The following is a 72089-nucleotide window of genomic DNA, read 5'->3' on the forward strand; positions in this document are numbered from 1 at the left end:
CCTGGATTCCCTGTACCTCCAGCCCTCATATGTACCAGTGTACAGCCTCTGTCCTATCCAGCCCTGCAAGCTAGAATTCGGATCATGGTAGTTGGGGGGAGGAAGCATCCAGGATCTGGGGGAAAGCTGTGTTCTTCATGGGTACTACCTCGCACCCTAATTAACCCATCTCCTCTCCTAAACCCCTCTATGAGGGGATCTCCATTGGCCGACACTTGGGCCTTGGGTCTCCACTCTGCACTTCCCCCTTCATTTAATATGGTGTATATATATACATATACATATACACATATATACACACACTTATATCGTTGTTGGTTTTTTTTTGCATGATGCCTTATACCTGGTCCCTTGGCACCTCGTGATAGCACTGGCCGGTGTGCTTCTTCCATGTGGGCTTTTTAGCTTCTGAGCTAGATGGCCGCTTGTTCACCTTCAAGCCTTTAAGACCCCAGACACTATCTCTTTTGATAGCTGGGCACCATCAGCTTTCTTCACCACATTTGCTTATGCACCCATTTGTCTTCAGCGATCCTATCATGGAGGTGTGCAGTCAATGATATGATTTTTTGTTCTTTGATGCCTGGTAACTGATCCCTTCAGGACCACTCGATCACACAGGCTGGTGTGTTCTTCCATGTGGACTTTGTTGCTTCTGAGCTAGATGGCCGCTTGTTTATCTTCAAGCCTTTAAGACCCCAGTCACTATCTCTTTTGATAGCCGGGCACCATCAGCTTTCTTCACCACATTTACTTGTTCACCCACTTTGCTAGCTTCCAAAAAGAAAAAACCAATAGCCCACTTGAAAGGTGGGCAAAGTACTTGAACAGAAGTTTCACAGGCGCAGAAATCCGAATGGCCAACAAACATATGAGAAAATGTTCCCGATCTTTAGCCATAAGAGAAATGCAAATTAAAACAACAATGAGGTACCACCTGACACCCTCAAAGGTAGCCCAATTCAAAAAATCAGAAAGCAACAAGTGTTGGAGGGGCTGAGGGGAGACAGGAACTCTCATCCACTGCTGGTGGGACTGTAAGTACGTACAGCCACTATGGAAATCAATCTAGTGATACCTAAAACAGATGGAAATAGAGTTACCATATGACCCAGCAATCCCCCTACTGGGCATATACCCAGAAGAGGCAAGAAACAAACCAAGACCAGACATCTGTGCTCCAGTGTTCATTGCGGCACAGTTCAGAATTGCAAGGAGTTGGAAGCAACCCAAATTTCCATCAACTGACGATTGGATTAAAAAACTGTGGTATATACATACAATGGAGTACTAGGCATCACTAAAAAGCAGTGATGAACGTATGAGGCACATAGCGGCATGGGAAGAACTAGAGGAAATCATGCTAAGTGAGGTAAGTCAGGCACAAAAGGACAAGTACAACATGAGCCCGCTGAGGTAAGAATTAAAACATTTTTAAAAAAGCAAAAGTGGCATAGGGAAAAAAACTACTGTATACAAACATTTTTTTTTCCCGCCATATATACAAACATTTTAGGGGTGAAGACTGTGTAGTATGGAAGAGACCAGACCAAAACCAGGGATGTACATGGTAGACAATGGTGGAGGAAGCGGGGAAAGGAAAACAAAAGGATGAATACAAGGAAGAAAAGGGTAGTGGGGTCATGGGCATTAATCCACCCAAGGGGAGGGTATTGTTTATATCTCATACAATTCTTATCACAGTCCATACATACATCCATTGTCAAGAACATATGTACATTGGTTGCCATCATCATTCTCAAAACATTTGCCTTCTACTTGAGCCTTAATATCTGCTGCTCATTTTCCCCCTCCCTCCCCACTTCTCCCCTACCTCGTGCACCCTTCATCATTCATATATTACTATTTTGTCATATATTACACTGTCTGACATCTCCCCCTGCCCTCTTCTCTGCTGTCCCTCCCCCAGGGAGGAGGCTATATGTAGATTCCTGTAATCAGTTCCCCCTTTCTACCCCACAGTCTCTCCACCCTCCAGGCATCACTACTCTCATCACTGTTTCTGGAGGAGTCATCTGTCCTGGATTCCCTGTGTTTCCAGTTGCTCTCTGTACCAATGTACACCTTCTGTTCTAGCCAGTTTTGCAAGGTAGAATTGGGATCATGATAGTGGGGAGGAGGAAGTATTTAAGAACTAGAGGAAATTTATATGTTTCATCATTGCTACCCTGCACCCTGCCTGGTTCATCTCCTCCCCCCAACCCCTCAGCAAGGGGTGTCCAGTTGGCTACCATTGGGCTTTGGGTCTCCACTCTGCACTCACCCACATTTTCAATGAATGATGTTTTGTTCCTTGATGCTTGATACCTCATCCCTTCGACAGCTCATGGTCACACAGGCTGGTGTGTTCTTCCATGTGGGCTTTGTTGCTTCTGAGCTATATGGCCGCTTGTTTATCTTCGAGCCTTTAAGACACCAGACACTATCTCTTTTGATAGCCTGGCACCATCAGCTTTCTTCACCACATTTGCTTATGCACACATTTGGCTTCATTGATCATATCAGGGAGCTGGGCACCCACTGATATGGTTTTTAGCTCTTTGATATCTGATAACTGGTCCCTTCTGCACCTTGGGGTCAGACAGGCTGGTTTGCTTCTTCCATGTAGGCTTTGATGGTTCTCAGCTAGGTGGCCGCTTGTTTATCTTCAAGCTTTAGGAGCCAGAGTAGTTATATGAATAATATGAATATCTTTCCAGGTAAGATTATAAGACTGAGTGATATTTTAAACTTTCTGGCATAAATGTCTACGTCAGAGGCAAAAGTTTCCAGACATCTTCCTAGAAAAAAATAAACCATAAATTTGAGAAAAGAATATGCATTTTTACCAGCCCTTCTGCTCCCATGACTTCTCGGAGAGGAAGGAAGGAGGCAGGGTTTGAGGATGGACTCTGGATTCAAAGAAGCTGCTTCTGTGCAGGGAAGAGTTGAACAAAAACTGGTGAGAGGAAGGAATGATGCCAGCAGCAGGGGAGAGATGTCAGATTGCTCAGAAGATGGTGCTGATGGGAGGGCACTCTGACACAGAAGGAGTGAAGGGAGAAACTTGTGGTGTGGGGAGGGAGAAATGACTGCAGAAGTTGTATAGATAACAGGGTAGGGGGTATGGGATTACAGAATGTCAGAAGGTGGTGGAGGAGATGGAGGTGGAGGAGATGGGATTACAGAATGTCAGAAGGTGGTGGAGGAGAAGGTGGTGGAGGTGGGAGTGGGAGGGGTTTAGAACAAAGGAAGAAGACGTTCTTGAGGAGGGGGTGAAACAGCACTAAAGGAAGAGGCTGACTGAGGCTTAACGTGATCTGAAAAACTAGAAGGGCAATTTTACCCTGGGCTTGCAGGAATTGAGGAGGAAGGCAATCCTGATAGAGATGGGGATGAGAGCAGAGACTATAGAATGCTTGCAAGTATGGTTGTTGAAAAAAAAATTTGATTTGCAGTAATCATTAGAATTTTTAAGTCAGGAGTGCCATCTAGTGGACATTTCAAATTGTGAGGATTAATTTGTAGTCGCTAGATTTTCTATAATCAGTTGGATACCCAGCAGTTCCAGGTTGCATTCACAGTACATCCTATAATCAAAGGCTGAATGAGTGAAAAATTGAGCTCGTGAGAGGAGCCACTGGCTGAGAAGGACATCTGACTGCAGATGACCCTGGAGTGGGGAGCTTTGGATTTTACACTCACAGATCCTTTCGAATTGGAATGTCTCTAACTGCAGACATACAAGACTGCTGTGATGGGTCCGGGAAGAGGCCACCAGAGAATCAGTATTAGAGAGGCTAATGTCTCAACAGTCCTGGCCACAAATACCTCTCTAGAGTTTCAGCACCATTATGTTGGAACGGGAATAAAGGAAAAGCAGAGCCAGATAATAGATTTTAATTAACAGGTTTTAGTAGAGTTAACGAACTGCCAGGGTGTTTAGATTGGAATGAGAGTAAAGAGGGCAGGTTAAAGGAAGTTTGGAAGACAGTAGAGAGAGAATATCTGACAGGAAGAAGGGAGAGCTAGAGAGAGGAAGAGACTGAGGGACTTGCGGCCACAGGAGAAGGTGCAGAAAGTCAGAGAGAGAGAGAACAAAGGAATCCCATGTTAATAATCTTTGGGGCCAGAAATAAATCATTATGTCTAAAAGGAGTCTACTATTCCCCACATTGCCTGTGGCACCAGGGGAATGGTGAAGAGAGGGGGCAAGGTCTCTGTGAGACTATTTTGAGAAGACGAGGTGTCACAGTATGGAGCTACCTCATGGGGGTGGAGAAAGGGTTAGAGACGCTGGCTATGGCTGAGAGCTGCCCCTTCGCTCAGATGGACCTTATAATTTTCTAAAAGCATTCAGTAAAATAACTTGAGGGATTAAAATCAATGAGTAATTTAATCAATGAATTTTTTCAGATGATAAATTTTATTTGGGTCAGTAATGGAAAGGATGAGAGTGTTACCGGATATGTATAGTATATTGTAAGCCTGTCTGATTATGCAGAATCTAAACCATAATGAAACTAAACCAAGAAAATAATCATGAAATAATTATGAAAAGTAATTTGATAATTTCCAAGCTGTATAACAAGGAGTATCTTAAAAGGAAAACACATAAATTCTTTGTAAGACCTCCAAAGTGAAAAATGCTACCATGTAATTTACAAAATTTCCAGTGATATATGCACTCAACCTCACTGCAGATCTATAAAATCTAAGTATCCCATTGTGTTGGACAGCAGAAGGAAACACTGCTTAATCCTACACTGTCCTTTAAACCAAAGGAGGAGGAGAGGGAAGAGGAGAAGAGAGAAGACTGTCATGGAGATAAAGTGACACATGGCTGGGAAAATTGGGCTCCAATATCAACACTGTGAGGAGGGTACAGGGCCAGGCAGTATTTCCTTCTACTGCATGCAGGCTCTCAAGGAGTCAGGACTGACTCCAAGGCACCTAACACCACCACACTGTCTTAACAATATTTGCTATATTGGAGCCCAGTGTTGCAACAGCCACTGCATCAATCGATCTCCTGAGGACTTCGCAAAGGAAATGTCTTTCCTTTCCATGGTCCTTTCAGTCAGCACAGCCTGTTTTCAGATTAAGAGCCTGCCGTCTGAGGACACTGACACCGATGACCATGCAAGAAACAGAGAAAAGTCGCATCCTGAAAATGTCCGAGACCCACAGCAGAAGGTGGCTGTGCTGGACGGGGGCAGGGACTGGGGCAATTTGTTTGCAGACTTGAATTGACTTGCTGAATACAACTTTGTAAAACAGGAAACTTTCACTTCCTGTTAACTACTTTCAGTTCTGGGCCATTAAACTCATTCCACAAAATGGGAGAGAACATGCTTTCTGACTCCAATCATACAATCATACTCTGTCATTGAGTCTATTCCAACTCACAGGGACTTTATATAGGGTTTTCTGGACTGTAGATCTTTATGGACAGGTAATGTAATAGTTCTCCTTAGAAACTGGAGTTTCGATGGCCAGTGCTCTAATCACAGTGCCACCAGGATTTCTGTATCCTCATTGTATTAAAAAACAGAATAAAAACCAACCAGGTGTTGTTTTAGTTTGTGTAGAGGTGATTCTGGCTCAGAGTAAAACTGCTTCTCTTGTGTTAAAAGAGAAGAGCAGGGCTTATTCATTTGATTCAGCAGGGACCCCATATCGACCGATGAAATAAAACTTAAAGTACAAAATGAAACTTTTTTTTTCAGGAACACTTCCTTACTTTACTTTTCCCTCTTTTCTGCTTTTGAAAGGAGTGGTTGGTTTCAAAATATCAAATGACACTCAAAAGCAGATGTAGACAACACCAATCATTGGCATAGCATGGAGAAGGCCACAAGTAAGGACCAGATAGCAGCAGCAGGTGACAAATGGGAAGCGATTGAAGCAGTGGTTATACAGGTTCACACGAAGCTCAAAATATGCGGCAGGTGATGCCCTACTGTTAGTACAGGTTACATCAGTCACTACTTTAGTGGGTACCCTCAGTGTGTTTGTGTTTAGATTCTGTACATCAAAGCAATTTCCTCCAGTGAAGAGCTCATGGCTTACACGAAACACAGGGTTGCTGGAGGGCACTGGACCCGTCCATTAGTTTTTTAAGATGCTGTCATAAATCTGATAGATGTACTGAGAGACTTCAGAAGCTCTGCACTTCAGTAACAATATATAATTGGGTTTCCTGACTGGATAAAAAGTTTGGCCAAAATCCATTTCCCATGAGCTTCAGCGATTGGTACAGTATGTTCTGCTCTTCCATATTTTGCTTGGCAACAATATAAACATTGCTGTTTTGCAATTTTCCGGAAACAGTGTTGGCATTTAAATGACATTTCTTCATCTGAAACTGAAGTTCATTTTCATTAGGAATATCCTTCCATGTTGCAAAGAAGATCTGGCATTCCATTTTGCCATCTTCTACAAAAAGCATATTGAATGGAATGAGGTAGCTGAAGTAGAAAACATCTGTGTTAGTCTGGGTAGACTAGAGAAACAAATCCATGGACACACATATGGGTATAAGAAAGAGATTTATGTATGAGCAATTGGACATTGAGAAAACATCCCAGCCCAGTCAAGATCGAGTCCATAAGTCCAATATTAGCCCATATGTCCAAAACCAATCTATAAAGTCCTCTTCAGACTCACGAAACACATGCAATGGCACCGAATGTAGAAGATCACAGGCGAGTGGGTAGAAAGTCTTTGGATCCAGTGGCATTGGAAACATCTCAGTGCTGGGAGGTCTCTGCATGGCTTCTCCAGCACCTAGGGCTGCATCAGGGTGGGTCCATGTGTTGTGGCAGCTGCTTGTCTCCCAGGGTGTGAGCAGAGTCTCCCACCTCCAAGGAGGAAATAGTGGAATTCCCAGAATCCTTAGGGGAAGGCTATGCCCACACAGAAGCCTCATTGGTTATGACCTGATTGACAGGCTGGACTCCACCCCTACACGCTTAATCCTTAAATTGACTGTTATATAACTACCACAACATCCATATTATTTTTCACAACCACCTGCAGAAGTTCCATCTTCATGACTGGGTCTAAGGTGTTGAGAAGAAGGGAGATGTCAATGCTCTGGTTTGGCATCAGTGGTGTATAGATGGTCAGAGGTGTGCTGGGCATGGCACCAAAGTTATTCTTGTTTAACTGGATGGCAAAGTCTGTCATGTGCTGCAAACCTGTGTGGGTGAAGTTCATTTCCATATAGATGTCGCCTTGATGGTAAGTGAATGTTCCTGAAATCTCCAAGCCTTTAAACTTTGCTGCAGTCACATATTCTCCTGTTTCTGTGGAAAATTCAAAAAGGTCATTCAGCAGTAGTAGGTGGTCAGCAGTAGTAGGTGGAAGAGCAAATTTTGCAGGCACTGAAGATGGGATGCAGGACTGCCCAGCCAGACTATCTAGTTCCCCTGCCAAGAGATCCACTGCTCCCATTTGCATGGAAGACACCTGTGGCTCATTGACTGGGAGACTAAGATCAAGATTCAAAAGATCTCCTTGAGGAATCAAAAGGTTGCCTGAGTAAAGAAGCTGAGGTTGTTCCAAGTTGGTTGCAGTGATCGTGCCAACAGGGTTGTCACCAGAATCAGTGCTTCCATATTGAATGGGTGTTTGTTATGGATCCTAAGACTTCCTTCTACAAACGCATTGGGAAGCTGATGGTACACAGAGGCTACAGAGTCAGTGTGACAGATTAGTTCATCTAACAAGGTTGGCTCAATAAGGTCTGTTTCCTTGGAGATCAGTGGTTTCTCAGACAAGACTACTTCTTTGGCAGTGACGGAATCTGTTGACAGAAGGTACCAGTGAATGTAGCCCCAGTTGCAAAGTTCAGGGTTACCAGAGTCCTCAGTTGCCGAACTTTCTAGAATTCGTTGATTCCCTTTTCATGCACAGAAAACATCGTTCTAATACTAATTTCTCTTTTTACATGTCCAACACACACCAAACATACATCTTACCTAAACAAATCCACAGGTGTAGTGAAGTAAAAATCTATACATCTATGGAATTGTATGTTCTTGTCCCCTGAAAATGTATCACGATGCTTTTCTCACATTAATAAATGGTCCATGAGATATTAATTTTAAAACTTTACTCTTTCCTGTAATTACAAGGCATTTGAATTACCAATGATATTGGAGGTTTTCAGAATTATAGGGAGAAAAAATCAGAAGCAAAGTTCCAAGTCACATCATATCACTTGGAGACTGGGAGACTGGTGACAAGAAGCAGAAAGTTAGTGGAAGTAGCACTGTGCCATGGATCAGAAATACCCACTGAACTCAGAGACGTGGTGACATGATGATTCGGGGTGGTAGTAACATAATCTGTTGTCAATTTGAGAGAATTAAGAGTGAGGGAGTGGAGTTTAGCCTGTCAAGCATGATGCAGTTTGATGACCACATTTTGGAGGCAGGAAACAGGCCACTCCCAGAGAGACATTCTTGTTGACAAGCCACATGGAGACTGACTGATGGAAGTCAAAGCCTCAGAGGTGAAGGAACCACGTGGAGAACCCTGCCAGCACTGAGATGCCTCCTCCACCACTGGATCCACAAGACTTTCCCCCCACCAGCCTGTGGTCTTCCTACATTCAGCATCATTGCATGTGTTGTGTGAGTCTGAAGAGAAATTTATAGACTGGTACTGGACATATGGGCTAATATCAGACACACGGATTTGGACTGGACTGGGCTGCTTTCTTAATGTAAAATTGCTCTTGTACATAAAGCTCTTTCTGATACACATATAAGTGTCTCTGGATTTGTTTCTCTAGTCCACCTGGACTAACACATTTTGGTACAAAATGAGAAAGAATTAGGAAATTAGCTCTACTACTGTCTGCAACTCAATGGGACAGTTGGAACAAATTAAATCCATGTTGATAGAGGGAAGTGGAAGACTGTCGGCTGTTGATCAACTCTGTAAATGTACCATATTTAATTGAGATTTAGTTTGTTAAAAGGCATTTCCCATTGCCTCATTTGCATGTGAAAGTTGGACACTGAATAAGGAAGACCGAAAGAGAACCACTGCGTTTGAATTGTGGTGCTGGAGAAGGTCATGAAAATACCCTGGCCTAACAGTACAAACCAGTGTGTGTTGGAAGGAGTGAGGCCAGAGTGCTTCTGTGAGGCAAGGATGGCAAGACTTTGTCTTGCACACTCTGGACAGATTGTCAGGAGATAATTCCTGGAGAAGGGCATCGGGCTTGGTAAAGTGCGGGGGCAGCAAAAAAGAGGAAGGCCTCAGAGAGATGTATTGATACGGTGGCTGCAACGATGAGCTTAGACATAGGAACAATTGTGAGGTTGGCGCAGGACAATGTAATGTTTCATTCTGTTGTGCATAGGGTTGCTATGGGCTGGAACCATCTTGATGGCACCTAACAATAAGGATAAACCAGCTCTACAGTAAATTCATTAGTAAATTCTATTGTAAATTGACACCTGTTAATTCTTGAAGATCTGGGCCTGTGAGAAAGTCTGTTCTAGGGGCTCTCCCTTACCCCACCCCTGCCAGTAGCATACTCTGGGGTGCTGTAGGAGTGGGGCCCCACCAGAATCATGCTTCTTGGGGGACCCCTGGCACCCCCCCCCACTGGGAGCATGCTTGGGGGCGGCTGTAGAAGTTGGACACCACCAGAAGTATGATTCTGGGGTCTCCCTCTAGCACCTCCTGAAAAAAGCATGCTCAGCAGGGTGGGGTAGGAGTGGAACCCCACCAGAATCAAGCTCTGGGGAGCTCCCCCTGGCACCCCCATCAAAAGCAGTCTGTAGGGAGGTGTAGGAGTGGTATCCTGACAGAAGCATGTTTCTGAAGGGATACCCCCCTTCTCCCCCTCCCATCCCACCCCCACCCCACCAAGCAGGCTCTGGGGGTATGTAGGAGTGGCACCCAGGCAGAAGCGTGCTTCTGAGAGGGGCTCCTCCTGCCCCCAACCCCTACCAGAAGCAGGCTCTGGGGTGGTGGCAGGGGTACACCACCAAAGCATGCTTCTGGGGGGCTCTCCCTGGCAGCCCCTCATGGGAGATGTGTCTCTGGTGGGCCATGTGGGAATGGGAACCCATCAGAAGCCTGCTTTTGTGGAGCTTCCCCTGGCACCTCCCCCAGAAACATAGTTGGGGCAGGTATAAGAGTCGGTCCCAGTCAGAAGCAGGCTCTGAAGAAGGTATAAATGGAACCGCACCAGGAGAATGCTTCTGAGGGCTCCCGTTGCCCCACACACACCAGAAACATCCTCTAGGGGGATTGTAGGAGTGGAATCCTGCCAGAAGCATGTATCTGGGGGGCTCCCCCCAGCACCCACCGCCAGAAGCAGGATCTGGAGAAGGGATGTTGGGGTGGGACCCTGCTAAAAGCCTACTGAGGAGCCCCCCTAGGACCCCTCACCAGAAGCATGTTCTGGGGAGGGGGTGTAGGAGTAGGACCCCATCAGGATGCTTTTGTGGGGCTCCCCCTGAATCTGCCTGCAGAAGCATCCTACAGAGAGGGTTGTAGCAGTGGGACCCCAAGAGAAGCATGCTTCTGGAGAAACCCCCCTTGCATGCTTGGGGGGCTCCTTGAATCTCTCTCTTAAAGTATTCTCCCCCTTGCACTCCACCAGAAGCATTATGTGGGGGGGCTGAAAGAGTGGGGCCCTGCCAGAAGCATGCTTCTGGAGCTCCCCCTGACCCCCCCTACAAGAATTATGCTGTGGGGTGGGGGAGGGGTATAGGAGTGGGATCCCACTAGAACCATTCCTCTAGGGGGCTCACCCTAGCACCCCTCCTCAGCAGCAGCCTCCCTCCGGGGTTGTATAGGATGGGACCTGAGCCTGCTACAGAGGAGCACTCCCTGGAACCTCCCTCCCCTCCAGAAGCAGGCTTTGGGAAGGGGCGTGGGTGTAGGTGTGGGACTTTACCAGAAGCATACTTCTTGGGGATCCCCCTGCACTCCACACCAGAAGTAAACTCTTGGGGGGGGGGAGTGGGAACCTGCCAGAAACGTGCTACCTAGCAGGCTCGGTTTGGGTATAGGAGAGGGACTCCACTAGAAGCATGCTCTGGGGGGGGGGTGTAGGTGTGAGACCCCTCCAGAAGCATACTTCTGGTGGGCTCCTCCTGGCACGCCCTGCAAAAAAGTAGGCCCCACTCCCACACTCCAGACGGAGGCATGCTTTTTGCTGGAGCTGGTGGGGAGCAACCCTACAGGAAACAAAGATTTCTCCCGAGTTGCCTCCCCCAAATATATGCCAAACTTAGGTGCTTGCTACGTATGGTAAATGACTACACTTGGAGGCCAAGGAAAGTAGTAGGTCAGGGGTTATTCTCCCTGGGGGTTATCAGCCATCCAGAGCAAGCAGACAACACTGTTTATCCCACAATAAGTAGGGCGGAGAGAAGTTCATCGGTGGGGCTTCAAGCTGAGTGCCCTGTTCCTTGGGAAGGTCTGAGACTAGGACCAGCAATGGCCCTAACAGGGCCTTCCCTGAGCCACGGGGAGGTGAGTGCCCAGAGTAAAGGGCTCAGCACAAGGGCAGACTGGCCAGGATAAGCCGTGGACTCAGCCTGCGGAAGGGACCGGTGGATACCTTCTTAGCTGGAGCTTGGAACACTCACGGCTGGCAAAGTTGAGTTCAATGGCTCCGGTGAGGCACCCTCTCCTGGGGCCACACCCAATTCAGATAACTCTCTCCTGCCCTCTCCTCTTCCATCTCCATGTGGACCACCAAGTGGGGCTGAAGTGAGCATACTACCATGAAATATGTCTGACTCCTTCACTTTACTCTCTCTTCTATCTCTCATGACCTCAATGACTTTACTACAGTAATGTTTACTTATTATCTCTGTACAATTGGGCCTACCAGACCTGCGATGATTCGTTAGGAGCTGGCTATCCTGACACAACTTCGAAGCATGCTTCTGGCAGAGTCCCACTCCTAGACCCACACCCAAACCCACCCCACAGAGGCATGGCTTTCGACAGGATGCCAGGGGGAGTCTCCCAGAAGCATACTGCTGGTGTACACTCCTACACCCCCACACCAGATGCAAACTTCCGGAGTGGGGACTGCCAGGGGGAGCCCCTCAGAAGCATGCTCCTGGTGGGATCCCATTCCTATACCACCACCACCCCAGATGCATGTATCTGGAGGGGTGCTAGCAGGGGAAGCCCCCAGCAGCCTGTTTCTGGCGGGGTCTCACTCTTACACCCACCCCAGAGGCATGCTTCTGGTGGAGGCTGCCAGGGTAGCTCCACATAAGCTTTCTTTTGGCAGGGTCCCAGTCCTATACCCCCCTCCTCAAAGGAATGCTTCTGGTGGGGTCCCAACTCCTATATCGCCCCCAGTGGCTTGCTTCGGGATTGTGGGGCCTCCCAGAGGAGCCCTCCACTAGCAATCTTCTGGCAGGGTCCCTCTCTTCCATGTCCCCTAGCCATGCTTTTGGCAGGTGGTTGCCTGGGAGACACCCTCAAAAGCATGCTTCGCACGGTGCCCTACTCCTTCACCCCCGAGAGGCATGATTCTAGTGAAAGCTGCAAATGGGAGGCCCCCAGAGCATGCTCCTTGCGGGTCCCATTCCTACACCAACAGTGGGAGCCATCAGAAATAGACTTCTGGTGGGGTCCCACTCTTGCACTATTCCCCAGAGGTATGCTTCAAGAGGCTTCTGACAGGGTCCCAGTCTACAAAATCCCAGAGGATGCTTTGGCAGGAGGCAGCTAGGAGGAGCTCCCCAGAAACAGGCTCTTGGCAGGATCCCACTCTTATATGCCCCCAGAAGCATGTTTGGGGAGGGACCAGGGGGAGCTTCCCAGAAGCATGCTTCTGGCTGCAGTCTGACACTAGCCCCTCTCCCCTCTAGGCATGCTCTGGCAAGGGTATTCCAGAGGGTGTGTCCAAGAAGCATGATTTTGCATGCTCCCACTCCTACCTACCCCCACTCAGTGGCATGCTTCTGCTATAACCAACCCAAAAAGCAAGCTTCTGTTGGGGGGCTGCCAGTGGGTGTTCCCAAGATGCATGCTTCTAGCCCTCAAGCCCACCCAACTAGACTTCAAGGCTTCCAACTGGCTCTCAGGCCTCAAACTAATCCTCAAAGCCCCAAACTAGCCCTGAAACCCTCAAGCTAGCCCACAAGCCCTTGAGTGGCTGGTAGACCAGAACCACTGGCCTTCCTGGTCATCAGGGTGTAGCCATTGCCCCACCAAGTTGCCTTCCTTCGTCATTAGGGAGATGTTTGTAAATCACACACATAGGGTGGCTACAATAAAAAGACAATGGAAGTGTTTGAGAGGAAGTGGAGAAATTGGCACCCTTATTCAGTGCAGATGGAAATACAAGATGCTGCAGCCACTTTGGAAAACAACTTGGCAGTTCCTCAAATAGCTAAGTATACTGCTAACATATAGCCAAGCAAGTCCACTCCAAGGTATACAAAGGGGTTAAAAAAACTCAAAGGAAAAAACCCATTATTCATTATTTTTTAATTCCATTGATTCATTTTTTGAAGTCCCCTCTTATAATCAAAACTAAAACCCTGATAGCAACCCTATATGCAACTGGTGAATGGAAAAACAAACTAGTATATCCATACAATGGAATGTTATTCAGCAATGAAAATGATTTATGCTACAACTTGGATGAACCTTGAAATTATTATCCTCAGTGAGATTAAATCATTAAGTAGAAGATAACAGTCACAAAAGTCACCCCATCTGATTCCATTTAAGTGTAATGCCCAGAATAGGGAATTCTAAAAAGAGAGTAAATGAAGGGCTGGCAGACACTGGGGGAGGGGAGATGAAGCATGATCACTTGCTAATGAATATAGCTTTCCTCTGGATTGATGAAAATGATCTAAATTGATAGTGGTGATGCACAACTTTGTAAATATAGTGAAAACCCATTTAATTGTACAGTGCAGTTAGGTGAGTGTGATGTGTGACATCTTACTAAACTTGTTTTTTTAAAACCGAAGAAAAAGCAGTAAACACAGAAAGTAGGAACAATGTTATTACATTGTGGGGATTGCAATTAATGCCACGAATCACAGAGTTTATGAGCTGTTGAACAAAAAAATCACTTTGCTCTGTAAACTTTCACCCAAATCACAAAAAGCTTTTTAAAAACAAGAAAATTCACACAAAGAATACAAGTGGAATGTGAATAGTTATACTCAACACTCATCTACCTTGATGTAATTTATTGGATAAAATGTAACCTACCTAATAAAAATTCCACGAAAAAGGTAAATTGTTTCTTGTCTAGCCGACAAAAGGCTATTAACTCTGTAAGAGGATGAACTGGTCGGGAACTTGGCTGAAACCTGAGTCTCGGTTATCTGTCAGCAGCTCTGAAACCTAATCCCTAAAAAATAAAAACGAAGTGAGTAAGGGCGAGTAACACTATTTGTGGTTGTCTCAGACACACTTTTGGAACATTCAAATACACAGATCATTTGAGTCCTAACGCGGCAGTACTTTTTAAGTTCTCATCTTCCCACTTAGCCTTCAACGCCAACACTGAAGCCAAGTACTAACTTTTCCCGACCCAACCACAGCCAAAGGGTTAAGAATCCGTCTCCTCCTCCAAGCCAAACGGTACAACCAGGTTGACAACCAACGCAATTAGGAGTTCCGAGTGAGACACACCCCCAACTGTCGCTTATACCTGGTATGCCACACAATGACGCCGGGGCTCCAGAAGAGGTGGGCGGGAATGCGGGAATGCGGGAATGCGGGAATGCGGGCCTGGGCCATGGAACAAAGGGTCTGGTAGCGGCCTCGGTGCAGGAAGGAGGTTAAGGAGAGTGAGAGGAGACTGAGCCGGCCAGAGGTGCCCCGGGCGCCCTGTGGGCCGAGAGCCAGGGAAAGGGCCCCCGGGTCGGCGACGCCAGGCGGCGCTCACAAAACACCGTTAGAAGCGGACCAGCTGCGGCTTTCCGAGGTGAAAACCAGAATGGACCGAATCACCTTCGCGGGGCGTGCCTCTCTCGAAACCAGCATCTGGCCGACAGTAGCTCCAACCTCCCCCACGGGAACTCCCGCCCACCGGGAACTCCCGCCCACCGGGAACTCCCGCCCACCGGGAACTCCCGCCCACCGGGAACTCCCGCCCACCGGGAGCTCCCGCCCACCGGGAGCTCCCGCCCACCGGGAGCTCCCGCCCACCGGGAGCTCCCGCCCACCGGGAGCTCCCGCCCATAGGGAGCTTCCGGTTGGTGCGCGGCAGCAAGTGGGCCCCGGAAACCCGGCTCCGGCGTCTGGGGTCCGGGCCGCCCGAGAGTCCGGCCTCGCCGCGGTGCGGGGAAGGCTCCCAGTGGGCGATGCGCTTAACCAGGGAGGAAGACGTAGCGATTCAGGGCCCGACTAGGACTCGACCCAGCTCCGAACCCTTCCCGGACCGACCGTTTGCCTCGGAATCCCGAGCACCTTAAGAAGCCGGACACGTCAGAAAAGCAGTCGTTAGCAAGCCTAGGGTTGTATGGAGATGCCAGCTAATTTGTCTGCCCTCTGTGTGGGAGCATCTGATTGTTCTGACTGTTCACTTGTCACCCCTCGTGTTGCAGTGAATTATATGGAGCACCTCCGCGAACAAATGGCCTGATATTTCTCTTTAGAAAATAATAAAGAACGATGGAAGTAAGGGGTCGGTCTTAATGGGATTTTATTAAGGGGTGTGCGCGATCCCAAATTGGTAACGTTTTTTAATTTCTTTTAATGACCTAATGTTGGGTGATAGCAGCGAAATGAGCATGTCCACACAAATAGCCTGAAAAGGAGAATCGCCTATTGAGTTTTGCTCGACGATAAGTATGTACTGTTAAGGACAGAACAAGGAAATTCCTGCATTTGGTGCCTTTTCCAAATAATTGCTTTCCGAGCAGAAAAGGGGGCTAAAACCACAAGAGCAGGGACTCTGAGGTAAGGGGCTGTACCAACTTGGAGCCTCCGGAGTAGGGGTGGCAAATGACTTAGATACCCTTAGATTCACTAGTATTGTAAAAGGCGCATATCCTCTAGCACCATGGCAGTTCAGAGCCCAACCAATTCAAGACAGGAGAGGGGTATAGCAGTTACATATTCTAGTGTCAACTTGAGACTATTAAGAGTGGAGGGGTGGAGTTTAGCCTGTCAATCGGGTCACAGCTTGATGACCTCATTTGGAGGCACTATGGAGACAAAAAGCTTATCAGATGGTAGATGCACTCTCCCCTTGACATCCCTGATGACAAGCCACATGGAGCTATGCTGATGGATCCACAGCCCTGGAGCTAGAGGAGCCACATGGAGACTCACACCAACACTGAGATGCTTCCACCACCACTGAATCCACAAGACTTTCCACCCACTAGCCTGCGATCTTGCTGCACTCAGCATCATTGCATGTGTTGTGTGAGTTTGAAGAGGAATGTATAGACTGGAATCAGACATATGGACTAATATCAGACTTGTGGACTTGATCTGGACGGGCCTGGAATGTTTTCTTAATATACAATTACTCTTTAATATAAAACTCTCTCTTACACACATATGAGTCTCCCTGGATTTGTTTCTCTCACTAGTCTACCCAGAGTAACACAAGGGACAAGGGATGTCACTCAAACTGGGCGGGGGTAGGAGGCTGGGGGAACATTCCTATTCCCAGAAAAACCCTGACTTTCTCCCCTAAGCATATATTTCACATCAAGATATAAAAGCCCTTGCTTTGTATCATAACTGAGTCTTCTCCATTCTGTGGAGAACACCTATCGTTCCTTCTTTAGAATGTACTTTAACTTGTAAGTAAGTGCTTGATGAGTGAGTTTGTGTGGTATTTGATGCCATGGCCAACTCTGATTCCTCCCAGAAAGGGGAGTGGCAAGCCAGGTAAGTCCATCATGGACAGCATCTTTGGTATCAAATTAGACTGCTCGATAAATCTCCCTCCCTACAATTGTGACATACCACAGTCCTATAGGAGTGAAACTAGGAGGAGTCAAGAATTGAGTCCTCCTGTCTCTGGTCAAGACTGTGAAGAACCATGGGAATAACACAAGATCATGCTGAGGTTGATCTGGGCTGCTATGACTCCCAAAAGACAGCTGGAGACACCTGTTCAAGAAAAAAGAAGCCACTCTCAGAAAGCTAAGCCTTCTAGTGTTTTTGTAGAATAAATGCATTCCTTGGGCAGGGATTGTTTTTGCAGTTCCACTTTGCCTAATCCTGGCTGTGACCAGAATTTCTTCATGATGTTTGCTTCCTGTAAGACAGGGGTTCTTATCACAAGCCTCCTTATAAGTTAAAATGAATATTTATTTGGAGTTGTAACTGGTGGCTGCAACTGGTCTTCACTGGAGCAGTGAGAGAGAATAATTATCTCCCCCTCACTAGGACTGTGATTTCGGGTCAAAATCTTGGTGACTGAAAGCTATGCCATCAATCCCCCAAGGAGAGGCTCTCAGCCTCTTCCACCTTTATCCCCACTCGCAAGTCTCTGTAATCCCAAGATTCCTAGGGCAGATCTGTGTCTCAGCACCCAGCAGTAGTAGGAATACAGAACCTCCATTTGGACCCCAAGTAATTTTGCTATACAACAAGTCCACAAGTGGTACTGTTCTTAAATGCCCTCAGCTATTCGAGGACTGGGGGGACAGATCACACCACGTGGCAATCATCCACCCAGGGCTCCTCAAACTTTTTTAACGGGGCCAGTTCACTGTCACTCAGACTGTTGGAGGGCTGGACTATAGTTTTAAAAAAAACTATGTACAAATTCCTATGCACACTGCAGGTGTCAGCTGCTAAGCAGGACAGGCAGCGGTGACAAAAAACACCCAGTAGGCCAGATAAATGTCCTCGGTGGGCCGCCTGTGGCCCATGGGCTGTAGTTTGAGGGCCCCGATCCACACTTTACTATTAACAGTTCCCTGAGGAATTCGTTTGGCAATATACCACATTCACAACCCAAACTCCACAGAACTGCACCATTGGACCCTTCTCTTTAATAAATAGCACCATAAGGACGATGAATGTATATTATTACACTGTCACCCCTTGTGCTTTATCCCCTTTACAACACCTCCAGAGCAGTTCCTGAACTCCAACCAGGTGACGTTCTAGTGTGGAATCAAAATGTAACTCAAGTGGATGGGCCAAGCATAGCCAGGCCCCTTGCATACATTTGTGGAAAAATAACATTTGGGACTAAAACCTGCCATCTGGCTGGGCCTTTACATGTAATTGTTATTCTTCCCAGATGTTTGCATATCACTGCTTTGATGGGCATTGAGCAATACACAAAAATTTAAAATCCGGACTTTAGACCCTTATATCCAGTCTATGTGGGCAGACCAGGCCAGTGGGACCCTCACCAATACTTCCAAAGATGTCAAGGCCAAGGAGGGGATAGCAGCAAGCTGGGGACCAATATAGGTAGGGCCTGAGATATACAGGGGTCCAAGTAACCTGCAAAAATGGGCAGGGCAGATTAACTCTGCCATTATAAACACCCCTCCCTACACATGGTTTGCATGTGGATGGATCAGTGCTTCCAGTGGTGGGGATTCACTTGGTTAGCCCAATCTTCAGTCAAGGGAATGTATTCTCTGGGCTGAGGGACTTCCCCCACAAGTTCTGTGTTCGTCTGGGTTGACTAGAGAAACAAATCCAGAGACACTCATATGTATATAGGAAAGAGCTTTATATACAAGAGCAATTGAATATTGAGAAAACAGACCAGCCCAATCAAGATCAAGTTCCTAAGTCTGATATTACCCCATATGTCAATACTAATAGTAGTCCATCAATTCCTCTTTAGATTCCTGAAGCCATGCAATGATGCTGAATGCAGGAAGGTCACAGGCCAGTAGGTGGATAGCTTTGTGGACCCAGTGATGGTGGAAGCATCCGCGCTGGCAGGGGGCTCCATGTGGCTGCTCCAGCTCAAGGTGCTAGCATAGTTCCATGTGTCTTGCCAGCTGCAATGCCTCCCAGGGAGTGAACAGAGAAAGTGTGTGTCTCCTCCTACAAGGAGGAGTAGCAGAGCTCCCAGAATCCTCAGGAGAAGGCCATGCCCACACAGAGCCTCATTGGCTATGACCTGATTGACAGGCTATACTCCACCCCTTCACTCTTAATCCTTTCAAATTGACAAACACTCATATAACTACCACAGGTTCTATTCATATATCCCAAGATTCCAGTCCTTTCTACCTCCACTCATTCCTCTGTTTCATCCCATGCTACATCCCCGAGAAACTACCTTACCTTACCTCCAAGGAGAGGACGAGGAATAGCTATGGAAGGAGTCACAACTGTAATTTCAGCCCCGGGCTTAGCTGGAAGAGTGGCCTACAAGGCAAACATTATCCAAACCACCTCCTGCATGTGGACAAGACCTGCGAGCCGTCAAATGTCCGTGGACTCTTGGGCTCATCAGACACTAGACTGACAAACCCCCCCGAGGCTGCCTATTAACCACGGTGGAGTCTGTGCTCTTGCCAATGCCGCAGGTTGCTTTCACAGAGGTCAGCCGGTAGTGTTGAGAGCAAGCAACCTATTTCACCAGGCCAAGTGGTGGAGAGAAAACCAGACAGAGTTCACTGAAGATATCTGGAGAAATAGAAAGAGCTTTCTTCCATCTGTAATGTGGTTCCTCTTCTGGGATGTCTTGATATGATCATATTTTGTTTACAGTTTGGACCATATACCATCTGTTAATTTATTAAAGGAATGTGTTTCCTCTTGCTTTCAAGCCATCGATACCCAGGTTCTTTGAGACCCAGATGGACACGCCCTCACAGGGATTGAGTGACTCATTCAAGAGAAATGGATCCATTGTCCAAAAGGACATTTAAAGATGGGTCCTGAAGTATAATGCTGTCTGTGATATTCCTGATTCCAGCAGTATCACCAGAGTAAACAGGTTTCAGTGGAGCTTCCAGGCTAAGAAGCCTACGAAGAAGGAATCAGCTGTCCACTTCAGAGGATCGGTCACTGCACACCTGTGAACAGCATTGAAAAATTGTCAGACACCCAAGGCCAAATGGATAGAAGCAAAACTTTGTCAGAAACAGTGCTGGAGGACAGAACTTAGGTCAGAAAGCCCTCAGAATATGACCGTCGATGAGCTGCCTGCTCAAAGGAGGGTCAACCAGAATGACATGAATGGAGTAAAGTCTGTGAGAATAAAACCACTGGGGCCTTCGTTTATTGATGGGGCACAACTCAAAATGAGAAGAAACAGCTGTAAAAATCTAATAATTGGAACTTGGAATATAAGCAATCTGAATCTAGGAAAATTGGAAGTCATCAAAGTGAAATGGAACATGAATATGGATTTCCTAGGTGTTAGGGAGCTGCCATGGACTGGTATTGGCCATTTTTAATCAGAAAATCATATGGTTTACTACGCCGGGAATGACATGGTCAAGAGGAATGGTGTTGGGTCCATCACCAAAAAGGGCATTTCAAGATCTATCTTGAAGTACAATGCTGTCTGTGATAGGATTACATCTGTCCCCACTTCAAGGAAATCCAATCAATATGACTATTATTCAAATGTATGCACCAACCAGCAAAGCTAGTGATGAAAAAAATTGAAGAATTCTGCCATAGTTTTAGTCTGAAATTGATCAAACATGCAATCAAGATGTATTGATAATTACTGGCAATTGGAATGCAAACGTTGGAAACACAGGAAGGAACAGCAGTTGTAAAATAAGGTCTTGGCGATAGAAATAAAGCTGGAGATCTCATGACAGACATTGCAAGACCAGTGACTTATTCGTCACAAATCCCTTTTTCAACAACTATCTACATGGACTTCTTCATATAGAATACACAGAAATCAAATTAACTATATCTGTGACAGGATGTGATGGAGAAGCTCTGTATGAGCAGGTAAAACCAGGCCAAGGGATGACTGTGTGTGGTAGTTACATAATCTTGTGTCAACTTGAGGATATTAAGAGTGAAGGGGTGTAGTCTAGCCTGTCAATTAGCCTGATGATGCTTCCTTGTGGGTGTGGCCTTCTTATGAGGATTCTGGGAACTTCCTCTCTTTCTCCTGGGAGGCCGGCCACATTCTCTCTCTGCTTCACCTTCCTGTTGAAGAGCCAGCACTGAGACACTTTCACTGTCATTGGACCCACAAGACTTTTCACCCACCGGCCTATGATCTTCCTGCATTTGGCATCATTTCATCATGTACTGTGTGAGTCTGAAGAGGAATATATGGACTAGTATCAGACATATGGGCTAATATCAGACTTATGAACTTGATCAGGACTGGGCTGGGATGTTTTCTCAATATCCAATTGCTTTTTCCTATAAAACTCTCTTTTATACACATATGAGTACATCTGGATTTATTTCTCTAGTCAATCCGGTCTAACACATTGTGGAACACACCATCCATTGCTTATATGGGAAGTTCAGGATAAAACTAAAGACTGGAGCAAGTCCACCAGAGTCTAAATAAGATCTTGAGTCTATCTCATCTGAATTTTGAGAACATCTAAAAAACATTGACCACTAATGACAGAAGATCTGATGAGCTGTGGAAGCAAAACAAGAATATTTAGTGACCATTAAAAAGACAGGAAAGAGATAAAAGCTCAAACTGATGTCAGACAAAACTCTGAAACTTGAATTTAATGGTAGAGTAGCTCAATCAAATGGAAGAAACCGTGAAGTAAAGAGCTGGATGGGAAATTTCAAAGGGCAGCTTGAGAAGACAGTCAAATATTATCATGAAATGGACAAACCAAAAAGGAAGAACACGTGCATATCTTAAACTAAAAGAACTCAAGGGAGAAAAAAAATCAAGTCTTGAGTTGCAATACTGAAAGATTCCATGGTAAAAGATGAGGCAGGAAGCATCAAAATAAGATGGAAAGCATATTCAAAATCATTGTACCAAAAAGAACTAGTTAACAATCCACCATTTCAAGAGCAAGAACCAATGGGGCTGAAGGAAGAAGTTCAAGCTGCACTGAAAGCATTAACCGAAAATAAGGCTCCAAAAATGGATGGAACGCTCGTTGAAATGTTTCAACAAGCTGACAAAACACGGAAAACACTTACTGGTCTATGCCAGGAAATTTGGATGACAGCTACTTGGTCAACTCATTGGAAGAGGTACGTATTCGCACTCATTCCAATGGAAGGTGACTGAACAGAATGCTCACATTATAGAACAATATTACTGATATCACATGTAAGTAAAATTATTTTGAAGATCATTCAACAATTGTTGCAGCAGTCCATTGATAAGGAGCTACTAGTTCAGGCTGGATTCAGAAGAGATCTTGAAACAAGGGGTATATCATTGGGACATATCAGGGGATATGGCAAATGGATCTTGGCTGAAAGCAGAGAAAACCGAAAAGATGTTTACTTGTGTTTTATTGACTGTGCCAAGGCATTCAACTGTGTGGATCATAACAAACTATGGATAGTCTTGAAATAAATGGGAATTCCAGAACATTTCATTTTGCTTATGGAAAATTTATACATGGATTGAGAGGCAGTTGTGTGACTAGAACAAGGGAATACTGTATGGTTTAAAATCGGGAAAGGTGTGCTTCAGGGTTGTATCCTCTCTCCATGCTGATTCAATCTGTATGCTGAGCAAATAATCAGAGAAGGTGGATCATGAAGAAGGATGTGGCATTAGGATTAGGAAAGGCTCACTAACAACCTGAGATATGCAGATGGCACACACTGGCTTGCTGAAATGAGGAGGACTGGAAGCACTTGCTGGTGAAGATCAAAGGCTACAGTTCTCAGTGTGGATTACAACTCAATGTAAAGAAAACCAAAATCTCCACAACTGGACCTGTAGGTAACAGCGTGACAAATGAAGGAAAAATGTCAGTTATCGGGGATTTTGTCTTGCTTGGACACACAATCAATACATATGGAAGCAGCAGTCAAGAGATCCAACGACACATTGCATTAGGTAAATTGGCTGCACAAGACCTCTTTCAAGTATTGAAAAGCAAGGATGTTACTTTTTTAAAATTTTTAATTTAAGGATGTTACTTTGAGGACTAAAGTGTTCCTTATCCAAGCCAGGGTGTTTTCAATTGCCTCATACACACTTAATGCAAGTTGTACATTGAATAAGGAAGACCAAAGAAGAATTGATGCATTTGATTTATGGTGCTGGTGAAGAATATTGAAGGTACCATGGACTAGCAGGTGCATAAGCAAATGTGGTGAAGGAAGCTGATGGTGCCCAGCTATCAAAAGATATAGCATCTGGGGTCTTAAAGGCTTGAAGGTAAACAAGCGACCATCTAGCTCAGGTATGGATCAGATATCAGGCATCAAAGAACAAAACATCATATCATTGTGAATGAGGCAGAGTGCAGATTGGGACCCAAGACCCATCTGTAGGCAACTGGACATCCCCTTACAGAAGGGTCTCAGGGAGGAAATGAGCTAGTCAGGGTGCAGTGTAGCAATGATGAAACATACATCTTTCCTCTAGTTCTTTAATGATTACACACACACACACACACACTATCATGATCCCAATTCTACCTTACAAATCCAGCTATTCACTGGTACAGATAAGAACTGGAAACACATGGAATGCAGAACAGATAATCCCTTCAGGACCAGTGGTGAAAGTGGCGATACCAGGAAGGTGGAGGGAGGATGGGGTGGAAAGGGAGAACTGATTACAAGGATCTACATATAACTTCCTCCCTGGGGGATGGACAACAGAAAAGTGGGTGAAGGGAGATGTCAGAGGATGTAAGACATGACAAAATAATAATAATTTACAAGTTATCAAGGGTTCATGAGGGAGGAGGGAGTGGGAAGGGAGTGGGGAGGAAGGAGCTGATACCAAGGGCTCAAGTAGAAAACAAATGTTTTTAGAATAAGGATGGCTAGAGATGTATAAATGTGCTTGACACAATGGATGGATGGATGGATGGATTGTGATGAGTTGTACAAGCCCCCGATAAAATGATTTTTAATTAATTTAAAAAATTAAAACAAAATAAAACGTACCACAGACTGCCAAAAGAACCAACAAATGTGTCTTGGATGAAGTCAGAATCCTCCTTAGAGGCAAGGATGGTGAGACTTAGGTTCATATACTCTGGACATGTCAGGGGAGGGCAGTCTCTGGAGAAGGGCATCATGCTTGGTAAAGCCAAGGGACAGCAAAAAGGAGGAAGGCTCTGGCCAAGATGGGCTGACCCAGTGGCTGCAACAATGGTCTCAGAGAACAGTTGTGAGGCTGGCCCAGGACTGAGCAGTGTGTCCCGTTGTTGTTCATAGAGCCGCTGTGGGTTGGAACGCACTGGACGCTGCGGCAGAGGCTAGGACAGGATAAGTGGCCAAAGGCTCTAGACACGTGAAGCTGAGAGGCTCTGACGTGGCATTAAGACATGTCTGCTACAAAGGCATAGGATAGATTTTCTTTCAAAACGAGGCTTACTCCCTTTGCATTTATTGATGCAATATGATGGGTGGGTGTAGTCCTCACTCTGGCATCTTATTTTATGTTATGCTTTCTCTATTGAGTGCCTCCTTTGTTTTGTGGCTCCCTGCTCTATGGTGCGTGTGTATGTAAGCATGTATCTATATTTTCCTTCCGGCTATTTCCCCACAAGTGAGCATGCGATTTCTCCTGGAACCACCAGGCTTTGTCAGGACAAGATGTGTCAGATATGGTAAGATGTGATCTCATGCATAAAGCCTACGACTCCACACACCAATGCACTCCCTCTTTGTTTCACTGCTACGCACACGTGCACAGCTTTAGTGAGACAATTCCTGAGAGAGCTTCGATTTGATCAGGGTCATTGAGAGCCAAAAGCTGCATGAAGAATTTCTCATGTCTGAGGCCAGGAGGAGTGTTCTGCATACCAGCTCCATGGCCCCCGTGGTCTCAAGCCTGGCTCCTTTCCACTGCCCACATAGCCCAGTGTAAGGGAGGCACTCGCTCTAGGGCATATTTCCAGCTCTAGCTTCACTCCTTTGGGGCACAGCATCAGATGAGTCAGCACAGAGTGTGGCCAAGTATTCCTGGAATTCTTACCACCGTAGCACAGCTGGCAACAAGCTAACCATGTATGGACATGACACAAAAATGCCCTTATATCCCACTAACCCAAATGAAACCTTCTTGTGTCAGCTGCTGCCGGGTTGGTTTTGATGTGTGTCAGAGAAGAACTAAGCTCCATAGGGGGAATAGATGGCCAGGCCTTTCTTCTGAGGGGCTCTAGATGGAGTGAAACCTCCAACCTTTGGCAGTAAAGACCATTAATCATTTGCACCACCCAGGGACTGCATATTACATGTTCCTCTTCTTAATGTCCCTTCACCCAAATCTCACTCTAATGTCACTTGATGTGTTACACAGGGTTCTCTAGAGAAACAAAACCAGATTGCTAGTAATTTTATATATATTTATAAAGATAGATAGATAACACAAGAAATGAACAGTGAAATTATAAAGCAGTACAAATGGCTCAGTGCAACTCACTCCCGTGAGAGAGTTGTGAGACACTGGCAGTCCTTCAAGTCTTGAGGGCCACCAGTTCGTCCTCTGTAGAGAGAGCTGGGCTATATATCCCCAGGCAACAAACAGCAAGGCAGGTCCCCAACTGTCACTAACCGTCAGTCCTCAGCTCCAGAGATGTGCATTCCAATCATGTGGTCTTAAAGGGACCTCAATTTAAAGCGACACAGTCCACCGGCTAATCATCCCACAGGTAGTGTAGCCTGTAAATTGAGACACAGAACAAGCACAGCTGGTCAGATGATCAAAGAGCAAGAGACAATAAAAGCGAGACTCACCAAGCCATTTATCTCTCTGCCCTTCAATTAATCTCACTTGTGTTTATCGGCCAGGCTGGCACAATAAACTAACTATCTCGCTTGACATGAAGCAAAGGAGACCTCTTGGCAAAGAAAAGAGAGTGGTCTCAACTTCAGCAAAACTACTTACCATTGAAAATGTCACAAAGCATACATACTCGTGTGAACACACTGTCAGTTCCCCCATGGCACAGAGGGGTCCAAAGCTTACGTTTTTGTAGCCGAAATTCCATTTGTGCCAACAATAATTTCAAAAACAAAAATAAGTTGCTGTTGTTTTATTATTGGGGGCTCATGCAATGCTTATAACAATCCATACATCCATCCTTTGTGTCAAGCACATTTGTATACCTGTTGCCATCTTCATTCTCAAAACATTTGCTTTCTTAAAAATAAGTCTCAAGGGAAATGTGATGACTCCATATTCAGAACAAGAGGACTCCGTTGTTGAATATGAATGCCGAATGCTACTCTCAGGACATACCTGCATGCTGTGTTTCCAGACAGATGTTACACCTCAGGGCGTTTGGCTTAAAGTTAAATTGTGCCATTGAGCCGATTCCAGTGTAGAGTGGCCCTACAGGACAGAGTGGAACTGCCCCCAGAGGGTTTCCAAGGCTGCCACTTACCAGGAACAGATTGTCCCATCTTCCCTCACAGAGCAGCTGGGGGGTTTGAACCACTGACCTTTCAGTTAGTCATCAAGCGCTTAGTCATGGCTCTGCCAGGTGTCCTACGAGAACATAAACTGCAAAGTTAAATGCAAAAAAAATCTAACAAAGTTCTATTTTAAATGCTTCCTGGTTCATTTAGATTTCTCTGCCTTGGTGGTGCCTGGTCCACCTAGTGAGCTGACGCAGCAAAGTTGCAGAACCTGCGACCCAGAGGAGATTGGTCTTCCCAAGTGTAGTGCTTTCCAGCATTGGTGGCGAGTTGGTCTGCAAACAAGGTCACCCCTTCAAATCCACCCAGCTCTCTGCAGGAGTGAGATGAGGCTTTCTACTCCTGTAAAGTTACCTTCTCAGAAGCGCATCCTTTGCTATGGAGTCACCGTGGGTCAGAATGAACTCGGTGGCAGTGAGTTTTTGGTTTGTCCTACAGAACTTCCTGCAGTGATGGGCAGCTTCTGAATCTGCACTGTCCAATACGGTAACGACTGGCTGTTTGTTGGTACGTACTGAGCCTTCCAAACGTGGCCAGTAAGACTGAAGGATGGAATTTAAGTCTTCTTTCAGTTTAATTAAACAGTCTTAACTGGCTGCTTAAATTTGGAGCCACGGTGTAGGGGAAGATGACACAGAAGGAAGGTAGGAGGAGGGCAAGATAGCCAGGGAATCAGCCTGGGAGTGTTTGGGGGCAGGAGGGCCCAGGAAGGACTAGCTGTGCCCTGAGGGCTCCTGCAGGACTCTTCTGTTTCCTCCTTCTCTGCCTTTTACTGAGAAGGCAGAGAAGGTCAGCCAGGGGTTGGGCTAACTTACCCAGGAGGTACAGTAGCTGGGTCTCCCTTGAGAAAGAAAAACCCGAGAACAAATGGTTGCATTCGAAGATGGTGTTGGCAGAGAATAGTGACCACACCAGGAACTGCCAGAAGGACGGACGGATCTGTCTGAAAGAAGCACAGCCAGAGTGCCCCTTGGAAGTGCGGATGGCAAGACTTCGTCTCACGGACTTTGGACATGTTCTCAGGAGAGACCAGACTCTGGAGAAGGACATTGCGCTTGGTAAAGTAGAAGAGAAGCCAAAAAAAAAAAAAAAAAAAGAGGAAGATCGTCAGTGAGCTGGATGGACACACAGGGGCTGCAACAGTGGGGCCAAGCCTAGAAATGACGGGCCAATTGTGAGGATGGCACAGGGCCTGGCAGAGCTTCAGTCTGTTGTACATAGCGGTTCTAAGAGCCGGAATTGACCCCAGGGCACTTAACTAACAACAGCATACACATAGAAGAAAATTATATGAATTATATACATATATTACAGACATATAATTTTCATAGATCTCCACATAACAAATATGTACAACATACACTAAAAGATTTAAAAGTTATATTTCATCACTATTGGCATCAAGATGAATAGTATATATCAAAATAATTTCTTTGACCTGAAAGTTCCTTTTTCTTTCTGCTGACATATGCGTATGCATATGTATGTTGTTGGACTTTTGGCGGAACGAAGCACTGCCAGGTTCTGTGCCAGTCTCACAACTGTCATTATGTGTGAGCCCATTGTCGCAGCCACGGCGTCAACCCATCTCATTGAGGCGCTTCCTCTTTTTCGCTGAGCCTCCACTCTATAGAGCCTGATGTCCTTCTCCAGAGATCGGCCTCTCCTGAACGTGTCTGTATTAGGTTGGGTTTGCAGGAGAAGTAAAACCAGTGATGCTCATTTACATATAAAAGGGAACTTGATATCCAGAAGGCGCCCCAGCCCAGTCCAACTCAAGTTCATGGGTCTGATGCTAGCCAAGCCCTCTGCAGACTCACAGAGCTGCAGCAGTGAAGTGGGAAGCAGGGAGCTCACAGGCCAGTGGGTGCTGAGTCATATGGATCCAAGGTCAGGGGATATGTCACAGGACGCTGACAGTTCTCCAGGTCAGCAGCTCACATGGGGTCACTCTTGGAGGCAGACTCAGTGAAGTCCCAGCCAGGAGGAAGCGAAGAGCCAGAGAGAAGAGAGAGAAGAGCCTCACTCTCTTTCTTACCCCCTCAAAGCAGCAGCATCAGGCTGTGACCTGATTAATAGCTTCAAGTTAACAAAAAATTAAATGGCTACAAATATCCAAAACATGGGAACAAAGTCTCACCATCCCCAATGCTAAGGACATGCTGGTGCTCATCCAACAGAGGTTTGTTTATTCTTCTGGGAGTTCGTAGTATCATTCTTCACCAGCGCCAGAGCTCAAAGGCATCAATTCTTCTTTGATCTGCATTATTCATTGTCCAGCTTCCAAAGGCATCCAAGGCAACGGAAAAGAGCATGGCATGGGTCTGACAGGTCGCCAGATTAGGGATCAGGGGGTTGACTCCACCAAACGCCTACCCTAAGCGAAAATTAGCTGGTCATGCCACAATAAAGGGGTGGGAAAGGAATCAGGCTCACATTAGACGTCCGAGGGGACAATTCAAAGCGGACCTTGCTCAGATCCTGGGACATAATACATCACACGCGTAGTCCTGAATATAGCATGCTCCTGAAACGGAGCATGCGCAGACTACACTCACCTACTTAGGTGCAGGCGCAGGTCAACCTTCACAGGTCAACCTCACAGGTGCCCATGAACTTAGCCATCAGGCATGGTAATACCCACAACCACGCCCCCTCAAGGAATGTAGGAGGGGATAGCAGCAGGGCCAGCTGTGTGTCTCTTGGTGGTTCCGCTCTGCTGGCACCACGCTCTGGTTCCACTCGCTGCTTCAGACACTGGTTTCACGTGGGTTTTAGCGCTCTCCGGAAGTGGCCTTCTTCAGTGGGGAAATCTTGCACAACCTCCTCTCAGCTTTGCATGCTTTCCAGAGATAGTGGGTACCCTTTGAGACTGTAATACCTGAAACTCCCCTTTCCCTCCTAAAAGTAACTCGGATTATGAAAGTGCTTCTGCCCCATGAATCCTTTCAGCGTTGAGAAGAGCCAAGGTAAACCAACCCAGAAATCTAACAGGGCAGACGCACCTTAATCTTCAACATGGCATTTTTGTTTTTTCATGCTTTGAGGAGCAGATTTCCCCAATGCAATACGTGATTGGGTTTCCTGACTTTCGCAGACCTCGATTGTGAATCCCAGGAAAATGCAATCCTGGACAACTTCAGTCTCTTCTCCATTTATCATGATGTTGTTTATTGGTCCAGGAAGGAATCTTCTTTTCTTTACAACAACAACCACAACTCCAGTTGGTGCTGACTCATAGCAACCCGACAGGGCAGGGTAGAGCAGTCCCTGTGGGCTTCTGAGACTGTAACTCTGTACAGGAGTAGAAAGCCCATCTTTCTCCTGCGGAGCGGCTGATGGTTTCAAACTACTGACCTTGCAGTTAGCAGACGAACTTGTAACCATTAGGCCACCCAAGGCTCCTTGTTTTCTTTAAATTGAAACATCATTCATATTGAAGGCTGTCCTCTCTGATCTTCATCAAGTCCTTTTTGCTTTCAACAAGATTGTGTCACCTTCAAATCACAGCTTGCTAGTGAGTCTTCCTCCAATCCCGATGCCATAGTCTTCTGCACATGGTCTAGCTTCACATGCTATCTCTTCAGCAAACAGAGTGAGTATGGTGAAATGTACACCCCTGGCATACACCTTTCCTGGTTTTCTTTTTAATTGAACTTTTCAGTGTGAAGTAGGTGAAGGTTTACAGAGCAAATCATCTGTTGTATATTCACTATCTCATCAAACCTCCCAATGTCTTGACCTTTCTTTGGTGAATTGAAATCACACGGTCTCCCCTTGTTCTGGTCCAACAACTGTCCCTGGCTACAGGTTCCACATGAGCACAATAGATGTTCTGGAATGACAGTGCTTTACAATGTTACCCATGTCCCAATGTTCTGATCTACGCAAATGCCTCCACATTGTCAATAAGACACAAAGATCTTTGTCTAACTACAAGGATATTTATTTGGGGGCAGGGGGAGGATGGCTGTTGTCTGGGGCCCACGGAAACCCTGAGGTGAGAGGGGGAGGGCACACAGCGCTCTCACACTGTCTGGCTACCTCCCTTTGAAAGAGCCCTTCGGCCAGAACAAGGTCTCCCTGGATAGCCCCACACACTCCTGGGCTCACTCCCAGGACAGGTTTGAAAAACGATTCTGCCTTCTCTCTGCCTCAACCTGAGGGCCACTGTGCCAGCACAGGAAGGGATGGGCAGTGGTAAACTCATCCAACCCCCTTTTACAGAAGAAGGAGCGTGGGCGCAGAGAGGTTGAGGAGTCCGTCCAAGCGCACACAGCTGCATCCAATCCTTGCTCAGGTTCCCAGGCTCAGAGTTATTTGTCCCAGAGCTCTGGAGCCCCTTCCTCAGCCACTGTGGGACCACGAGAGGGCACAGGTCGGCATAGCGTCATTCCTGAGGGCTGTCCCCCTCTTCCCCGTTCCTGCTCCCCCCAAACGCATCCTCCTACATATCTCCTTTGTGCGTGTGTTGGGACAAGGGCCTCCCTCCCCTCGCAGGGAAGGAGGGAAAGTACCCTGAGCCCGCGGACGCAGGTCCCTAACCCGCGATGGGCGTCGCGCAGGAAGCCCGCTCCCAGCGCGCCGGACCGGCGGGAATGGAGCTCGGCTCCTTTAAATCCCGCCCGGGCGCGCCCGAGCGGAGCCGCGCCCTTCCCGGACCCGCAGCCCCGGCCCGGCGCGTCTCCGCCACTCTCCGCCCCGCGCCTCTGCTCCCGGGAGCCGGCTCGCGCCTTGGGCCTCCCGGCGCGGCCATGAGCCGCATCTACCAGGACGGCGCCCTCCGGAACAAGGCGGTGCGGAGCGCGCGGCTGCCCGCCGCCTGGGACCCTGGCGCCCACCAGGGGTAGGCCCCGCCGCCGCCTCTGGGAGCCACCCCAACTCCGCCACCCCAACTCCCCAGGCTGCGGGTGGCACGGAGGAAGGGAAGATTGGGGTGCCCACATTGCCCTCTCGGGCCCGCGCCCCGCAGCCCGAGCTGCACCCCCTGAGACAAAGATGCGCAGGGCCACAGGCCGGCTTGCCCGCGGGCTCGGACCTGTCCCGACCTCTGTCCCTCCTCCAGCGCGGGCCTTTGCACGGGTGCCCACCCCCTCTAGAAAGGACCGCGCCCTTGGGGTGCCGGTGGGAGTTGGCGAGTCCAGGGCAGAGTTGGGTGCAGGAGAGCCCGCCCCGGCGGATATCCAGATCCTAAAAGCAAAGGAGCCCTTCCAGTCAAACTGACACGCCACTCACACCCCTGCCGGGAGCAGATCCCGCGCACAGCGACCTGGGATCACGGAGTAGAACCGCCCCGTGCGTCCCGACGCTGTCAGTCTTCAGGAAGCAGGCTGCCCAGCCTTTTCCTTTGGAACAGCCGGTGGGCCCCTGTTTTCTTTTAGCAGCCAAGTGCCTTAACCATTGTGCCACCAAGACTGCCTGAAACCCAAATGCTACCTCCTGTTTTGTATGTGGTGGTTGTGACAAAATAAGAGTTGTTTTCCAATCGTGATTTCCTCCCCCCACCCCACACACCTTGTCAGCCTCTCTCCCATTTCTGCATTCCCAAAGAGGGAGCCTCCGGTGCTGATTTTATGCAGAGTGGAACCAGAAAACCTCGGGTTCAGCTGATCTCACGGGCCACCCTGCCATCTCAGTCTGGTCAGGAAAATCCTAAGTCCCCGCATCCCTGTTTCTCCAGCTCCACCAACCACTTCCGTGTTAGGTTGTTGAGGAGCACTGCTGGCGTAGTATGCTGCTAACCCAAGGTCAGAGTTCAAAACCACCGACTGCTCAGGGGAAAGTTGAGGCTTTCCACTCCTGAAGACATTGACAGTCTGGGAAACCCACAGGGGGCAGTTCTGTCCTGTTCGAGAGGGTCACTAGGGGTCAAACTTGATGGCCCTGAGTCATTAGGTCGTCCCCTATGTGATGTGAATGACAACAGAAATATATGCACGGCTTTAAAGTCAATGAGAAGGGATGATCATAGATAGCCCTTTAGAAACACCCCCCCCCCTGCCCAAAATTGTTTTTCGGTTAATAAAAAGGCAACATCCTTTATATGTAGTAAACGTTTTGATAGTTTACAAAAACCCTTCGTGCCCACGGTCTTTGTCACCTGAGGAGCAGTGGGGAGTGCTGAATGTGTTCTCTGCCTATTGTATGTAAGACTGAGTTCTGGGCTCTGCAGGGGGGCCCATTGCTTGGTCTCAACAGCACTGCCCTCTGGTAGTGCCCTCACTTGCACACCCACTCTGGGATAATAAAATCCACCCCTCCCACCGCCCCCCATCCCCCCACCCCCACAGGTCAGGATCTTGCTTCGCGGATCTTGGGCCATCACACTGGAAGGGGGCTATTTTCTGGCAGAGCTGACCCATCCCTTCTCTTCCTCTTGTCTCAGGGGCAACGGGGTCCTGCTGGAGGGAGAGCTGGTGGATGTGTCACGGCACAGCATCTTGGATACCCACGGCAGGAAGGTGCGCTGCTTCTGGGGTGGCAGCTCGGCGCTGGCTTTAGTCCTTCCAGAAGTCGCTCCCTGCTCCAGGCTCTGCCAGTGCCGAGGACTGGGGAGGGATGCAGCTTCTTCACTGAGTGGTGCACGGGTTGTTGGGAGATGTGTCCCAACACCAACACCAACCAAATGTGGCTGAAGATGGGAAGGGATCCATTCAGGCCATGCTGGGCAGTGTGTGGCCAGGAGGAAAGGCCCGGGTCGTAGCTCAGAAAACAGACCAGGCCCTGGACCCAGATAGTGTGATTGGGCTGAGATTGGGAGCCTGAAAGCAGGAAGGGGTGAGGTGGATGCTTCAGGACTCAGCTTGTGGATGCCCTGAGGAGGGCCTGCAGGGGTGACTTATGAAAGGAATGGGGCCAGGAGCCTTGCTGGGCATGGAGTAGAGGAGGGGAGGAAGGCAGGATGGGTGGCTGGCTCTTTGTTCTTAGAGTCTAGGGCCCAGATCCCTTCCCTCTGGCCTGGTACTTCCCACTGCCTCAAAGTAGCAGGCAAGGTCAGAGAGGGCAACCAACGACCTCACCCCTCCTGGGTACCAGCTCTGATCCTGGGCAGTTGTGCGCATGCCAGCCCTTGGGAGTGGGTTATCATAAATGTACCGCTACGTTTGTTGTTTGCAGCTCTATAGAAGCAGGGCGGCTCTTGGCACCGACTCATCTTTTTTCATTGCTGTTTGCGACTGGGCATCTAAGAATGTTGGGCGTTTACAAAGCAGGTCACCTGTGTGGACCTGGATCTCCACTGGGTGCACATTGGTGGCAGGGACTATGGGAGAGGGCTGCTGTTTTCTGGGCTTTTATTTCCACGCTTCATGTGACCTCTCCGTTGTTGACAGTTAGTGACTTCCCATCTCCTTGGAGCCCCTGCCACTGTTGCTCTCTCTCATGTCCAAGGTGACATCTTACACAGCCATCTCTTTGCTGTCGCTCGTTGCTGCGCCAAAGGATCCCTGCCTGTCTGCCAAATAGAATCCCAACCCAGAGCGCCAACTGAACGGCTGCCTCCAGCGGATGCTGCTTGTTCTGAGTGTCCGCGCCACCCCATGGCATGACCCGGATATGTTGACAAGGTGACTCGTTGATAGTAGCACCCTGTCAAGGTGGCCAATGGTGCTACCCAGAGCCTTTCTCTCTACCCCATGAGAACGCCCCCCCTCCCAGCCCCCCACTACTTTGATGCCAAGAAATGCTTTGCTTCGCCCTTCCTGGCCATGCCAATCTGGAGTCCTGAGCCAACCTTCTCAGGAGAGTCCATGTGCACGCCCATGCTGAGGCCGAACTTCTGCTAGGGCTGACTTGTGCCCAGGCAGGCAGGGTGCTCTCCTCAGCCCGCTCCAAACTTGCTTCCTCCAAGTTTCTTGGTGAAGCTAGAGCTAAAAAAGCAATGTCCAGTCAGGTCGAGCTCCTCCCTTGGCCATTCCTGACCTCCCTCATCCATATCCACTCACCTCGGCTAGATCCTCAGGAACGCCAGTCCGTCGTGATGGGCTCTCCGACCTACCCCTTCTGACTGCCCCTCGCTCCAAAGCTCATTCCTGCCCTGTTGCCAACTTGTTTCCTGAGAGACCCTCTGGGGTCTTTGCTGCTCCGAAGGATTCCTTCTTATTTACCAGATAAGTTCCCAATGCCAACTGGGGATCTGCCTCCAACTGATCACGCTTGCCTTCCTAGCCTCGGCTTCCCCAGGTCTTGGCCAAGTGGCTCAAGGCGCTCCACTGTAGGTGGGACTCTAGATTTCTGTGTACCTGTCTTGTGTTTAATATCTATTCTAGTCCCTTACCTCTGCACTTGCAGGTCTCTCTGCTCTCTGAGACTTCACCTTCCTCAGCTCTCCCAGGAAGTGGGCATCTCTTCATCAGTCTGCTGGCATCATGCGTTGGCCTTTTCTTGTTAGACTAGCCGGCAAATAGCAGCTAGGGTTCGCTTCCCGCTTAACACCGTGCTTGCTCCTCCCCAGGATCCCATTGAAGCCTTGCAGCATTCCTAAGGGTAGCCATCACTTCACCCCTGGCTCGCAGAGGATCCTGGAGCTTGGGAGGCTGGGAGTGATTTGTTCCAGGTCATGAATCTGTTGGAAGAGGCAGAGGGGCCACTGGGCCCAAGGTCTTTCTCAGTACCTTTCCCATGACACGTTGGCTGTATCCACTTCTGCTTTATGGTGTTCGGGGTGCTTCATGCTTTGTGCTTGGCTCATGGATTTTTGCATGTACTTTCTATCCTGGTCATGTGCAGGCCTTGTGCCCACCCTACTATGGACCTCTAAACCTCAACTCGCAGCCATCTAGTAGATTCTGACTCATACCAGGCCTGTAGGACAGAGTAAAACTGCCCCCTGTGAGTTTCAGAGAGTGTAACTGCTTCCAGGAGTAGAAAGCCTCCACTTTCTCCTATAGAGTGGCTGGTGATTTCGAACCGCTGACCTTGTGGTCAGCAGCCCAACATGCAACCCACTACACCACCAGGGCTCATTGTGTGCTCTACTGAACACATGAATGAATAAATGAATGAATATTTGAATGGGGGACATCAGCCCAGCTTGAATATTTTTTAGAGCTGAGGTGGGACTTGAGGGTTAAGGTGAGGTTGAGGAGGGCCACGCCCAGAGCCCAGGGGAGTTGTGTGTTGAGGTGAGCACAGTGATGGCAGCCTCCTCATTCTCTCTCTGCCGGACCACAGGAACGCTACTACGTGTTGTATGTCCAGCCCAGCAGCATCCACCGCCGCAAATTTGACCCCAAGGGAAATGAACTTGAACCCAACTTCAGCGCTACAAAGAAGGTGAACACGGGCTTCCTCATGTCATCATACAGTAGGTATCCTTCCACCCTTCTCCCTCAGGGCCCTCCCACAGGGCGTTCTTCCTTGGCCCCTGAACCTCTCAGCCCCTAGATAATATCTTCCCAGGATGGTTAGCCTTGAAGCTACCTTGGGACCAGGGTCCTGTCTAGCTTTCTATTTCCCTTCCATCTTCTCCTACAGGCTACAAGACCACCCATGACCTGGCTCTGGACTCTTAACTGGTTGTGTCCATCTGTTTAGGTCATGCTTCTTAGTGGTTTGATAAACACTAAGTAAACAGTCTCCATTTTGTGATCTGATGTGAGTGGTCAATCCATTGGAAGAGGCATTTATTCCCTTGTGGGAATGGCCTGCATCCAACAGCTGTAGATGTTTTGGCAAAGCCTACCCTTTCTTGATCCTGTATCTGATTTGTCATCCTCTGACCTCCTGGTCTGGGGACTTGAGCCAGCAGCCTTTCATCTGACTTGCCGATTTTGGGATTTGTTAGCTTCCATTTTGAATCATGGCATTGGCAAACATATTGACTATACCATGGACTTCCAGAAGAACAAATCAAATTGTCTTGAAAGAAGTAAAACCAGGATGCTCTGTAGAAGGGACGATGTCTAGACTTTTATCTTGTGTACTTTGGACATGTTATGAGGAGACAATAGCCCCAAGAGGAGAGTATCGTACTTGGTAAAGTGGTGTCAGTGAAAAAGAAGACCCTCAGTGAGATGAATTAACACAGTGGCAGCAACAATGGGCTCAACCTTAGCAGCTATTGTGAGGCTGGTCCAGGACGGGGCCGCGTTCCGTTCTATGGTACATAAGGTCACTGTGAGTCGGAGCCGGCTCGAGAACACCTAACAATAACAACAACCCCCAAAACCCTGCGAGCCAGCAGCCTGCTGCCTGACCTGCTGCTTTGGGGTTCTTCCGCCCTTGTAACCATGTAAGTCAGGAGAAGCTTCCAGTAAGAGGGGATCCGTAGAGCATCTGGAGACCACTAAAGTTTGTTCCTGCTTCAGCAGATCCTCCCTACCTCTCCCCAAAGCAGTAAGACTCAGGATCTGGAGAGATCCCTGCCTGGCCTCCATTGTTTCAGGAGGAAGGCAGAATTCTGTAGTGAGTTTGGAGACTGACTCGTTGTGTGATCTTAGAGCAGTAACTTAACTTCTCTGAGCACAGGTTTTCTCATCTGTAACATGGGAATCTTAAAGATGGAGTAACCCTCACTGAGATTTACTGGTCAGGAAGATACTGTGCTGACACATGCTTTACAGGCCTCATTTCGTTTACAGCTGCTGTCAGTCCTGTCAAACAGGCACATTTTCTCCCTCCTTTTCAGGCGCAGGGCAATGAAGTAATTTTCTCTAAGCTCAGATTCATGAGTACCCACAGGCCTGCTGTGCAGTCTGTGAGGGGTGACTGAGGCAAGGCATCTAGAGCACTCAGTCACAAAAGACGCTCTGTGGGAGTAGCAGAGGGAGGAGGAGAGTCGGGCATAGGAGGAGGAATGGAAGGGGTAGCTGGCTAACTCCATGAACAACTGCCCCCTTTGCCATGAGACCAGAACTGGAGCGTGCACAGCGACCATTACCGAACAGCTGATTCCTCAAAGACACTACAGGAATCCTGATCTAAACAGGGATTATATGGATCAGAAGTTCAAATTCTCAGGGACTCCAGACTTTCTGGAGCCATGGAGGCTAGATGAACCCCTGAGCCCAGGGCCCTGAGATCATCTTGAAACCTGAAACCAAACATAGGTATCCCCGAAAGTTTTTTAGTGAAGACTGTTTTGAGCAGTCTGATCAGTCAAGATCAATCTAGATCAGTGGTTCTCAACCTTCCTACTGCCATGACCCTTTCATACAGTTCCTCATGTTGAGGTGACCTCCAGCCATGTTTTCATTGCTACTTCATAATTATGGAAAAATGTAATTTTGCTACTGTTATAATTGGGATACCCCTGTGAAAGGGTCATTCGACCCCCAGGGGGTCGCGACCCACAAGTTGAGAACTGCTGATCTATAGGGTATTAAATTGACAACAGCTACTCTTGTGGATTAGACAAGAAGCATGGGGGCGGGCAGTGAGTTTATGGTGATGCAGAAGGGACACTTGGGGAAAAGGAGGCCGGGCATGGCGCCACAACTTGAAGAATGTAATCAATGTCACTGAATTGCTGGTTGGGGTTCCAGTTCATACGAGCAATGACTGATGACTGGTGGCAGATAAGTTCTCGTAGTAATATCGTCTTAGTTTCGTGAGGTACCTTCAGCAAAAGGCATACTTCTATGTCAGGAAAAACCATTTTGAGGTCAGGGCTAATATAAGATTTTTAGCAAAACTTAGATGAACATCTTCTAAAATCACCGAAGCTTCGTAACATAGATAGGCTGTCCTACGTAAAACAATAGTTTTTAGAAGCACCAAGAATTTTGAGGAATGCTGGAAAAATTTACGAAATGAACCCCAAGAGGGAAGACAGTTAACCCGGTGAATGAAGAAACAGCGTCCGAAGAGCAGACACTGGTCGAAGACTATAGGATGACCATTGTTAAGGTAGCTCTTGGAGTTGAGCTCTCACTGGCTCGGCGTTTTCAGTGGTAAGTGATCAAGCTTTGGGTTGAACGGTTTCTAAAAGCACTGCATGAAGATGGGCTGGCTCGAAGGGCTGATCTTTCCAACAAAGCTGAAGCTCCTGAGGACGAGCCTTGCCGCTGCCAGTCCAGTCCCGAGCGAGCGGCGTGCGCCAATCGAAACGGTGGCTTCTGAGGGAGCTGCGGGGCCAGTGAAATGAAGGCAGAGAGATCAGCTGAGAAGTTCTAGTGCCGAAATTTTTGGATTCCAAAGAGGTCATATTGGTAGATTTTCTCAGACCTGGTGATTGCGGAACTTATTTTGAGGAGGATTTCAGAAAATTGAAAACCACAGTGGTGAGGAAAAGGCCAAGGAAGTTGGACCAAGGGGTAATTTTACCCATCAGCTGTGCAGCTGCTCCGTCTTTGAGGGTAGCAGAATGGCTTGTGAAAATCTCATTGGGGTGCCTTACCCCATCTACCCATGGCCCTACCCCTGGTCTGGCCCCTTCAGGCGTCCTTTTGTTTCCCAAACTCAAAAGGATATTTCAAAGAAGAATGATTTGAGACCCCAAGAAGGCCAAAGCTGCCATTTTGCCCTGGTGTAAATCAGAGAATGCAGAATGTCTGGGAGATGGAAGCGCCACCTTCCGAAGAGGGTGGACCTAAGTGTGGACGACATACTGAGAAAACGGTAGCTTCGCGATTTGATGTTTCTCTTGAAGAACATTTTCTATGACTTTCTAGCCATGCTTTTTGACTTACCCTCATATTCTCAGGAACAGAAATCAAAAGAAACGTAAAGGGGAAAAAAAGAAGAAAGAAAAGGTAAACATAAGCCCTTTGTAAGAACTTCAGGAGTCTTGGTGACATAGTGGATTATGCCTTGGGCTACTTAACCACAAGTCCAGCAGTTCAAACCCACCAGTCACTCCGAAGGAGAAAACTGAGGCTTTCTGCTCTTGTAAGATTCACAGCCCCAGGAAGCCACAGGAGCAGGTCTCCCCTGTCCTGCAGGGTAGCTTTGAGCCAAGCTTAATTCGATGGCAGTGAGTGTGTGTTTTTGTTTCTGTAAGTGAATCGATAATAACCCATCCAATGCTGTCTATCTGCAGAGGTAGAAGCCAAGGGGGACACGGACAGGCTCACCCCCGAGGCGCTGAAGGAGCTGGTCAATAAGCCAGAGCTGCTGGCACTGACGGCGAGCCTCACCCCAGACCAGACCGTGGCCTTCTGGATGCCCGAGGCACAGATGGAAGTGATGGAGCTCGAGCTGGGGGCCGGGTTACGGCTGAAAACGCGGGGAGATGGCCCCTTCCTGGGTTAGCAGTACAGCCTTCCTGCTGACATAACTTCTTGTGTGGGAGTTGAGGACTCCTGGTCCCCTTCCTGAGCCTTTCCTCGGAGCTCATGGCCACTGGCTAGTCCAGTCTCGGTGGGCCCCAAGTCACTTGATATTTATTTTAAAATTCCTGGACACATGCCTTTGGGGTCTTGGCCTGGATGCCCTGGATTCCAGAGTGTTGTCCAAGCCCATGGTTCTTGTGAGCAGCCTTATAGCCTAGTAATCTAGTGCAGTGGTTCTCAACCTGTGGGTCGTGACCCCTTTGGGGTTCAAATGACCCTTTCACAGGGGTTGTCCAATTTATAACAGTAGCAAAATGACAGATATGAAGTAGCAATGAAAATAATTTTCTGGTTAGGGGGGTCCCCACAACATGAACTGTACAAAAGGGTCGCGGCATTAGGAAGGCTGAGAACCACTCAGAGACTCCCTCACCACACCCTGGCCGAGACAGTACAGAGGACAAAGGCTGAATCGAGTCCCACAGGACCCCCCACCCCAGACGAAGCCCTCCCCTTCCCCGCAGTGTTTCCCACGCAAGGCAGAAGGCCATTCAGCTTCTCTTCTTCTTTCAGAGTCATTAGCCAAACTGGAGGCAGGAACCGTGACCAGATGTAATTTTGCTGGGGATGGAAAGACAGGCACTTCCTGGACAGACAACATCATGGCCCAGAAGTCTTCAGAAGGGGCCACTGCGGAGGCCCGCGAGCAGGGAGACGGCGCAGAGGACGAGGAGTGGGTAGGTCCGGGAGACGGCTGTGGACCTGGCCTTGGAGTGCTCCTCTCTTCGGGTAGTGTTGTGGGACGAGGGGAGGACAGCAGCTCGTTTATCGGTCGTGATAAGCTCCTCATGGAATTCTGAGGGGTGAGCCCAAGCCTGACAGCCACGGTGAGGGGGACCTGGACGGGCAGTGTCCCCGTTCCGCTGCTTGTGGCGTTGCTGAGTCACAATGGACTCCAGGGCACCCTACATCCACGCACCAGAAACATTCCTACAAGGTTCCGGGGGCACACCCTCCGTCTCAGTATCTGGTGCTGCCCGAACAGAAGCCCCATCCGCGAATGGCTTCAAGAGCAGATGTGAATGTGCTCCCCTTTGGAGGCTCTGCATCCAAACCGGGCCTGGCAGGTAGACCCTTCTGTGAATCTCTTAGTGCGCAGCGTCCATTGACCGCTGTCCGTGCCCCTTGGCATGTCTTTGCATGAGTGCCGCTGTGGCTACTTTCGTAACTCAGAAGTGATTGGGTTTAGGATCCACCCTACGTTGGATTTTCTCATTAACATAAGAACAGGAAAGGCAGGTTGCAGCCCCAAAAATAGATGTCTCAGGGGAGACAGTTTGACCTGGAACCTTTCCGAGCTGGGTCTGTCTGCATGTATGCCCCAAAGATGTAAGGAAACCAGGAGGATTGGAAGAAAGGGGTACTGAGGAGAGCCTGCAAAGGCCAGTAAATCTCTCAAGCATTTCCACTGCAAGTGATTGCATTAGCCGGGCCGGGTCAGGCCAGGCCGTGGTGCAGGCGCATGAGTGATTGGCTTCTTGTTTGAAGTAGCTGGGAAGTGACTGGGTTGCTCCTCACTAGTTTTTCCCCCTGGGTCAGCCTCCTGGTTTAGCATCAGGCTGCAGGCTCTTCACAGTTGGGTTGTTTTCCTAAACTGTATTTCACTCAAAGATTTGAATCGCTATCAAAGGCCCCAATTTGAACAGTAAAAACAAAAATGTTTCCCAACAGGAAAATGAGCCATTTATCTAGGTGATAAAGATGCTTTTTATCTATCTATCTATCTATCTATCTATCTATCTATCTATCTATCTATTTATTTGGGGGTGACAGAGAAAGCAAGGCCAGATAGAATTGAGAGTCTGGATTCTCTTTTGTCTTGGGACGGGGGATCTGGACTGCAAAATCACTGAGAGCTGCCGGCCTGGCTCCAGGGCGAGCCTAAGGAAGAGAAGCTGTTTACCCAAAGACTCACTAACATGCTTTTACTAAGAGCTCTCTCTTTGTGTCTCTGCCCCCTTGGGTTTCCCCAGGATGCCTGAAGTTCATGGGGGACAGCAGGCCTCCAGGGCCCCACCAGAACCTGCTGTGGCGCTGTTGAGAGGTTCTTCCACCCACTTCCACTCTGGAGCTGAAGACAAAGAGCAATCCACCTGAATCAGCCTTACCTGATCCTTCCTACCCCCATCTTGGAACACCCTTTGGATAAGCTCCTCTCGTGGGGGTGGGGGCATACAGTGGCTCAGGGAAGGACCCTCCCTGGGTGAGAATCTAGTCTTCTTAGACCTTTTCCATCCTGGCCCATGATCTGGAACTTATTTTGAGAGACAGGTGGTAGACAAGTCTGGGGCAGTCTGAGATGAACTGGCTTGGTCTTGGTGCAGAGTTGGGGAGCATCCATTGGTCAGAATGGTGGGGGAAGTTTCCAGGGGGCACTTTTCTCTGTGCCTGCGATTCTTCCTGCTTTCTTTCCACACACCCACACCGTCCCAAGCCCCACACTCTGCATTGCAGCCTCTGCTCTCCTGCTCCCAGCCTCCTTGTCCCTGTCCCTTCTTTCTTCCACTGATCCTGTGCCCCCTCCGAGTTTCCTGTCTGCTGCTTCCTTCCTGGGCTGGTTCCTGGTGAATGCTGTTCTCTGCGAGGCCAACAGTGTGCACTCTCACTCCCCATCTCTCAGACTCACTCTGCCAGGCTGCGTTTTTGAAAACACTTCTGTTGTTGTTTTGTACCTTGGGAACTTTTTAATAAACAAGTAAATTTTCAGAAAAGAATTCTTCCAGCGTGCTGAGTTCTTGTCGCGTAAACAGTGTTCCAGCTGAGTAGCGTCCCGATTGGAAGGACTCCCATTTCTCGTTGTTCTTGAACTTTGCCTTGCTGGCTAGTGTACCCAAATGCAGATCCGAGGAGCGAGAGGGAGTTAAGTGTTCATGTCCTAAGGAGGAGTAAGGACTGGGGGGCACGTAGATGGACCTTGCTTGACTTGAGGAAAGACAGGGGGTGGCGGTGAGCTCACAACGATGGTGAATTAAGATGACAAGGAGTCGGGGTTCCCTAGTGGGTTATGCTTTGGGCTGCTAACTCCAAGGTCAGTAGTTACAAAACTGCTCCTCAGGAGAAAGATGAAGGCTTTCTACTCCCGTACAGCGTTACAGCCTGGAAGCTCCACCCTGCCCCATAGGTCACTGTGCGTCGGACTGGGCTGGGTAATGGTGAGTGCTTGATGTGAGGATCCATAGTCTCGGACGTTGGAATCAAATTGATAGCAGTGGTTGGGTTGGACTTGGTTAATATATCAAGAAGGAGCCCTAGTGGCACTGCCGGCTGCTAACAGCAAAGTCAGTGGTTCAAACCCACCAGCCGCTCCAAGGGAGAACGATAAGACTGTCTGCTCCCATAGGGATTCAGTTTCGGAAGCTCAATGTGTCAAGGAGTCCCTGTGTGGCACAAACAGATCACACACTTGGCTGCTAACTGAAAGGTTGAACATTCAAGTCTACTGCAAGGCTACTTGGAAGACTGGCCTGGAAATTTACTTCTGAAGAATTAGTCATTGAAAACCTTATGGAACGTAGTCTGAATTGACACACCTGTGATTTCCTTGAATCAGCATCAATTAGATTCCACCTGGGCGACCATGCCAGATGCTTTCTGTGATAATAGCTCCAGCCGCCCTCTGTGAGTGCCCCCGTGTGCTGGCACTGTGCTGGGAACTGGCACGATCTTATTTGTAATTTCCACAGCAATTTCAGGAGTACCTATGATTATTAGCTCAATTTTTCTCATATGAAACTGAAGCTCAGCAGCTTCATAACCAATATGAAGGGCTTCAAAAAAGCTGGGGGGGAAATGGAATGGAAAGTGAATACACTTTTCCCACAAACTTTCTGAAGGCCCTGCATATGTAGGAGAGGACTTCAAACCCAGGCCATTTGGCGGCAATGCCAATATTAATGATCACACCTTTCGGCTTCTGTGTGTATATTACAGAGGAAGAACGAGGCTTCAGAGAGATTGAGCAGCCGAGCCAAAGTCACTCAGCTACTAAGCAACAGAGCCAGAACTCAAATCTAGAGTTGTGTGAATGTGGTGGTTACATAATCTGTCAACTTGCTAAGGGGTGGAGTTCAGCCTGTGTGATGGAGATAAATAGCTCACTGGAGGCAGGAGAAACTCACTCTCTGTATTCCTGATGACAAGACACATGGAGTTAGGCTAGAGCCCTGGAGCTGGAGGAGGCACGTGGAGACCCCTGCTAGTGCTGAGATGCTTCCACCGCCACTGGATCCATAAGACTTGCCACCCACTGGCCTATGAGTCCTGCATTAGGCATCATTGGTTGTGTTTTGTGAATCTGAAGAGGAATTTATAGATTGGTATTGGACATATGGGCTAATATTGGACTTATGGACTTGATTTGGACTGGGCTGGGATGTTTTCTTAATGTGCGATTGCTCTTTGATATAAAGCTCTCTCTTACACACAAATGAGTGTCTATGAATTTGTGTCTTTAGTCTACCTGGACTAACACAGTGAGGCAAGACTTCTGCTCCTTCCCTGTGCTCTCCTACTGAAGAGTGGAGGGCACAGAGTTCTATGAAACAGGGTTGTCATCCCAGACTGCAGGGGGCTTGCTCAGAACCTTGACAGCTAATCTTTCCCAGCTGGGCCCACCTCTGTTGTTATCAATAGGTGAATAATTAATATTGTATGTCCAGGGTTCACTGTCATAGTTCAAACATTTGTTTGTCCTCCAACCTATTTATGACTCGGCTCAACTTAATGGCCATGAGGCTTAGGATTCATACGTTAGCTGGCCGCCTGGAAGTCAAGAGATCAAAATGATGCGTTCTGCTGCGTAACTTTGCTCCCCCGAGACATCTTTAGAGTGTTGAAAAGCAAAGATGTTACTTCGAGGACTAAGGTGCGCCTTACCCAAGCCGTGGCATTTCTAAATGCTTCATGGGCATGTGAGAGTTGGACACTGAATAAGGAAGATCGAAAAATAATCTACATGTTTGAATTGTGCTGGAAAGGAATACCGAAGATACCGCAGTCTATCAAAAGGACAAACGTGTCTGTCTTGGAAGAAGTACGGCCAGAGTGCTCCTTAGAGGCGAGGATGGCGAAACTTTGCCGTGCATCCTTTGGACATGTTGTCAGAAGAGACAAGTCCCTGGAGACGGACACGATGCTTGGCGAAGTGGAGGGGCAGCGAAAGCGAGCAAGGCCTTCCAGGAGTCGGACTGACACGGTGGCTACCACAATGGGCTCAAGCATGGGAAGAAGGCTGAGGATGACAGAGGACAGGGCAGTGCGTCATTCTGGTAGGGACAGGGTCAGCACAGGTCGGGCCTCGGGGACAACTTGAAGTCATAGGTCATTGAGAAGTAAGCCTCTCCTCTCTTTGCCTCGCAGTCTCTCACCTCAATGGTTGTCGTAGCCACCTCACTGGTGTCTTAGAGCTGCCCCGAGGCTGGGACCTTGATTGTGGGAGTGGTCAGGGAGAGGGTTGAGTGAGAGGAGGACTGGGAAGCCTGAGCAGAGGCACTAGTGGGGGCATCCTGTTGCTCAAAGCACTGTGGCCAAAGGGTATGGCAAGTTCTGTGGGCAGGTGACCATCCCACCTACCGAGGACTAGTCTTGGGAGTCTGTGGCAACACCGCACGCGACCGAGAAGAAACAGCGACTGTGGCAGGAGCGTGGAGAATGAATAGAGTTGGATGTGTTGGAGGTGGGCAGGGCACCTTAAGCATGTTCAAGATTGGGCCTTAACAAATGATCCCATAGAGCAGAGGCGGGGAATGTCAGGCCCACGGGCCAGATAAAGCCCATCACGCTTCACCAAAAGAAAGCAACTCCAGCCATCACATTAGGGATGAGCTCATACAATGTTTGACTAGTGTGGCTTGCAAACCAGGTTATGAATATCCAACTGGCCCTTGACAGACAAAGGTTTGCCATCCTTACTGTAGAAGGTGGTATGTTTCACGTGACTGCAGGGAACCTGGCGAGGGCTCCAGTGGTTGGTTCTACAGCTCTGGCAGTAGAGGTGGGAAGAAGAAATGATTTGAATCAACAGGACTTGGGGAGCAAGATGCCCAGATTCTGGGCGAATGGAGGTACTGGAGGGTGGGGGTGGGGAAAGCCATAGTTCCTGTAATTCTAGGAAGTATTGGGAGTCGAAACCAGCACTCCCTGGGAAGGGAAAGCTTGGGGGTAAGAAGTAGGGTTCTAGGCTTAGCAGGTATGGCCACTGAGGCAGAGCCCTATCCTGGCACTAGGAAGTGGGGAGCTGCTATGGCTCAGGCTGTGTGGGTGTCCAGGAAACTTTCTGACTCTGGTAGAAGAGCCAGTGCTACCAAACTCAGCCTCAGGCTCCCACGAAGATGGTGAGGTCATGACCTTTGACTTCTCACCTTGTTTAGCACTGGCTCAGGTATCAGGCAGGCCCAGCTAATGGGTGGAGCATTATTAGATGCACATCTCGGTCAGGGAAACAGGCAGGGGATAAAATCCTGTTCCAGGGCACCCCAGATGACGGATTCAACTGTGCTCCCCCCCACCCTCACCCCCGCCCCAGATGGATGTTAAAAATCCCAACTCTGGTTGTAGGAGACAAAAGAGAACATACACACCCAGATCTCAAATATTTACAGATAACCTTTGTTTAGCATTGAAGAGGACAAAGACAAAGCCCCGCCCATCACCTGGACGAAGGAGGCCATCAGCATGAGGTCATAATGGAATTGGCATCTTGAATAGCACATAGGAGTTGTTTGGGGCACAAGAGACCCACCAATTTCAAATACAATTTAAGAAGAGCATTTAAGTCTTAAAGAGGACAAAGGCACATCATCCAGATGAGGGAGCCCTTAGTACAAGATCGTAATGGCATTCAAGGGTTTGCTGAGATAATGAGCTATAAAAAGGACATCAGAGGCCAAAGGAAATGGTCTGACAGGCATTCTGTTGACAGATCAATGCCTCCTAATTGGGGTAACAGACACGAGCCTGAGACGGTTGGGGCACATTCAATAAGTTGGGAAGATTAGACTAGGGCCTTCCTACCAAGGCAGTTGGGGCATGACAGACAGAAACCCCCAGCAAGGTCATCTTGAAGGACAAACCTAGGCAGGACCCTAAGGGAGGGTAGCCCTCCCTGGCTGGCTGGAGAGGGTGTGGAAGTAGGCTATGTTCTAATGAACCCTGCCTGCGGGCAAGACCATCATGGTTAATGGTCAAAAGGAATTCAATGGGAGCTTAATTCCTGTGGGGACTCTGTAAATGGATTTGGGGCCTTCACTGTCATCCAGAACCTCCAGCAAAAGGGTTGCTTGAATTCAAGCTCTAAGACGGAGGGCAAAGGAAACTGTCACAAAAGCTCAATTGGTAGCTGATCAGTGCATCACCATTGCGGCTGGGACTTTAGAAGCAGGACTGGGTCCATGATTGGGACACTTACATTATGTCAGACAGAAGAGCTTACAAAGATTGGCTTAGGGCCCACAGATCAAGGCAGTCAGGATGTTACTCATGGCCATACTACCTTAGTACCCCAAAGTTCCAACAAGGACAAGACTCCCCAAACTCACTGCCGTTGAGTGGGCTCTGACTCATAGTGTTCCTATAGGACAGGGTAGACCTGCCCCAGTGGGTTCAAACTGCTGATCTTGGGGTTAGCAGCCCAAAGCATGACCATTATACCACCAGAGTTCCTTATCCATCAAGGACACACCCAGGCAGTTCCCTAAAAACTAGACCCGACCCTCCTAGGACTGGTTAGGGGAGTGGCTGGAATCTGCCTTCTAGTGTACTCTGCCTGAGGGCAAGGCTGTTCCCATTGCCAGGAAACCATCAGAAGAAATTCAGTGGACATTTAATCCATGTGGAGATTCAAAATGAATTTGGGACGATCCCTCTCTGTGGACTCAGTGCTCAGAATTTAAACTGGAACACCGCTTTGCCATGAGCACACCACAGTTCCATTTGGCTACCAGTTCTCTCTGAATGAGACAGGATGGGTCTCGAATGTGGTTTAACCTCTCTTGAGATATAATGCAGATTAAAGGAGCAGAGATTGGTGGGAGTAGATACCCTAGAAGCAGAAGCTTGTTGACTAGGATGTTCCTCCAGAATCAAAACCGAAAAACCAAACACCCTGCCATTCAGTCAATCCTGATTCCTAGCCAACAGAGTCCCGCCCCGCCCCACCCCACCCCCTGTGGGTTTCTGAGGAAGTGAGATGTCAGAAGTGACAGCCTCATCTTTTTCTCAAGGAGTGCCTGGTAGATGCTAACTGCTGACTTTGCTTTTTTAACATTATTATTATTATTCACAAACATATTTTTGTTTTATTGTTTATTATTTTTGTTTAATTTTTAAAATGTTTTATTAGGGGCTCATACAACTCTTATCACAACCCATACATATATCAATTGTGTAAAGCATATCTGTACATTCATTGCCCTCATTATTTTCAAGCCCTTGGCATCAGGTCCTCTTTTTTTTCCCCTCTTTCCCCGCTACCCCCTCCCTAATGAGCCATTGATAATTTATAAATTATTATTTTGTCATATCTTGCCCTGTCCGACGTCTCCCTTCACCCCCTTTTCTGTTGTCTGTCCCCCAGTGAGGAGGTCACATGTAAATTCTTGTAATCGGTTCCCTCTTTCCAACCCCTTTCCCTCTACCCTCCCAGTATTGCCACTCACACCCCTGGTCCTGAAGGTATCATCCGCCCTGGATTCCCTGTGCCTCCAGCTCCTTCTGCACCAGTGTACAATCTGTGCTCTCTCCAGACTTGCAAGGTATAATTCGGATCATGGTAGTGGGGCGGGGGGTGGGTGGGGGAGAAGCATTTAGGAACTAGAGGAAAGCTATATTCTTCATCAGTGCTGCATCACACCCTGACTGACTCATCTCCTCCCCTAGCCCCCTCTTCGAGGGGATCTCCAGTGGCCGACAAATGGGCTTTGGTTCTCCACTCTGCACTTCCCCCTTCATTCACTATGGTAAGATTTTTTTCACAAACATAACTTTAATAACACATACATTTACACTGCATGCATGGGTAAATAAGGGGTGAAATATTCTATTTCAGTACATTTAAATTGTTTCCAATCTTTTGCTTTTGTAAAAGGAACCGGGTCTCAAAATGTCATTCAACTAATATTTGGGATGTAAAACACAAACAAACCCTGAAACCCTGGCCTCTCAAGGCCCATTCACTGGTTAGCTTGAGGGTGATGGGGAAGGCAAATTCAGTCCTAGCCAACAATCCTTCAGTCTCTTAAAGAAAAATGGACCGCCTTCCAAGTACTGTCCAAGATGGTCTCTGAGGAATAAAAAGGGAAGGAATGTGATTTCTGAAACCCCATGGACAGGGGTCAGGGGATACTCTGGGTCTTCCATGGCGTGTTTTCACAGGCTGATTTCAGGGTGATGTCTCACAGTGCCCGTCCCCTTCAACTTCACTGTTCTTTCTCAGCTTCGCTTGGATCCCTTCCACCACAAGGGGGCGCTGCGAAAAGATCAGGAAACCTAACCACAGCACCTCCCTCCAAGAACCCCCGCTGTGCTAAATGAGGTGACAAAGCCTCCTATCCCGTGCACGGTTTAAAATCAGGACAGGTGTGTGTCAGGGTTATAGCCTCTCACCTTACGAATTCAATCTGCACGCCGAGCAAATCGAGAAGCCGGATTACGTGAAGAAGCATGCTGCATGAGGATGGGAGGCAGGCTTATGAACAACCTGCGACATGCAGGTGACACAGCCTTGCTCTGAAAGTGAGGAAGACGTGAACCACTTGATGATGAAGATCGAGGATCACAGCCTTCAGCATGGGGGACATCTCAATGTCAAGAAGACCCAAATCCTCACAATTGGACCAATAGGTAGCATCAGAATAAATGGAGAAAAGGTTGAAGTCGTCAAAGATGTTGTCTTGCTTGGACTCGTAATCAATGCTTTAAAAAACAGCAGTCAGGAGATCAAAAGATATGTTGCATTGGGGAAATCTGCTACTCTTTAGAGTATTGAAAAACAAGCATGGTAATTTAAGGACAAGGGATGCCCAACCCAAACCATGGTATTTTCAGTGGCTTCCGTTTGACACTGAAGAAGGAAGACTGAAGAAGAATCCGTGCACATGCACTATGGTGCTGGCGAAGCACAGTGAACTACCAGGGAATGCCCAAAGGACAAACGGGTCTGTTTGGGAAGAAGGACAGCCAGAGAGCTCCTGAGAGACGAGGAGGGTGAGACTTTGTCTGAGACGCTTTGGACATGTCATCAGGAGAGACCAGTGCTGGAGAAGGACATCATGCTTGGTCAAATGGAGGAGCAACAAAGAAGAAGATGGCTCTCGACAAGATGGACTGACACCGTGGCCGCAACAATGAGCTCAGAAAATCGGGAGGACGCACAGGACCAGGCAGCGTTTGGTTCTGTTGTTTTAGGAGCCTTATGGGTGAGAACTGGCTTGATAGCACCTAACAAAAACGAGCCTCCCGTTGTCACAAGACTGTTTTTAAGGCAGTCCCCTCAGGGGCCGCAGGCAAGGGACAAGGGCAAAGCGCCTCCATCCTGGCAGTCACTGATTTCTGTAGCTCTCATCACAAGCTGCCCGCCTTCTTCTCCTCCTTCTCCTCCATTGCTTTCATCCTCCCACTTCCACAGGGCTTGCCACGGGCAGGCTCCTACCCGGCTCATTACCTACGATATTTTCCCTCTTGTGCCTCTTGTGCCAACAGGCCTCATATGCTGCCTTTTGAAACAAGACCTGCCATCGGGCCCAAGCTGATCCATAGTGCCTCTCTAATTCCTTGCCTGGAACTCTTTACGGGAGCACGGAGGCTCATGGTTCTGCCTCTGAGCTGGTGGGGGCTTCCGCATGCGGACCTTGCAGTCAGCAGCCCAACTGGTGAGCATGCCACCACCAGGACTCATCGCCAGAACAGGGGGCTGTCTCTCCCCTTAGGGGAGACCAAGACAGAAGCCTGTGGGCTTCATTGTTGATGTGCTAAAGGAGGAGGCAGGAGGCCTAAGATTTGTTTAGAGTTTCAAGAGATGGCCAAACGCAGATATCATTTAAAGAGGATGTTTATTCAGCCTTACACAGGACAAACAAGACAAAAAACACATTGTGTAGATGAGGGAGACCATTAGCATGATGTCCTAATGGTGTCCTAGGACTTAGTCACGAATGGGACCGGGACTGGAACAAGTACATTGTGTTGGATGAGCTTACAAGCTTGGTCCAAGGCCTGCCTACCAAGGTGGTCAGGGTCTGATGAACATGGGACCCTGGAGAAAGTGGTCTCCTCAAGAACGCACACAGGTGAGCCCCTGGGGAGACTGCTGCTCACTGGGCTGGCAGGAGAGGGGTGGAGGGAACCCAATTTCCAATGCACGTTGCCCGAGGGCAAGACTATGCACCTGGTCAGGGGTCAGAAACGCTTCGGCAGAGGGTTAGTGCATTTCAGCGGTGTGCACTTGGGCTTGGGCTTTCACTGTCAGCTAAGTGAAGGCTACCCGTTGGTTTGGACTCAGCATGACCCTCTGCACAACATGGTGACCCCGCCACACACACACACACACACACACACACACACACGGCCTGTGCCATCCTCACAATTGTCGCCATGTCTGAGCCCGTCCTTTCAGCCACTGTGTTCAAGCCATCTTGTTGAGGATCTTCTTTCTTTACTGTCCCTTAACTTTCCCGAGCATGACGTCCTTTTCCAGGGACTGGCCTCTCCTGGGAATGTTAGGTTTGGGGGGAGGGGGGGTATACCTCGGTTCTTGGTTCGCTACGCTGATAGAATGCACGCGGCAGAAGCAGGTTTTGTAATCCAAGCGATTTCTGTGAGGAAAGGGGAAGTTTCAGGTATTCACAGGAAATCCCAAAAGAGCGCCCTGAGACAGAGGCCTGAGAGGGAGCTCGGGTGCCAGGTCGCAGGTGGCACACACGTGCCTCCACCCCGGCTGGCAAGAGAAGGGTCAAAGAGGAGTCAAGAGGCTCAGCCTCCCCGTGCCAGACTCTCACCTTCTCGGCTGGGGTTGAAGACATTGGCCGACCTCACTGGCTGAGTTTAAGCACACCTAGGTGTGGTCATGCATTTGGACCTACTCTGTGCACCCAGGTGGGCCTCCCACCTGGGCCCAGGGGCCATGGGTCTGAGCATGCTCAATTTGGATCTTAGCATAGGGTCGAATGGGTGCCTGATTTCTTTCCAACCCCTTTGCCGTGACCCTACGCAGGCATCTGGGGAGACACCCCTTGAGTCCCTATTCTGGCCTCCTAACGATAACCCGTCCAAAGTACCGCTGCCATGGAGGAGATGCCGACTTACGGTGAGCGACCCTGAGCAACACGGTAGCTAGGCTTCTGCAGACGGCAAGCAGATTTAAGCTGTTAAAACGGATGTAAAGAAAAGCATTCAGAAGAGTTTTTCTAAAGACAGGGACCCGTGGGCAGCCCAGACCCCAGGTTGGGTGTGAGAACCCACCCAGGGGGATGGAGAAAGAGAGGCCTGACCATCTGATTGCCAAAGGTCACAACCTTGGAAACCCTCTGGGGTGTAGCTCTACTTCCCCACAGATGGAGTTGCTGTGGGTGGCAATGATTCCACGGCAACTGCCTCCTCGTTTCTTTCTTTCCTCTTTTATAAAAACTGCCCTTTTCTGACTCGAATGAAGGTTTACAGGGATCAGTTTTCCGTTCAACAATTCATACCCAGTTCATTCATGCCATTGATTGTAATCCTCACAATATGGCATCATTTATGCCACTTCCTCCCTGTTTCCTGTTTCCATTCTCTCTTTTCTAACTCTGACCTTTGCCCTTGGGGAAATGCTGCTCTTTTGATCTCAGATGCCTGATGGTTCTAAGGTGAATGTACCTCCTGTTATTGTTGTTCCTTATCTTACGACAAATATCCATCTCACAAAGCTAATGTTTTTACTTAAAAAAAAACTATTTTGAATGTCCAAATTGTGTATAAAATTCCTTTTTTCTTCCTTATTTTTATGATTATGCAGGTCACAGAAACTAACATCATCAGTTGTAAGATTCAGCTTAATGGTAACAAGTTAGGTTGAGATCTGCAAGGTCAGCAGTTCAAAACCACCAGCCTCTACAAGGGAAAAGGATGGGGTTTTCTACTCCCATATAGAGGTACAGTCCCTTGACCCTGCTTGATGCTCACCCTCATGAAGAGATCACTGAAGAGATGGGTGCTGTAAGAAAGTGAGGTGAAGAGAGCAGATGGTGCCTGGCTATCAGAAAAAAACAGTATCTGGGGTCTTAAAGGTTTGTTTTCACACAAGCAGCCATCTAAGTGAGGTGTCAATTAAGTCCACATGGAAGAAGCATACCAGTCTGTGTGATCCAAGGATTGTAAATAATATAATCCAAATATAAAGGAGGGAACGGCATCAGAGCTTAAATTGTAAACACCTGGTTTGCTGAAGGCTAGGGCTGACAGTGGAAGCCCAAAATCCATTTACAGGGTGGCCACCTTCTGGTCATAACGGAGGCACATGAGTAGCTGTTATCAGACAGAGCGCCTTGTGAAGTCTATTAGGGCAGACATAGTTAGATCAAAATGGAATGTCTTATCATTGGATCTCCATTTGACCCACTTTAAAGATGTTTCAGTTAAAAAAGGAAAGGAGAAAGACACGTGGATTAAGGCCCTGGTGAATCCCCTTGGAACGTGGACCAGAGATGCAAGTGGCTTTGCTGTCCCACAGGGCGTGTTGGACAGTGGACTGTTGAAGATGCAGTTAGGATACCATCTTACCCCCTGTCATCTGATCTCCCTTACAATCCATTTAAACTTGTTCTAGTTTCTAATCGTTTCTGCTTTCTTTTCTATTGAGGCTTGTTATACTTTGTTAGTGGTGTTAGTTCTTTTAAACAACATTTTTCTGCACATGAGATCCAGGATAGGTAAATCGATAGAGAGAGTGGCTGGAGAAACGACTCCATGGGGGTATGGCAGGTCAAGTTGGGGGGGAATGAGAACAAGGATGAAGAAAATGTTCTAAAATGGATTGTGGTGATGATTGTACAAATCTTTTGGATGCGATCGAACTATTGCATTGTATGATATGTGAATTATATGCCAATAAAACTGTTAAAAATAAAATCCAAACTTAAAAAAAGAGAGACACAGTGTTAGAAACTCACGGGGGGCAGTTCTGCCCTATTCTACAGACAGTGAGAGTGAAAACAAAAGCCACGTAGCCAATTAAATAATGAACAAAGGTTTGCTGTCATTTAGAAGTTTGGGGTGGGGGGTTGGGGCTGGATGGACAGGCACCTCCCCCTACCCATCCCTCCTGTGTGTGGTTGGAAAACTTTGGTTTTTGGGTTTTTTTTTTTTTCTGAATAAAAAAAGATTCTACTAAAAAAAAAAAGAAAAGAAGTTTGGTTCATGTTTATCAAAAGAATTCTTGAAAGAGCTCTTTGTATATTTATCTATCTAGCTTACATTTTCACTATATATCATTCTTGTGAAATGTGAAAAGGAAAATGCATATAAAATAAATTGGAAAGTATTCCCCAAATGGCTTTACACAGGGAGACTAATTCTTCTGAATCCCTGTTCTTTTTTGTTTTTAAATGTATCTTATTTATTGTGAATTAGGCAGGACGTTTGAATTTCAGACCATCTACATTCGACAGTTCAAAGTATTGATCAACACCCACCCTGAATTCAATCTCACCACCACCCTGCCCCCTGCCCCCCACGCCCCCCATTTTTCTTCTCTCTTTTGTGGACCTCTATCCTCCCGGTCATCCAAGTGGTGCTTGTCAAATGTCTGGCCCATTGATTCATCTTCCTGTCCTGCCCTCCCTCTGTTGGGAGCCTCCAAAGTCGGTGCCCTTTGTCTTGGTCCTAGCCTATCCTCGCAGCAGCGGCCTCATACAATATTTGTTCCTTTGTGATTGACTAACTTCACTCAGCATAATGTTCCCCAGGCCCATCCATGTCAGGAGGGGCTTCGTGATTCACCGTTTTATTTAGTTAATTAATGTTTTAGCGGTGCACAGTATTACACTGGGTCTTGGCCCCATGGTTTCTCTATCCATTAGTCTACCCGTGGGTACCGGCTCCTTGTGGTTGTGAGAGTGCTGCCTGCGATGAGCATAGGAGTGTGTATGTCTCTTCGTGTTAGGTTTCTTAGTACCTAGCAGAGGTATTGCAGGATCATGTGCGATCACTATTCCCAGTTAGTTGTCTCAGGCAGCGCCATATTGCTTTTCACATGGTTGTACATGGAATCCCTCTTCACCCAGCGTTCTTAGCAGCTCCGCTTCTCCTCCCAGTGTCGTGTGTGCCATGCAGAGTGCTGGTGATGGCGAGTCTCTAGGAAGTCCCTCTTGCCTCTGGGGTTTTCTTCCCCACTGCTCACCTCCACGCTGCAGGTCTTTGAGTTTCACCTCCTCAGGCCTTAAAAATAAAATAAAGTCAATCTGTTGTTTTCCTTAAAAGGTGTGTGCTGGGGGTGGTTCATTGCCATGGAGTGAGCTATGGCTCACGGACACCCCAGGGGTGCTGAGAACTGTGGGGAGCAGACGCCAAGCTTGTCTTCTGAGTCATGGCCTCTCAGTGGGTTTGAACTGCCAATCTTCCTGTTAGTAGTCCAGCTTGGAACCACTTATGCCACCTGGAGACTCTTAATCACTCTTCCAGGAGGTGTTGCTAGATGGTTTTCAGGCAGGCTTTGCACATGGAAACACAATGACAACTGCACTGTGACTACTGCCTGACCACCAGCTATGGTGGGCGTCTTGATTGTAGGACTCATTCCGATATTGAGTAGACATAAGTCTTAGGAATGGTGGATCACTGTAGACCATGATAGTTTTCCTCTCACCCCTCCTCTTCTAAATCCTGCAAGATAGATGCTTCGAGTCAAACAAAAAGGAAGCTGTGTACTTAGAAAGATTCCTTGACACTTTCTATTCTATTAATCCTGCTACCTAAATAGGATTTGTATCTCAGAAACAATGCTAGAAAAGAAATCTTTGAATATAAAACATTGATTCGAAATTTTTATTAAGTAATTTTATTGGGGGCTCTTACAGCTCTTATCACAATCCATACATCCACCCATTGTGTCAAGCACATTTGTACATATGTTGCCATCATTTTCAAACCATTTTCTTTCTACTTGAGCCCTTGAGATCAGCTCATTTGCCCCTCCTGCCCCCAACTCCCTCCCTCTTGAACCTTTGATAAATTATTATTATTATTTTCATATCTCACATTGCCCACTGTCTCCCTTCACTTACTTTTCTGTTTCTGTCCCCTGGTGGTGGGCATGGTGGTGTTTATATGTCAGTCATTGTGATCGATTCCCCCTTTTTCTCCTCACCTTCCGCTTACCTTCCTGGTATCTCTAGTTTCTTTATTGGTCTTGAGGGGTTTATCTGTCCTGGATTCCCTGTGTTGCAAACTCTTATTTGTAGCAGTGTACATGTTCTGGTCTAGTCAGATTTCTAAGGTAAAATTGAGGTCATGGTACTCGGAGGGAGGAAGCATTAAAGAACTATAGGAAAGTTGTATATTTCATCAGTGCTATACTGCACCCAGACTGGCTTGTCTCTTCCTTATTACCCTTCTGTAAGGGGATGGCCAATTGTCTACAGATGGGCTTTGCGTCTCCATCCTGCACTCCTCCTCCCCTCATTCACATTGGTATGATTTTTTTGTTCTGGGTCTTTGATGCCTGATACCTGATCCCATCAACGCTTCATGATCACACAGGCTGGTGTGCTTCTTCCATGTGGACTTTGTTGCTTCTCAGCTAGATGGCCACTTGTTTACCTCCAAGCCTTTACGACCCCAGATGCTATATCTTTTGATAACTGGGCACCATTAGCTTTCTTTACCACATTTGCTTATGCACCCGCTTTGTCTTCAGTGATCATGTCTGGAAGGTGAGCATCACAGAATGCCAGATAATTAGAATAAAGTGTTCTTGCATTGAGGAAGTCCTTGAGTTAAGTAGGGAATTTGGATATATAAAACTCAAGTTGACTTTTCATGACTAAATCCTAATCATTGGATCAACTCTGTGGTAGGTGTGTATATACGCTCTCACACACACTATGACAGCTCTGGGAAACAGGGAGTGTCTTCTCACTGCCATAGAATTCATTCTGACTCATAGTGACCCTGTAGCACAGGGTGGGATCACCCCACTGAGTTTCTGAGACTGTGGCTCTTTATGGGAGTAGATGGCCCCTTTTTCCAAGGAAGGAGTGGTGGTTTCAAATGGCTGACTTTGCGGTTGCAGCTGAACACATAACCACTACACCACCAGGGGTCCTCATGAGTACTCTTCGTGTACAAGAAAGGACCAGCCACCCTTGAAAGACAGGAGGAGGTGGAGGCTAGTTTGGTCCCCTCCCATGGAACTTACAGACAATAGTCAAGATTATGGGGCTTATGAGGGAGGTTAACAGGTGTCTTAGGCTGGATTCTCTAGAAAAGCAAAACTAGTGATACCTATATATGTATATTTACAGAGAGGTTTATGTCCACGCAGTGGTTTACAGGGCTGTAAAGGTAAGCAAGTTCCAAGTCTATTGGTCAGATGTTAGACTGGAGGCTTCTCCTGATTCATGCAGCTGATGGGGTTGGTGAACCCAAGACTGACAGGTCAGATGGCAGGTTTCTGGCTGTAAAGGTAATTGAATCTAAGGTGAGTAAGTAAAATGGCAAACTACTGATGACTCATAGGATTGGCAGGTAATACAGCAGGCTACTGGCTCAAGTTCCAAGAGCTGGAGGTTAGATCACAAGCCAAATGCAGGATCCAGACCTAGAAAAAAACTAACACGTTTTCCCACAGTGTTCTCTCATACTGGAAGTCAGCCATGCCACTGAGGAGATCTCACCTTGGGCGGTTACTAAATCTTAATGCCAAACTACTAAGAATCTTGATCCAGCCAAGTTGACACTATCACAACAGGTTAAGATTGAGGATCAGAAATGCTCAAGAGACAGTTCTTCAATCAGGACAACTTCATCTTAGCCACGCTCATAGACACACCTCTCTCTGGCTCAGGGCCTCTCAGCTCCTTTGCTTCTGTCCTGTTTGCACAAGTGCTATAAGAGTATCTTAGTTCTGCCAATGTGCCCAAGGGCATCCTACTAGCCAATAAGCCTCTGCTTGAAGGCAATCAGCTAGAGCTCTGTGGGTGGGCAAACGTAGTTTCACAGATAAATGCCTGGAAGCATGTCACCATTCTACCAGAAAAATCCCTGCCCAGGGCACTCAGCTTTCTCTTTCTTTGGGCTGGGAAGCTGACTGCTCCTTCTCCTGCCAGTTCTGCTGCCTCTGTTGCTATAGTTTCTCCGCTCCTGCTTCTCTCGATCTTTCACCATCTCTGGTGCTTCCTGGATCAAGGAGGTTCAGTGCAGAGATCTTGGGTCACTTTCCTGTCCTGACTCTTCTTTCTTGGTAGTGATGAGAATCCCTCTTCCACCTCTGGCTCATTTTAAATCCTAGTGATATGACAAAACAGACCAAGCCCCATGTCAGAGTTCCTTACACCCTATTTATGTGGTCCCACACTGAAAGGGTACCATATTCCTTATAAGTGAGCTACTCAGGCTTCTTGGTGGGCCACTACCTCCTCAAATTTATATAGTTCTACCCAATCATTTAAAAGAACCCTGGTCCCCCAGATCCTGGATGCTTCCTCCCCCCCAACTACCATGATCCGAATTCTGCCTTGCAAATCTGGATAGAGCAGAGGATGTACACTGGTGCAGATAGGAGCTGGAGGCACAGGGAATCCAGGGTGGATGATATCTTCAGAGGTGTGAGGGGTGATAATGGGAGAATAGAGGGTGAGTGGGTTGGAAAGGGGGAACCAATTACAAGGATCTACATGTGACCTCCTCCCTGGGGGACGGACAACAGAAAAGGGGGTGAAGGGAGACGCCGGATAGGGCAATATATGACAAAATAATAACCTATAAATTATTAAGGGCTCATGAGGGAAGGGGGAGTGGGGAGGGAGGGGGAAAAAAGAGGACCTGATGCAAAGGGCTTAAGTGGAGAGCAAATGCTTTGGAGATGATTAGGGCAAAGAATGTACAGATGTGCTTTATACAATTGATGTATGTATATGTATGGATTGTGATAAGAGTTGTATGAGCCCCTAATAAAATGTTTAAAAACAAAACAAAAAAAGAACCCTGGTGGTGAAGGGTGGGGTGGAGTGGTTGCGGGAGGGGTTACAAATTAGTTTGCTAGCCATAAGGCCAGCAGTTCAAACCCACCAGCTGCTCTACAGCAGAAAGATGAGGCTTTTTGGTCCCCAAGAGATTTACTGCTTCAGAAAGTCTAAATAGAGTCCAAACTTACTCAATAGCAGTGGGTTTGGGCTTCTAACCCACTCCTTTGGTGGGAGCTACAAAGACTGGACAGAATGAGAAGGACCATATCAAGTAACTCACTGCACTGCAAGGAAAGATAAGAAAAACATATATCTAGAGAAATAATGGTGAAATTTAAGAATATCAAAGGCAAACAGGAAAAAAAAAGAGTAAGGTTACAAGAAAAAGAGCCAGTTGTACCAAAGGGAAAAGTGCAGCTTCCCGTTAACCTTTTTACAGCAGGACTGGGTGCAAAGAGAAGAGAATGTGTTTTCAACTACTGAAGGAAATGAAAGCAGAAACCTAGACTTCTGTATTTAACCAAACTGCCATTCAGGGTATGAGAGCACTATTTTTGAAAGATCATTAAACAGACCATTCCTAGAAGATTTGCCACACCCAAGCCCTTCTCCGACTTGACTTAAAAGAAAGAAAAAGAAAAGAGAAGAAATATCCAAAATAAAAGAAAACATTGCCATACAATCAATATAATGTGGATGACTGCCTCATCAAAGTTCTCTGTTGTTTGAAAGAACATTTTGTTCTAACAACGTGGTATTCTGTGATGTTCAACCTCCCAACACGATTGCTGAAGACAAAATGGGTGCTTAAGCAAATGCAGTGAAAAAAGCAGATGGTGTCTGGCTATCAAAAGATATAGCATCAGGGGTCTTAAAGGCTTGAAGTTAAACAAGTGGCCATCTAGCTGAGAAGCAACAAAGTCCACATGGAAGAAGCACACCAGCCTGTGTGATCATGAGGTGTCAATGGAATCAGGTAATAGGCACCAGAAGACCCCAAACAAACAAACAAAAAACCCCTCATATTGTTGAGAATGAGGTGGGCTGGAACAGAGACCCCAAACCCTTCTGTAAACAATAGGACATCCCTGCACAGAAGGGTCACAAAGGACGAGTCGTCCAGGGTACAGTAAAGCACCGATGAAACACACAATATTCCTCTGGTTCTTTAAGGCTTCCTCACTCCCCACTATCATGACCCCAGTCCTACCTTTCAGTCTGGCAAGACTGGAGCATGTACACTGGTACAGGTAAGAGCTCACCACACACGGAATCCAGGTCAGATAAACCCTCAGGAACAGAATTGGGAGTAGCGATACCAGAATTGGGGTGAGAAAGGGGGAACGGATCACAATGATCGATGGTTAATCCCCCCATCCCCAGGGGACTGAACAACAGAAACGTGGGTGAAAGGAGAACAGCAGTTGGTATAAGACATGAAAACAACAATAATGTATACAAGGGGTCATGAGGGTGGGAGAAGGGGAGGGAGGGGGAAAAAGGAGCTGATACCAAGGGCTCCAATAGAAAATAAATGTTTAGAAAATGATGATGTCAACATATGTACAAATGTGCTTGACACATGGATGAATGTATGGATTATGATAAGAGATGTAAGAACCCCCCAATAAAAATATTTAATAATGAAAGAAAATATCAACAAAAAGAAATTGATGTAATCATTCCAATATTAGCTATTTTAGATAAATAATGATCTTCATCTTCGCCTTTAAGTCAGAGTATTATTAGTGTTAGAGAGGGTCACTGTATTATGATAAGTAGCAGAACTCTCATCATAGCAATTTCAAACTTATGTGCGCCTAACACAGTACCCCACCAGCATGAATATAGATACAGAAAGACCTGCCTCCTTGACCAGGCTCCAAAAGAGCCAGAAAATTCCTGACCAAATGCGGAGGAATGTAGAAGGAATATAGAACAGAATTCCAAATTTTCATGGACTGCAGGCGTTCTGGAGCCATCAGGGCTGGATGAGTTCCTAAATGATTTTCCCGAGATGAACTTGAAACGGTAAACCAAAAACATCTCCTGAACTCCTCTTAAAGCCAAATAATAGCTTAGCTCAGCTAATTAAAAGAAAAAGTCACCCTTGAGTTTGATGTGCTTCTTGCAGAACTATGTATGTAGGATCAAATTGACAACAGGAACTTTAGAGGCAGTGAGTCTGCAGCGGGGAAGAAACGACTCAGAAGAGAAGAGTAACATCGTTACACAACCTGGAGACCGGCATCAACGAACGTTACTGCATTTACACGCAGAGAGTGTTCAAGGTGTCTATGGTTTGCTATGTATATTCTCAACAACGAAATAACACTTAAAAAAGAATAAGAAAAATAAATCAAAGTGGGAAACAGCAACCCTGTTCTCTGGATAGGTCAAATAGGAAAACAAACAAAATCAGTACAGAGGCAGGCCATCTGGAAACACAATGAACGAATTGGCCTAATGAGGATAAAGGGCTCTGTACCCAACAGTGAGAAGAAAAGTATTTCTTTTTCTGAACCGTATGTGAAGTGGCAACAAAAATGATCCAGAAAGTCTGCCCACTCCGTTCGGTGCCTAGGATGATACAAAGTTCAATACAGTTCAAAGTTAACAGGGAAAAGAGCTTCCTGGGCCCCAGCTGCTCCTTTTCAGGCACCTTGGCCTCTTCCATCCTGGCAGGGCCAGCCCAGGGCTCGGGGCGCTTCACCTCCCTCGCCAGCCGGTCACTGGCTGAGGCCTAGGGGAGGCAGCCGGGCAGGACCCCGCATGAGAGGCGTATGGGCGTGCTCAGCTGCATGGGGCTCTGTCCCCACCGGTGCTCCGCAGCCCTGGGTGGCCCGAGCACAGAACAATGCGGCTGATGGTGGAGAATCCGGGGGACAGTCATCCTCAGCTTTCCCAGGTAGATTTAGTAGTCGGGTGAGTTCAGGGGCCCGCGAGGGAAGGCAGTGGACTAGCTAGGGAGCATCCCTGCTGCCCAAGCAGCCACCTGAGAGGTCAGCGGTCAGAGTCACCCACCGGCCAGCCCCCTCGTGGGCCCAGACTCCACTGGCCCTCTGAGGCTGTTTTGGGCCCTGGGCTGACTGGGTCCCTGCCTTCTACAACCTAACGGCTGAGAAAGCCTACAAGACCAGAGGCTCTGTCCCCTGCCCCGCAGTTGGAGGATAGGCGGTGTGCTGTCTGTAGTCCAGCAGCTTCGCACAGATTAGGGTGGCTGGTCAGAGTGGCAGACAGGGGAGCGAGGGAAGGGGAGGAAAAAGAAAAATAGGTAAATGAAAAATCCCCACACGTAGCCATAAATCACTCAGATTAACGACATCAACAGGGAAATTTAAAATAAGTAGGGCAGAATAATAGCAAGCATTATCAAATTTCATGGCGTGCTTCAAGTTGCTTACATATTTGTCTGAAATAGTTGTATCAAATGCCCTTATAAATATCAAGACACGCCCAGGTTGGAAGTGAAAGGCTGGTTGGAGTATCTGTTAGCATCGAGGTGAGAGGCAAGGAAGCCCATAGAGTTTAATCTGACTCTATGGTGGGAGAAGTGGCCACGAGCCAGGGACTATTTGGTGGCTCCAGGCATGGTGTTTTGTTTAGTTGGTTGGTTTTTCCAGTTACTTATGAATAAGCAACCAAACTATGGACAGCAACACATAGGGAACATGGAGGTGGAGGAAGGCATGCCTCCATAGTTTGGGATTTATACTTTCAGATATACAAGCCCTAAAGGTCTGCGGTCATAAAGAATTCATCTAGGAGAACACTCACACTGATACAAGGGAAACACTTGTGGGAAAATCCCACTATATTTTCATTCTATTTTCCCCACAAACTTTTTGAAACTCCCTCACACATGTAAGGATTTGAATAGTACAATAAGATTGAGCTAAATTCCGGCTTTTGTTCATTCAGTAAGTATTTAAAACTCGTTGCCATCGAGTCGATGTCAGCTTATATCCGCCCTGTGGGGCAGGGTAGAACTGTGAGTTTTTGAGATTGTACCTCTTTAAGGGAGTAAGGAAGCTTTGTCTGGGTCTCGGGGAGGAGACGAGCCAGTCAGGGTGCAGTATAGCACCGATAAAACATACAGCTTTCCTCTAGTTCTTTAATGCTTCTTCCCCCGACTATCATGATCCTGATTCTACCTTACAAATCTGGCTAGAGCAGAGTATGTACACTGGAACAGATAAGAGCTGGAAACACAGGGAATCCAGGGCAGATAAACCCCTCAGGACCAATATTGAGAGTAGCCATACCAGGAGGGGGAGGGGGAGGGGGAGGGAAGGGTAGAAAGGGGGAACCAATCACAATGATCTACATATAACTCCCTCCCAGAGGGATGGACAACAGAAAAGTGGGTGAAGGGAGACATCAGTCAGTATGAGACATGAAAAAATAATAATCATTTATAAATTATCAAGGGTTCATGAGGAAGGGAGGAAGGAGAAGGGAGGGGGAAAATGAGGAGCTGATACCAAGGGCTGAAGTAGAAAGCAAATGTTTTGAGAATGATGATGGCAACAAATGTACAAATGTGCTTGACACAATGGATGTTTGTATGGATTGTGATAAGAGTTGTACGAGCCCCCAATAAAAAAATTTTTTCAATAAAAGATTTTTTTTAAGAAAGAAAGCCTTGTCTTTCTCCTGGGGGAGAAACTGGTGGTTCAAACTGCTGAACTTGCAGTTAGGACCCCAACATGGAACCCCAACATGGAACTCCTGATAACTGTTTGCTGAACATCTCTCACATGCCATCCACAGTCCCAGGTACTGGAGAGAGAGCAGTAGGGGAAAAGCATGCATTTTAATGGTAAGTTCTAGCTCATTCCGCAAGACAAGAGTTTCTAGAGTTTAAATACTAGCAAGAGAAACCGAGAGCTGTCACTATTTGGAGTCATTCCAGCAGCATCAAGATGATTATGATCAACAAATTTAGCAATGTGGGTAGATACAGGATCATATGTTCCAAACACATAGGGGTCTATAGACCAGCAGTGACGATGAAAAAATAGAGAAAGAAAACAACTAATAACATGAATCTGGCAATGTCGCTGGGTACAAGTCCAAGATAAAGAAATTGCTACTAATTGGAAATAACAACTTGGAAAACATAATAGAAGGAGCATCTTGTTTCCAGGAGCATCTAACATTAAAGAATAACCTTCCCTTTCCTGAAAAAAAAAATCAATACTAAAGCTTAGAGGAGCAGAGCAAGGTCCACATGAAGAAGCAGCTCGGCTTAGGGGGTCAGGACCCAAGTGCTCTGCCGTGGATTGAACTGTGTTCTCCCAAACACATGGTAGACCCCTCGTTATGTTACTGAGGCGATAGGGTGTGTCTTAAAAGTGACCACTTTTGAGATACAAGAACAGGCTCCAGAGACAAGCATCCACGAATGGTGGAAGACAGGTGCCACGCGGAGATTGCCGTGGCACGCAGAGAAGAAGGCTGAAGCCAGGGCTTTTCCCAAGAGTCGACAGACAGAGATAGAGCAGAGTCCCTTAGAGCTGGTGGCTCGCATTCAGACTTCTAGATTGCTGACCTGTGAGAAAACATCTATCCATTCTGTAAAGCGAGCCGCATGTGGTCACTCCGTTACAGCAGCCCTGGAGTGAAGAGAGCGCCCATGAGGGGAGGCAGCCTGACCTGAGGAGCCAGAGCACGGTAGGGTGGGGGAGGGAGGGAGTCCCCGAAGAGGAATGACCTGGCCTGGGGGCACGAGAGGAGGTGTCCTGTGTGGAGGTGGACCTTTCTGCAAAGATGGCGTTTCAGAGGTATGGAAAGGCACCCATGACCGAGAGGCGTGTGTGAGGTGTGGAGCCTGACGGGTGAGGAGGGTATAGAGATGGGCAGGAGTGACAGCTGCAAAGAAGTTGGTTACACAAATAACCAACCACACTAAAAAACTCATTTGCCCCTCAGTTGATTCTAATTTTTGATAATACCACAGTGTGTGTGATATAATCTGTTGTCAATTTGAGAGGATTGCAAGTGAAGGGGTGGAGTCTAGCCTGTCAATCATTGCATAGTCAATGAGGCCTCTGCATGGGCATGGCCTTCCCCTGAGGATTCTGGGAATTCCGGTATTTTCTTCCTTGGAAGCTGGAGACTCTCTCTCTCTGTCTCTCTGTTCACTCCCTGAGAGACACTCTACTGACAAGACACATGGAGCTATGCTGATAGACCCCCATACCCTGGGAGCTGGAGAAGCCATGTGGAGACCCCTGCCAGCGCTGAGATGCTTACAACACCACTGGATCCACAGACTTTCTACCCATTGGCCTGTGATCATCCTGTGAATCTAAAGAGGACTTTGTAGATTGGTATCGGACCTATTGGCTAATATCGGACTTATGGACTTGATCTGGACTGGGATGGGATGTTTTCTTAATATTCAATTGCTCTTGTATATAAAGCTCTTTCCTATACACATCTGGGTGTTTATGAATGTGTTTCTCTAGTCCATCTGGACTAACAGTGGGTCAGAATAAAATTGTACTCTGTAGAGTTTCAATGACTGATTTGTCAGAAGTTGAAAAAAATATGGAAGCAAACTCAAAACAATCAAGAAGATCATCCTCACTGGTCTGATGGAGACGGGGAGAACCTCTGAGACTGGCCCTTAGACACTCTTCAAATGCAGAACTGAATTCACTCTTGTGCCCCAACTTATAGCCAAACAGCAGGCCTGTAGGGCGAACAATGCACACTCCTTAGAACAAGCAGCCAATCATACAGCATCAGAAGGGCAAAAGGTGCCAAGCAATAAAGCTCAGAAGGCATGTGGGCGTAGGAAAGAGGGGATGGCACTACTAAACACACAGGGAGGAAGCATGAGGGGAGCTGTTACACTATGGGAGTTACCATCAATGTCACACATCGAAATGTCTATGAGGTGTTGGGTGGGAAACCCATTTGCTTTTACCCAAACCACAATATAAAGCTGTTGTTTTTTTAAAGAAAGACAAAAGAAGTGGATCACCAGAACTTTCTTCTGCATAGTCTGTGGGTTGATTGGGGGGACGGGGGAAAGAGGAGTAATAATATAGATATATAATTTTTTTCAAAAGTCCAAACTCACAGCCATCAAGTCAATGCCAACTCATTGCAACCCTATAGGACAGAAATGCCTCTGTGGGTTTCTGGGACTGGAAATCTTTAAGGGAGTAGAAAGCCTCATCTTTCTCTCGCTGAGCAGCTGGTGGAGATGAACTGCTGACCTTGCATTCAGCAGCCTAACACGTGAACAATGCCACCATGCTCCTTTAATATTTCAAAGGCAAAGATAGCCACACTTCTCACTGACAGAGATGAGAACAACAAATATGAAAAGGGAGGAAGCTATTATATATTAATGGGTTGGGTTAGAATTGAAATCCAAATCATGTGAACTCACCTCTTTCCATTTAGATGGACACAGAAGTACAGATGTAAATGTATGTGCATATTTCGAAACATCTATTCCTTAGGTCTGTTCACTGTGAGGGTCTGAGAGGTGACACCTTTCAGCCACACACATACCTGTCATCCAGGGATGCAAGGGAGGTGAGGAACAGCTGCCAGAGAGCCGAGAGCAAGAGAGCTCCTATAGCTTATCTAAGACGCAGAGATATTTGGGCGCAAGTGACAAATGATAAGAAGAAGCAGGCAATCTGAATATCCTTGAACCTATTAAAGAGATGGAATTGCCGACAACCCCCCCCCCACCCGCCTTTACATGGACAGCTGTGCATGGGCTTGTACTAGAAAAAAAAAGATGTTTCCTTGTTTCTTCAGTAACTAGAAAAAGGAGAGCCGCTTACACTCCGTGTCAGTGGATGGAAGAGAACCAGACAGAAGATAAGAGATGAAATCAATAAGATGGAAAATAGACAAATGTGAGCGAAAATCAATGAAGCCAAAAGCTGGTTCTCTGAAAAGATCGATAAAATTGATAAACCTGTAGCTAGACTGATCAAGTAAAAGGGGGAGAAGACACAGTACCAATACATTTTGACTTAAGTTTGCTTTACTATGAAGGCGAAAACTAATATAATTCTAGAGTCTGATCTACAAAACAAGGAGTATCCAGAGATGTACAGCTTATACCTTTGTCCCTTCCACTCCATTTTCGTTCCTCTCCTATAAATCACTGTTTATTTTACGATTTTCTCCCCACTTTTTAAGCACAAGCCTATTGGCTGTATTTGTAGCATTGTTTTAAGGATTTTTTTCTTCTCATAAAGCAATTTAAGATTCCTGTGAATGGAGTCTTGCATACCCACTCCTCACTTCACAACATGCTCGTTTCCAAAGACCAGGTGGTCATGTGACCATCAGCATTTTGCAAAAATCAGTGTTATTCAAAAACAGCAGGTGACCACAACAGATCACAGAGTGAAGGACAATTACATCATCACCCGACCGCCACACCTGCGAGCATCTTGGCCCAACCAAGTTGACACTGAACCGTCACAACCTTGGTACTTGTTATTGCCAGACACGCTCACATGCAAGATAGTCCAGTAGCAGATGTTTCATGGTTGTCCTAAATGTGAAATGTCAGATAACAAGGTAGCCAAGAAATGAGGAGTCGGTGTCGTTCATACTATCAGTACATTAAAAACCATTAGTGTGCTCAAAACTTAAGCAAAATCACAAAACCAATTTCCATCCTTGTAGATTCAAACTAACAGTCACGCTGTAAGACAGAGTAGAATTCTGTTACCTGAGGCTGCAATCTTTTTTTTTCCCAACTGTTTTATTAGCACGTTAGCCACATGTCATACAATTAAATAATTCAATCTTTATCCAGAAGAGTTGTACAATTGTCACCACTTACATTCTAGCACATTTTCTTTTGTACAGATTGTTATTCATGTAATTTTTTTCTAATTGTGGCAAAAATATATATAACAAAGCATTCTCCAATTCCACAACTTTCGCTTGTGTATGCAGTGCCGGCGACTGTACTTTTCATGTTGTTCAGCCATTCTTGGGACCCTTTTCCAAACTGTTCTACCACCATTGGCAGTCATTCTTTCCCTTCATCCATGGTAATAATTGGTCAAGTTTTTTTTAAGTGGTTTTCTTGGTATAGTGTTCACATATCATACACTTCCATGGTTCAATCACTTTTCAAATGAGCTATGTAGCCAATCAGTTCTAGTGCTCCCTCCCAGCCACTGCATCCATTGTTTGCTCCTCAAATCCTCTCCCCTTCCCTGCCTCTCACCGATGCCCCACTTCCCGGATAAACCAGTGTATCAGGTATTGTCTCCATGCATCTACTCCTTCTGTGCGCCACAAACTGGGAAACCCAACAGAAACAATAAAAAACAAAATAAGATAATAATAACAAATAAAGTTAAAAATACAAGTAAAGAGTAAGAAAGAAAAGACCACCATCAATATGTTAAAAACCAGTGAAGACATTTTGGTCGTGACACTAGCAAGAAATACGTGGGCCCAGATTGAATTCAAGTTGGGTCAATGGGGAGGTCAACTGAACAGGTGATAGGTGATGCCGTGTTTGATCCACACAGTCAAGTTCACAATAACCTCGGATAGTAAAGGTGTTCGAGGACCTTGACTGTGGCAAGAAGGGATCTGCCACAGGCTTAATCTAATTAGATGCTCTGCAGATGGATTTTGGGTTTCCACTGTCCTCCATCGCCTTCTACAATTTTAAAAATCATTTTATTGGGGGCTTGTACAACTCTTATCACAATCCATACATCCATACATTGTGTCAGGCACATTTGTACATTTGTTGCCATCATCATTCTCTAAACATTTTCTTTCTACTTGAGCCCTTGGTATCAGCTACTCATTTTTTCTCCTCCCTCCCACACAGTCCCTCCCTCACTCTTGATAATTTATAAATTATTATAATTTTTCATGTCTTACACTGTCTTATGTCTCCCTTCACCCACTTTTCTGTTGCCTGTCCCCAAAGGAAGGGGTTATATATAGATCTTTGTGATCGGTACCCCCTTTCTCCCCCAACTTCCCCTTAGCCTCCTGGTATCGCTACTCTCATTATTATCCCTGAGGGGTTTATCTGTCCTGGATTCTCTGTGTTTCCAGCTCCTATCTGTAACAGTGTACATCCTCTTGTCTAGCTGGATTTGTAAGCTAGAATTGGGGTCATGATAGTGGGGGGGGTATTAAAGAACTAGAGGAAAGTTGTATGTTTCATTGTTGCTATACTGCACCCTGACTGGCTCATCTCCTCCTCACGACCCTTCAGTGAGGGGGTGTCCAGCTGCCTACAGATGGGCTTTGTCTCCAGGCCTCACCACCCCTCATTCACAATAATATGATTCTTTTGTGAGGCTGTAATCTCTATTGACGTAGACTACCACACGTTTCTCCCATGGAGTAATGAATGGGTTAGAGCTCTTCAAACACAGGCAAGACTTGATGACATAGATCAATGCCTGTGTTACAGTCAATAAATATCTTTAGAGCATATCTGAGGCATGTTCCCTGACTGTAACCCTTTGCCAATAGACAAGCCATCTGACCAGCTGAACTAGACATCTGTGCTAAATATGTCCCCTTTATTCTCAATGTGTACAGTCTTATTTTGCATCCCCAAGGTCCGAATGTCCCAAGTGACCATTTTGCCAGTAGAGGTGGGCCCGCCGTCCCCGCCTGCACACACAGCATGCTGCCTTGGAGCGCGGGAACCTTCGAAAGCCTCGTGTTTCCAGCGTCCAAATTGGTTACCCCTTTTCTTTTATAAAATGATGAGCCTTAACTTAAAATCAGGATTACAAGTATAATCACCTATTTGTTTTCTCCTAAAATAAAATACAATAGCTTCACTGAGGATACGAACAGTGACTACATAATGAGATTTAATATTATTGTTGTCCTCGGTTGCCAGATGGTGACTGCCTCCCCTGGAGCTGGGTTTACTTGCTATAATTCCGGATTCTGCTGTGGACACATAAACACTGTAGGGTCTGATGCAATTGTTTAAGTTTGCTTTCAAATCAAAGATGATAGTGCTTTAATAGCTTCCCATTGATACTGGCTAGAAGCTTCCAGTTACTTGTCCTGACTTGACAGACAGGGTTAGTTACTGAAGATAAGAGAATCTTCGTTTAGGAGATGGGTAGGAAGCAAGAGTCCTCATATCCAGGCCTCGGTGTTTTGATGAGTCATTCTCTGGTCAGGGCTGATTACCTGACAAGGGTCATAATACTCTTTGGAGCTATTGTTAGACAGAGAAACTCTATTTTCCTTTACTGTTTATAAGAGTGAACTTTATGCACTAGCTGAGAGGAATTACTGAAAGCTGAAGGAAGGTCGAACATGATGGTGGGACAAGAGGAAATTAAAAGGAAATAGAGGAAAGAACTAGGAGACAAAGGACATTTATAGAGGTATAAATATAGGCACATACATATGTAAATATATATTAATATAGGGATATAAGCTTATGTACATCTATTTATATGTTAAGCATTAAAGTAGCAGACAAACATTGGGCCTCTACTCAAGTCCTTCCTCAAAACAAGAATGATTTGTTCTAATAACCTGGCATTCTGTGATGCTCCCCTTCCTAACACAATTGCTGAAGACAAAATGGACCCATAAGCAAATGTGGTGAAGAAAGCTGATGGTACCCGGCTATTAAAAAATATAGCATCTGGGGTCTTAAAGGCTTGAAGATAAACAAGTGGCCATCTTGGTGGAAAGCAACAAAGCCCACATGGAAGAAGCACACCAGCCTGTGTGATCAGGAGGTGTCAATGGGATCAGGTATCAGAAGACCCAGAACAAATAATCATATCATTGCGAATGGGATGGGGGTTGGGGGCAGAGGAGAGACCCAACGCCTATCTGTAGAAAACTGGATATCCCCTCACAGAAAGGTCACAAGGAAGGAACGAGCCAGCTAGGGTGCAGTATAGCATTGACGAAACACACAACATTCTTCTAATTCTTTAATGCTTTCTCCCCACCCCCTCCCCCCACTATCATGACCCCACTTCTACCTTACAAATCTGGCTAGATCAGAGCATGTACACTGGTATAGATAAGAGCTCTTGACACATGGAATCCAGGACAGATAAACCCCTCAGGGACAGTAATGGGAGTAGCAATGCCATGAGGCTAGGGGGAAGGTGGTGGGAGAAAGGAGGAAGTGATCACAATGATCGACATATTAATCCCCTACCCCCTACCAGGGGGATGAACAACAGAAATATGAGTGAAGGGAGACAGCAGATGATGTAAGATATGAAAAAAATAATTTATAATTTATCAAGGGTTCATGAGGGAGGGGGGGAAATGAGGAGCCGATACCAAGGACTCAAGTAGAAGGAAAATGTTTTGAGAAGAATGACAACAAATGTACAAATGTGCTTGACACAATGGATGAATGGTTTTAAGAGCTGTAAGAGCCCCCAATAAAATGATTATTTTAAAAGAGAAAGAGTGAACCTTATATGTAGCTTTTTCTTCCTTCTGAACCATAGGGCTATTTTTGTTTTACTTATTTTTAATCTTAATCTATATCTTAGCTTCCCAAACATTTCATTTTCTCCCCCTTTCTCTTTCCAGGAAAAAAAGAGAAAATTACTCAGCATCCCTGGCAATTAAAAACTTTTAGACTGTAGCCCACAATCGAGAGTAAAGTGTAGGTATCTGTTTTTGCTGTCCCCCTGATTGTCCCCCCCCCAGGGGGCGGTCTGGCCCACTTTGGGAAACACTGATCTACAGTCTTGACTGTAAGTAGACAATCATGGCGAAAAATTCAAATGACCCATTGCAGTGGGTACAAGACCTCTTTAGCGTATTGAAGAGCAGAGAGGTGACTTTGAGGACCAAGGTGCACCGGCCCAAGCCTTGCTATTTTTAATGGTCTCATATGCATGTGAAAGTTGGACATTGAGTAGGGAAGGCTACAGAAGGATCCGTGTTGGTGAAGAATATTGGAAGTACCATGGACTGCCAAAAGAATCAACAACGCTGCCTTGGAAGAAGTACAGCCAGAATGCTCCTCAGAAGCAAGCGTGGCAAGGCTTTGCCTCATGTACTCTGGCCACGATATCAGGAGAGACTAGTCACTGGGAAAAGGTCATCATGCTTGGTAGAGTAGAAGGATAGTTAAAAAGAGGAAGCCTCTCAGCAAGACAGAATGACTTGGTGGCTGCAGCAA

The 72089-nt window shown here is 47.1% G+C and overlaps 2 protein-coding genes across 2 annotated transcripts; one reads left to right on the forward strand and one right to left on the reverse strand.

Moving 5' to 3' along the window:
* Positions 1-4956: 4956 nt before the first annotated feature.
* LOC142457194 (AP-2 complex subunit beta-like) lies at positions 4957-31255 on the reverse strand. The gene is given in 6 exon segments (XM_075558541.1): positions 4957-7631; positions 7634-7888; positions 10420-10496; positions 14681-14859; positions 15164-15340; positions 31049-31255. Coding segments are annotated over 6 exon segments (1533 nt in total). The 3' UTR covers positions 4957-6993.
* Positions 31238-42484, forward strand: LOC142456734 (arpin). The gene is made up of 6 exons (XM_075557968.1): positions 31238-31345; positions 32885-32960; positions 35671-35803; positions 39479-39685; positions 40284-40447; positions 41744-42484. The coding sequence occupies exons 1-6, from the start codon at positions 31254-31256 to the stop codon at positions 41750-41752; spliced, it is 681 nt and encodes a 226-aa protein (XP_075414083.1). The 5' UTR covers positions 31238-31253; the 3' UTR covers positions 41753-42484.
* Positions 42485-72089: the final 29605 nt, after the last annotated feature.

This window comes from Tenrec ecaudatus, chromosome 9 (genome assembly GCF_050624435.1).
Source record: "Tenrec ecaudatus isolate mTenEca1 chromosome 9, mTenEca1.hap1, whole genome shotgun sequence".
NCBI classification, from domain to species: domain Eukaryota; kingdom Metazoa; phylum Chordata; class Mammalia; order Afrosoricida; family Tenrecidae; genus Tenrec; species Tenrec ecaudatus.

Excerpts from the sequence above, each read along its gene's own strand:
- LOC142456734 (XM_075557968.1), top strand. The coding sequence starts at position 31,254 with ATGAGCCGCATCTACCAGGACGGCGCCCTCCGGAACAAGGCGGTGCGG. Across the intron at positions 31,346-32,884 it reads GACCCTGGCGCCCACCAGGG|GGGCAACGGGGTCCTGCTGG; the intron begins GTAGGCCCCGCC and ends CTCTTGTCTCAG. Across the intron at positions 39,686-40,283 it reads GGGAGATGGCCCCTTCCTGG|AGTCATTAGCCAAACTGGAG; the intron begins GTTAGCAGTACA and ends TTCTTCTTTCAG.